Below are 72,089 nucleotides of genomic sequence, written 5' to 3'. Positions count from 1 at the left end.
GCCTCCGTCTATCAGTACTCGCGAGAAGCGAGCGGCCCGCCTATCTGTGGTGAGTGTGGCGCCTAAGACCAAGGCATAGGAGCCTGGACTCGGCATCACCTCTGGGTGATCAGCTCTGCTCCAACTGATAGGCTTTTCGGACCAATGCATGAACTCTGGAGTACTTGATGCAACCGCATTCACTTCTTGCTGCTGTTGGCGCCTGCTGCGTCGGTCATCCGCTATGCTGGTGAACACCACATAGGCTCCATGCTCCATGCTCATGCGGCAGTGGAGGAGGCGGCCCAGCAGGAGGGGGAGGGAGCAGGCCGTCCCCCTTGGCAATTCTGGTCAGCCAGTGGCATTTCCTGATGGTGTGGTTTGACGGCTTCGCTGCTGTGGGACTTGCAGGGACCATCTAGAGTCTGCTCGTAGGAGAAAGCCGGCAGCCAGTTGGACTTGCCGCCCTTCTGTCGCTTCGCCGGAGGCGGTCCCTCCAACTGCTGGTCCTCTGCTGTTGCCACTTGCCGACTGCTAGAAGTCGGCTGCGAGGCTTTGCGCTTCTGGTCATTCTGCTGTTGCCGCCGACTGGTGTCTCCAGCTGGAGTTCTTGGAGCCTGAGGGGCGACTTTGCCAGTTGTGCTGACCCGAATCTCCGCCTTCATGGAGGAGTCGGCCGTGGCGTACTTGTCCGCTGGTGATCAGCAGCTGATCGAGGGTCTCCGGCTCATCGCAGAGGAGCTTGTGCTTGAGGAGGGTGCCTTCTCTGCACCCGACAGTAAAGTACTCGATGGCCTGCACCTCGTGCACGCCCTCGCAGGAGTTCCGGAGTTCGCCCCAGCGCGTGAGGTCGTCGCGAGTAGACTCGTCAGGGCCTTGCACGCACAAGGAGAGTTGGCGTGGCTTGGGAGGTCGCTTGTACGTGCTCGTGAAGTTGCGGACAAAATCCTCGGTGAAGTCGACCCAGCTGTTGATGCTGCGGGGCTTCAGACTGTTCAACCACGTCGGGCCGAGCCCTGGAGCATGAGCGGGATGTATCTTACGGCAACACGCTTGTTGCCGTTCGCTATGTTGACGGCTGTGGAGTAGTCGATCAGCCAATCTTCCAGCTTCACGGTGCCGGCATATTTGGGCGTGTCACGAGGAAGCGTGAACCCTTTGGGGAAGGGCTCATCTCGGATGCGGGGTCCAAAGCAGGGGGGACCCAACTCGTCTTCTTCTTCCAGCACCAGGGATCGGTGGAGTCGGTCGATCCGGTGGCGGGCATCGTTCTCTCCGACTCCCTCTTGGCGGCCAAGGCGGTCGCCGAGAGTCGGATGTTCCACGAGCGGTGGGGAGACTCGCCTTTCTCTGCGAGGAGGGGGAGGCAGGTAGTCGTCCCGCCGTTCCATCGCTTTGGGGCGGCCATCTTGGTCGCGCTCGATGGTGATGTGAGTCCGACTGTGGCTGAAAGCCGGCTCCTTGTCCTTCTTCCCACGGGCCCCACCAGTCGGCGTCCGAGACGTCGCACCTTGGTCTCGGCGAGGCGGTGGGTCGTCGTTTTGGCGCTGCGGCGCCTCGGTGCGGCAGCCAGCATCATTCTGCATGGCAGCCGCGTCGAGGAGCTGCTGAACTCGCTCCATCATTATGCGGCGCTCTTCGCCTTCGAAGTTGTCGAGCTCGTCTCGGCACGGATATTCTCTGCGGGCGTGGCATACACAGGGCGATCAGCCCTGAAGAGGTTGGCGATTGCCGCGCCGTGCTGTCGGACCACGCCTAGGCGGCTAGGCCCGGTTGGAGCCGGCGAGCCGCCTACGGCGCGATCCATCTCGCATTGGTAAGCTTCTGACAAACCCCTCATGCTTGCCAGCTTCTTCGCGCCCTCTACGAGCTGAAGGCGGAGTGCCTCCAGCGTCTCGGCATCGGCGTCTTCCGGAATCGGCGCTGCAAGGCCTCGCAGGGCCACGTCAAGCGGGTCGTGCGCTCCTTCGCCGGAGCACTCGCTGTGGTCGAGGACGAGGACCTCAGTGACGGTGCTTCCGCCGCTCCCCGCGTAAGAGAGCGGCTTGTCGTAGACCACCACGTTGGTGGGGAAAGCGTCGAGCGACGCGGTGTCGGAGTCGACCAGCATCGGGTCGGTGGATCCTATGGACTCCAGGTCTGCGGCAGGCTCGCTGGCGACATGGAGTTGGTCGAGGAGGCCGCGAGGAGGCTCTCGGGGCCACTCGTGCCTGCGTCGGACGCAGGCTCATCGGAGAGGCGAACCTTGCCTATAAGATCGGCGAGGCAGCTGGCCGCACAGGCGATCTTAGCGCCGTGCAGCGCGTCGGCACAGGCGCCATCCGGCGTGCTGGGCTGGCTGTGCTCGCCGGGGAGGAACAAGGTTCTTGTCCAGAGCAGATCTCCGGACGATGGTGCACCTCGCCCCATGGTGGGCGCCAAATGTCGGGGGTTGGATACGACATATGCCAAAGGATGGCTTATCATGGTGGGAGCGAGTAGAACGTCGCCGATGCCTGGAAGCGGGATGAGGCGAAGACATGCACGCCGGCGGAACTTACCCAGCTTCAGGGCTCTCCTAGGAGATAACACCCCTACTGCTGCTCTGCGGGGTCTCCGCATGATCACTAAGGCAAAGTGACTACAATGGTGCTCCTGGAGCTGTTTCGGGAGGCAGGAGAGGGCAAGGATAGCTCTCTCCTCCCTGTGCTATCTGGTCTATCTCTATCTAGGTCCGAACCATTTGCATGGGTGCCCCGGGGGGTTTATATAGGCCTACCCCCGAGGGTACAATAGTAATCCGGCTGGGCGCGGGTCCTCATTCGTCTGTCTCTCAGGCCGCCGTCCTCCCTGCCGGCTTCTGGGGCCCGCCAACTGGCGGGTCCGGCGGACAGGCTTGATACTATTGCGGCACTCCTGATGACACAGGCTCAGTCATTGGGTCGTGGCAACAGTGCCGCCATCTATCGGGCGATCACTGTCGCCATTCCCCATCCTATCTGGTTAATGTCTCATGGGGCCCTGGGGAGGAGTCGGCCGACTCCAGGGAGGCCGACTCCCACAGGCCCGTCTTCGGGGCGCTCAGGCCGCCTTCGTCCCACCCACTGACAGGCGGCCCCGTCGCCTTCGTGTCGTACAGGCCGGTGTTGTGGGCACAGTGTGCTGCGCACTATGGCTGAGGTCAGGGCAGGCATGGCAACAGTGCCGCGCCTCGCCGGAGATCTTCCAGCGATACGGCTCACTGTAGCCATGCCGACCCTTCGTAAGCAGGGGGAATGGCCACGCCATGACCGTACCCCGCATCATACTTCGAGATGAGGGAGGAGTCATGGGCCGACTCTCCATAGTCGGCCTCTCTAGAGGTCGCCTAGCTCGGAGTCGGCTTATCTCAGAGTCGCCGTCTGGGACTCGGCTTGTCTTGGAGTCGCTCCTAGGACTCGGCTTAAGGGGCGCGGCCTGCCCCGATGTCTTGAAAGGTCCTGGGACTCGGGTTAGCCTACCCGTGGCATATTACTCCGACACTTCCCAAGGAGCCGAGAGCTTGTGCTAGCTGGCTGTTCGCTGGATCAGCCGAAGCACAAGGTCACCCTCTTGGAAGGATCTTGGCTTTATCTTCCGACTGTGGTAACGGCGCAAACCCTGCTGGTAGATGGCAGACCGGTTGAGTGCTAATAGCCGGCCCTCTTCTAGCAGGTCAACACCGTCTACTCTTGCTTCCTTTGCCTCCGCTTCCGTGTACATGGTGACTCGAGGTGAGTCAAACTCGATGTCAGTTGGGATGACAGCCTCGGCACCATACACAAGGAAGAAAGGAGTGAATCCGGTTGACATGTTCGGGGTGGTATGCATGCTACAGAGGACAGTCGGCAGCTCCTCGAGCCAGCAGCCGGTCGAACGCTCTAGTGGCTCAACAAGTCGGGGCTTGATGCCAGATAGGATGAGGCGCTTTGCTCACTCGAGTTGGCTGTTTGACTGTGGATGGGCGACGAATGCTAAGTCTAGTCGGATGCCCTGTGTTGCGCAGAAATGAGCCAATGCTATTTTGGCAAAATTCGTGCCGCTGTCGGTGACGATGCTATGTGGTATGCCACACCGGGTGGTGATGTCTGCGATGAATGTCACAACAGTCAGCCCATTTAACTTCTTGATTGGCTTTGCTTCAATCCACTTGGTGAATTTGTCTATCGCGACAAGCAGATGCGTCATGCCGCCGTGTGCCATCTTGAATGGCCCACCATATACAGCCCTCAGACGGCAAAGGGCCAGGTGAGGGGGATGGTCTTGAGTGCGAAAGCCGGTAGGTGTTTCTTGGAGCTAAAAACTTGGCACCCTTTGCAGTGTTTGACCAACTCTTTGGCGTCTTCCAAAGCAGTCGGCCAGAAGAAGCCATGGCGGAAAGCCTTGGCGACAAGTGATCTTGAGGCCGCATGGTGCCGCACTCGCCTTGATGGATGTCTTTGAGGATCGCAATGCCCTTCTCTAGCTCGACACAGTGCTGGAAGACTCCAGTCACACTGTGCCTAACGAGCTCTATGTTTACTATTGTGTAGGCTCTGGCTCGGCGCTGAAGTTGCCTTGCTGAGATCTCGTCAGTCGGTAGCTCTTTGTTTACCAGAAAGTTGAGGATGGGCTAGGCCCATGATGGAGCTGCGACTTATATTGCCGACGCGGATACTGAAACCAGGGCGGGTGGGTTCGGAGGTGGAGGGTTGGAGTCAGCCACCACCTCCTGTGTCGTTGAAGTCCCCGGGCCGACTGCTGTAGTCCTCGGGCCGGGTTCTGAAGTCCCCTAGCCGGGTGTGACCATAGCAGTCCCCGGGCCGCCTGCCGAAGTCCCCGAGCCGCCTACTCAATTCCCCAAGTCGGATCCAACTGCATCAGGATCAGGCGGCACAAAGATGGAGTCTGATTCTGGAGATAGCTTGACAGACGGCTTGAGGAGGTGCTCAAGGGAGACGCCGGTTGGTATATCTTGCCGGGTGGAGCCGATTCGTGCCAGGGCATCTGCTTGCTTGTTGTCGGCCCGTGGCACGTGGAGAAACTCGCACCCTTCAAAGTATCCGCTGAGTTGCTGAACGAGGAAGCGGTAGCTCGCCATGTTTGCCTCCTTGGCGTCCCAATCGCCAGACGACTGTTGAATCACCAAGTCTGAGTCGCCATAGCACAGGATCTGGCGGATGCTGAGCTCTTTGGCCAGTTGGAGCCCATGTATGAGCGCCTCATACTCGGCTACGTTGTTGGAGGCGGCAAAATGGATTTGCAGCGTGTATCTGAGCTTGTCGCCTTTGGGAGAGGTGAGGACAATGTCGGCTCCCAAACCGGTGTGCATCTTGGATCCGTCAAAGTGCATTCGCCAATGGGTTGAGTCGGGTGCTGGTGGCAGGTACTGGGTCTCGGCCCAGTTGACTAGGAAGTCGGCCGGCACTTGGGACTTGATGGCGGTGCGAGGCTGGTAGAAGATGGTATAGGGACCCAGCACAATGGCCCACTTGGCCACCCGGCCAGATGCATCCCGTCTGCCCATGATCTCGGCAAGCGGGGCACTGCAAACGACCGTGATGGGGTGGTCTTGAAAGTAGGGCTTGAGCTTCTTGACGGCAAAGTACACTCCGTAGCACATCTTCTCGTAGTGGGGGTAATTCTCCTTCGAGGTTGACAGTACTTCACTTAGGTAATACACCAGCATCAGAACTAGCTGAGCTTTGCCTTCTTCTGGGCGCTGAACCATGATGACAGTGCTGACCACCCGGCTGGCTGCAGCAATGTAAAGGAGCATGGGCTCTTTCTCCGTCGGGCCACCAGGACAGGCGGCATGGTCAACATATTCTTTAGCTTGTGAAACGCTTCATCCGCCTGGTCATTCCACTCGAAGTGAGTGGATTTCCTCATGAGTTGATACAGGGGGAGAGCCTTCTCCCCTAGCTGACTGATGAAGTTGTTAAGGGAGGCCAGGCACCCGGCGAACTTGTGGACATCTCAAAGCCGGGTGGGAATCTCCGTCCTCTCTATGGCCTTGATCTTCACCGAGTTGCATTTGATGCCGCGTTCAGAGACCAGGAAGCAAAGGAGCTGGCCGGCTGGTACCCCGAACATGCATTTCTCAGGGTTGAGCTTGATCTGAAATTAGTGCAGGTTGTAAAATGTTTCCTTGAGATCTTCCAGCAGGGTTTCGTGCTTCTCCGTCTTCACCACAATATCATCTACGTAGACGTCGGCATTTCTGCCGAGTTGCTTGAGGAGGCATTTCTGCATGCAACGCTGAAAAGTGGCACCGGCATTTCTCAGGCCGAATGTCATAGTCAGGTAGCAGAAAGCTCTGAATGGTGTGATGAAGGTGGTCTTCAGGCGGCTGGCTGGATCCAACTTGATCTGGTGGTAACCTGAGTAGGCATCCAAAAAACTCAACAGCTCACTTGGTCAATCCGGGACAAGGCAAACGGATCTTTGGGGCATGCTTTGTTGAGGCTGGTGTAATCTATACACATGTGCCATTTCTTGTTCTTCTTCAGCACAAGGACTGGGTTGGAAAGCCATTCTGGAAAGAACACCTCAATAATGAAGCCGGGCTATCTCTTCACCAACAATTCTTCTCTTCTCCTCTGACAGTCGGCGGAGGGGCTATTTGATTGGTTTTGCATCTGCTCGGACATGTAGCTTGTGCTCGGCGACATCCGTCGGAACACCCGGCATGTCCTTGGGGGACCATGCAAAGATATCTCGATTCTCAGGGAGGAAATCGACGAGCTCGCTTTCCTATTTGATGTCCAGGTTTGTTCCCAGAACAGTAAACCTCTCCAGGTGCTCTAGGTCCATAGGTATCTTCTTTGTCTCCTTGGCCGGCTGGAAGGAGCCCTCAGTTTCTGACTCCTTGGGATCGGGTGATAGGTCCGGCTTCTTGCCGGCCATGGCCACAACCCGGTCAAGGATCTTTTTCTAAGCAGCGATCACGAGGGACTCGGCCAGCAGGCTGCTGGCTGCAGCGCAGGTAGAGGATTTCTTGTAGTCTCTGACTATGGTGATGATGCCCTTGGAGCTCGGCATCTTCATCTTGAGGTAGGCATAGTGTGGCACAACCATGAACTTGGCCAAGGCAGGTCGGCCAAGCAAGGCGTGGTAAGGGCTCTCTAGATCCACTGCCTCAAGCCAAACTGCTTCACGGCAGAAGTGATCTTTGTCTCCAAAGAGGACATCTATCTTTATCTTGCCGATTGGTGAGCAAGATAGGTCGGGTACAATGCCATGGAAAACGGTCCGACTGGGCAAGAGCTGCTTCGTCTTGATATTCAGCTTCTCCATGGTGTCGCGGTACAGGATGTTGATGCTAGTTCCTCCATCAATCAGAACTCGGGAGAAACGAGCAGATCGACTCTCCATTGGAAAGGTGGAATCAAACACCAAGGCATAAGAACCCGGAGAAGGCATCACCTCTGGGTGATCAGCCCGGCTCCAACTGATGGGATTTTCAAACCAATGCATGAACTCCGGATCTTTGGAGGCGACTGCATTGCCTTCTTGGTGCTGTCGGCGCTGGCTGCGCCTGTCTTCAGCTTGGCTTGTAAAGATGACGTAGGCTGCATGCTCGTCAGGGAACTCGTCTTAAATAGCTCCGACTGCTGGGCGGGCGGCCGGCTACTGAGGAGCCGGAGTCGGCTAGCCAGCAGGCGGAGGAGGCAGCAGTCCTTCGCCCTTGGAAATTCGGTTGAGCCAATGGCACTTCCGGGTTATGTGGTTGGACGGCTTCGCGCCGCTGTGGAACTTGCAGGGGGCATCAAGGGTTTGCTCGTAGGAGAAAGTCGTCTGCCAAGCCGGCCTGCCGCCTTTCGGACGCTTGGGCACGGGCTCCCCTTTGGGCTGCTCGTCCTCGACCGTCGCCACTTGCCGACTGGTGGAAGTCGGCATTGGAGCCTTGCGCTTGTGGTCGTTCTGATGCGGGAGCCGATTGGAGTCGCCAGCCGGTGTTTTTGGAGCCGGAGGAAGCACCTTTCCAGAGGCATCCACTCGGAGCTCGATCTTCATTGAGGAGTCGGTTGTGGCGTACTTGTCTGCTATTATCAGTAGCTCGTCGAGTGTAGCCGGCTGGTCACAGAGAAGTCGGTGCTTGAGGAGAGTTCCCTCTCGGCACCCGGCGGTGAAGTATTCTATTTTTTGCACCTCATGCACCCCTTCAAAGGAGCTGCGGAGCTCGGCCTAGCGTGTCAGGTAGTCGCAGCTGGACTCGATCGGGCCTTGGACACAAAGGGAAAGTTGACGTAGCTTGGGCGCCCGCTTGTACGTGCTGGAGAAGTTGCGAATGAAGACTTCAGTGAAGTCCAGCCAGCTGTTGATGCTGTAAGGCTTGAGGCTGTTCAACCAGGTGTGTGTCGTGCCTTGAAGCATGAGAGGGATGTACTTCAGGGCAACACGCCTGTTGCCATTTGCTATGCTGACTGCAGTGGAGTAGTCTATCATTCAGTCTTCCAGCTTCACCATGCCATTATATTTTGGCGTGTCTCTTGGGAGCGAGAACCCTTTGGGGAAAGGCTCGTTGCGGATGTGGGGGCCGAAACAGGGTGGGCCGACATCATCTTCTTCTTCTAGTGCCAGGGATCGCGCCAGGATGTCGATCCGATGGCGGGCGTCATTCTCGCCAATTCCTTCGTGGTGGCCCAGCCGGCCGCTGAGCGTCGGGCGCTCAACTGGCGGCGGGGTGGGATATCTCTCCCTGCATGGTGGGGCAGGAGGCGGATTATTGCCTCGTCGCTCCATGGCTCGGGGGCGGCCTTCTGTGTCACGCACGATGGTCAGGCGTGTCCGACTGCGGCTAGCAGTCGGCTCTTTGACTTTTCGCTCGCGGGCACCGCCCGGGAGGTCGCGCCATCCTCTTGGCGTGGGGGAGGTCTTTTGGCATGGGCACCGGCTTCATGCCGTTCTGTGGCCGCGTCAATGAGCTATTGGACGCATCTGGTCATGTAGTGAAGCTCGTCGCCTTCCAGCCCCTCCAGCTCATCAACTGCCGCCTGGGCAGCACGCAGGTTCTCGAGTGGCATGGCATAGACCAGGCGGTCAGCACCCAGCATGCTGGCAATGGCCACACCGCGCTTCTTAATGGCGTTAATCCGGCAGGGTCCGCCAGCAGGCGGCGTGCCAGAGGCGGCACGATCAACCTCGCGCTGATAAGCCTCGGTGAGGCGTCTCATGGAGGCTATCTTCTTGCCATTCTCAGTGAGGGCAAGTTGGTGGGCCTCAAGCGTATCGGCGTTAGCGTCAGCCGGAATGGGGGCAGACATATCGTGCAGCGCCGTTTGCAGAGTGTCGTGGACGTTTCCTCCGGAGGCGGCGCCATGACTAATAACCAGCACCTCAGTAACGATGTTGCCGCCACTGTCGGCACGAGGAAGAGGGTCGTCGATGACCATCACGTTGGTGGGGAAGTGATACGTCTACCACGTATCTATAATTTTTTATTGTTCCATGCTATTATATTACCCGTTTTGGATGTTTATGGGCTTTACTTTACACTTTTATATCATTTTTGGGACTAACCTACTAACTGGAGGCCCAACCCGAATTGCTGTTTTTTTTTCCTATTTCAGTGTTTCGAAGAAAGGAATATCAAACAGAGTCCAAACGGAATGAAACCTTCGGGAGCGTTCTTTTTGGAACAAACGAGATCCATAGAACTTGGAGTGGAAGTCAAGAAACAAGCGAGGCGGCCACGAGGGTGCCCGGCACGCCCCCTACAGTTGGGCACGCCCCCCACCCTCGTGGGCCCCTCGAGCATCCACCAACCTACTTCTTCCTCCTATATATACCCATGTACCCTGAAAACATCAGAAGCGACCACGAAAACCTAATTCCACCGACGTAACCTTCTGTATCAGTGAGATCCCATCTTGGAGCCTTCGTCGGGGCTCCACCGGAGGGGGAATCAATCACGGAGGGCCTCTACATCATCTCCAAGGCCTCTCCGAGGATTTGTGAGTAGTTTACCCCACACCTTCGGGTCCATAGTTATTAGCTAGATGGCTTCTTCTCTCTCTTTGAATCTCAATAAAAAGTTCTCCTCGATCTTCTTGGAGATCTATTTGATGTAACTTTTTTTGCGGTGTGTTTGTCGAGACATGATGAATTGTGGGTTTGTGATCAAGCTTATCTATGAGAAATATTTGAATCTCCTCTGAATTCTTTTATGTGTGATTAAGTTATCTTTGGAAGTCTCTTTGAATTATCAGTTTGGTTTGGCCTACTAGATTGACCTTTCTTGCAAAGGGAGAAGTGCTTAGCTTTAGGTTCAATCTTGCGGTGTCCTTTCCCAGTGACAGCAGGGGCAGCAAGGCAGGTATTGTATTGTTGCCATCGACGATAAAAAGATGGGGTTTATATCATATTGCATGAGTTTATCCCTCTACATCATGTCATCTTTCTTAGTGCGTTACTCTGTTCTTTATGAACTTAATACTCTAGATGCATGCTGTGTAGCGGTCGATGTGTGGACTAATAGTAGTAGATGCAGGCAGGAGTCGGTTTACTTGTCACGGACGTGATGCCTATATACATGATCATGCCTAGATGATCTCATAATTATTCGCTTTTCTATCTATTGCTAGATAGTAATTTGTTCACCCACCGTCATACTTATGCTATCTTGCGAGAAGCCACTAGTGAAACCTATGGCCCCCGGGTCTATCTCTTATCATATAAGCTTCCAATCTACTTTTATTTGCATCTTTACTTTCCCAATCTATATCCTAAACTACCAAGGATATATTTATCTTATCATATTATCTCTATCAGATCTCACTTTCGCAAGTGGCCATGAAGGGATTGACAACCCCTTTATTGCGTTGGTTGCGAGTTCTTGTTTGTTTGTGTAGGTGCGTGGGACTTTTGAGGAGCCTCCTACTGGATTGATACCTTGGTTCTCAAAAACTAAGGGAAATACTTACGCTACTATTGCTGCATCACCCTTTCCTCTTCAAAGAAAACCAACGCAAGATCAACACGTAGCAAGAAGGATTTTTGGCGCCGTTGTCGGGGAGGTCTTCGCTCAAGTCAAGACATACCAAGTACCCATCAAAAACTCATCTCCCTCGCATTACATTGTTTGCCATTTGCCTCTCGTTTTCCTCTCCCCCACTTCACCCTTGTCGTTTTATTTGCCATCTCTTTCCCAATCTCCTCTCTCTTTTGCTTGCCTTTTGTTTGCTTGTGTGTTGGATTGCTTGTCGCGATGGCGCAAGACAATACAAAATTGTATGACTTTTCCAATACCAATAATAATGATTTCCATAGTACTCCTATTGCTCCTCTTAATGATGTTGAGTCTTGTGAAATCAACACTGCTTTGCTGAATCTTGTTATGAAAGATCAATTCTCCGGCCTTCCTACTGAAGATGCCGCTACCCATCTAAACAATTTTGTTGATTTGGGTGAGATGCAAAAGAAGAAAGATATGTATAATGATATTGTTAAATTGAAGCTATTTCCGTTTTCACTTAGAGATCGTGCGAAAGTTTGGTTTTCGTCTTTGCCTAAGAATAGTATTGATTCATGGAATAAGTGCAAAGATGCTTTTATCTCTAAGTATTTTCCTCCCGCTATGATCATCTCTCTTAGGAACGATATTATTAATTTTAGATAATTTGATCATGAGCATGTTGCCCAATCTTGGGAAAGAATGAAATTAATGATTCGCAATTGCCCCACTCATGGTTTGAACTTATGGATGATTATACAAAAATTTTATGCCGAATAGAATTTTGCTTCTAGAAATCTTTTAGATTCGGCCGCGGGAGGCACTTTAATGGAAATCACCTTAGGAGAAGCTACTAAACTCCTTGATAACATTATGGCTAATTATTCTCAATGGCACACCGAAAGATCTACTAGTAAAAAAGTGCATGCTATAGAAGAAATTAATGTTTTAAGTGGAAAGATGGATGAACTGATGAAATTGTTTGCTACTAAGAGTGCTCCTTTTGATCCCAATGATATGCCTTTGTCTACTTTGATTGAGAATAATAATGAATCTATGGATGTGAATTTTGTTTGTAGGAATAATTTTGGTAATAATGCTTATAGAGGAAACTATAATCCTAGACCGGTCCCTAGTAATTCCTCTAATAATTATGGAAATTCCTACAATAATTCTTATGTTAATTTTAATAAGATGCCCTCTTATTTTGAGAATAGTGTTAAAGAATTTATGATCTCTCAAAAGAATTTTAATGCCTTGCTTGAAGAAAAATTGCTTAAAATTGATGATTTGGCTAGGAACGTTGATAGACTTTCACTTGATGTTGATTATTTGAAACTTAGATCTACTTCTACTAAGCATGATATCAACGAGTCTCTCAAAGCAATGAGAATTTCCATTGATGATTGCAAAGAAAGAACCGCTAGATTGCGTGCTAAGAAATATTGCTTCATAAAAGCATGTTCTTCTAGTTTCCATGAAAATAATGATGAAGATCTAAAAGTTATTGATGTGTCCCCTATTAAATCTTTGTTTTGTAATTTGAATCTTAATAATGATGGGACTGGAGATGAGTCAACTTTAATTAAAAGGCATCCCAATGATTTGGAGGTTTTAGATCTTGATGCTAAATTTGGTAAAAGTGGTACATGTGAGGTCAAGACTTTAAATAGCATTGAGTAGATTGTATATCCTAATCTTGGTTTTCAAGGAATTTAATCTTGGTTTTCAAGGAATTTAATCTTGGTCTTGACTCTAATCTTGGTTTTCAAGGAATTTAATTATGTTAATTGTTCTTTAGTAGATTGTATTTCCTCGTTGCAATCCGTGTTGAATTCTCCTCATGCTTATAGTCAAAATAAAGCTTTTACCAAACATATTGTTGATGCCTTGATGCAATCTTATGATGAAAAACTTAATTTGGAAGTTTCTATACCTAGAAAGCTTTATGATGAGTGGAAACCTACTATAAAAACTAAAATTAAAGATCATGAGTGCTATGCTTTATGTGATTTGGGTCCTAGTGTTTCCACGATTCTGAAAACTTTATGTGATATTCTAGGTTTCCATGATCTTGATGATTGCTCTTTAAATTTGCACCTTGTGGATTCCACCATTAAAAAGCCTATGAGAAGAATCAATGATGTTCTTATTGTTGCAAATAGGAACTATGTGCCCATAGATTTTATCGTTCTTGATATAGATTGCAACCTTTCTTGTCCTATTATTCTTGGTAGACCTTTCCTTAGAACGATCGGTGCAATTAATGATATGAAGGAAGGGAATATTAGTTTCCAATTTCCATTAAGGAAAGGCATGGAACACTTTTCAAGAAAGAAAGTTAAATTACCTTATGAATCTATCATGCGAGCTACTTATGAATTGAGTGCCAAAGATGGCACTACTTAGATCTATCCTCGCTTTTATGCCTAGCTAGGGGTGTTAAATGATAGCGCTAGTTGGGCGGCAACCCAATTTTATTTTTATTTTTTTGTTTTTTCTTCTGTTTAGTAATAAAATTTTCTTCTATCTTCTGTTTAGATGTTTTATATGTTTTAATTAGTGTTTGTGCCAAGTAGAACCTATAGGATAACCTATGGTAATAGTTAATTTGATTCTTCTGAAAAACAGAAACTTTGCACGCACGAAAATAATTTAAGTAATTCACATAACCGTCCTTTTGCATCGATTCTTTTTTACGTAGATCAACAGACAAATTTCCCAGGACTTCTTATTTTGGTAGGATTTTTAGAGTTCCGTAAGTATTTGAGAGTTACAGATTGCTACAGACTGTTCTATTTTTGACAGATTCTGTTTTTCATGTGTTGTTTGCTTATTTTGATGCATCTATGGCAAGTATTAAGTGGTATGAACCATAGAGAAGTTGGAATACAGTAGGTTTAACACCAACATAAATAAATAATGAGTTCATTACAGTACCTTATGTGGCGGTTTTTCTTTCTTGCACTAACGGAGCTTATGAGATTTCCTATTGAGTTTTGTATTGTGAAGTTTTCAAGTTTTGGATAAAGATTTTATGGACTATGGAATAAGGAGTGGAAAGAGCCTAATCTTGGGGATGCCCATGGCACCCCAAGATATTTAAGGATAACCAAAAGCATAATCTTGGGGATGCCCCGGAAGGCATCCCCTCTTTCGTCTTCGTTCATCGATAACTTTACTTGGAGCTATATTTTTATCCGCCACATGATATGTGTTTTGCTTGGAGCGTCTTGTATGATATTAGTCTTTGTTTTTTAGTTTTACACAATCATCCTTGCTGTACACACCTTTTGGGAGAAGCCTACTTGATTAGAATTTATTAGAATATGCTATGTGCTTCACTTATATCTTTTGAGCTAGATAGTTCTGCTCTATGTGCTTCACTTATATTTTCTAGAGCACGGCGGTGGCTTAATTTTGAAGAAATTGTTGATCTCTCATGCTTCACTTATGATATTTTGAGAGTCTTTTAGTGTCAGGACCCCGACTCGATGTCACATCGATCTAGCCGGTAACACCTCATATCACTTTGCGGCCTCACGCACGGTATCCCCACGGGTGTCGCCTTACCTTTGCCCGGGACCGTTTGCGCCTTTTGGCTCACGTATATGATAGTGTCGCTAGCATCCATATGATAAGGAGCCCGGGCTGACATGGCTAGTCGTAAACCCAAAGTGGCACAGACTTACAGGGACAGGCATCCATGACCCAGCTTCGAACGTGTCGGTCATCAGCAAATGGGTCCGGGCTGTAGCACTGGGCTAGCAGGACTCCGGTAAACCGGGCTGTAGCGGGCTAACAGGACTCCGGTACTCAAAGCGTGACATTTCCCCGAAGGGACAGACACAGGAACGAAGAAGGACACATGCCGGCCAGCCTAAGTGTTCCAGAGCAGTAGCAAGCTACCATGGCTCAGCGGTAACACTAGGAGACATTTCCCGGTAGGAGAGGCTACTAAAGATAAACAACTAGATGGTCAGATCCCACACATACCAAGCATTTCAATAACATACACACAATATGCTCGATATGTGCAAATACAACATGGCATCACAACATGTCTCTACGACTCAAGTAATTATTCATTAGGCTCCGAGGAGCGAGACATTACAAACATGGGTCTCACGACCCAACAATCAGAGCATACAAGTCAAAGCACAAGCGGAAGCTATCATGTCTGAGTACAGACATCTATAAATGAAAAAGGCTGAGAAGCCTGACTATCTATCAGATCCTGCTGAGGGCACAAGATCGTAGCTGAGGTATCAAGCTAAACGTCGAAGTCCACGTGGAACTACTAGTGAGACTGAAGTCTCTCTGCAAAAACATAAAATAGGCAAACGTGAGTACAAATGTACCCAGCAAGACTTACATCAGAACTATCTACATATGCATCATTATCAACAAAGGGATGGTGGGGTTTAACTGCAGCAAGCCAGCTTTGACTCGGTGGCTATCCTAAACTACGACTGCAAGTAACTCTTTGAAGTGGCGCACACGAGTCCACATATTCACCATATCAATACACCACTATGGATCCGCTCCCGTCTCCCTATGAGAACGCCATCCATAGCACTCACGCTTATCTTGCGTATTTTAGAGTATCCACTTTCACTTGTCTATGAACTGTACAAGGGGTCCAAGTTTCCATATCCGAGGAATCCGGCTATTCGAATAGATAATGATAACCCTGCAGGGGTGTACTTCTTCACACATGCTCCCGCCACTTACCGCCCTGTACACGTCATGTACCTCGGCAACCTTCAAGCGGAAGCGGGGCGAGGGAGTCGGCCACGACCTGACTAACCGAACAAGTCTCTCGTCCAGGTTTATCGCCTATTAGGGTTCCATCCGCAAGGAGATCCGGCCGGGGTGTCGCTCACGGCCCCAAACAATGTGAGCAGGGTTCCCAAGCCCACCAACCGGGTGCCACTTGGTACACCGTGCCACGGTGCCTAGTCTGTCCCAAGCCCACCTATACCGGGTGCCACTTGGTAGACTACTAACACTACCTACAAACACCAGAAACTAGTTGCAACTCCTGGACAGAGATCATGTTGATTAATAAGTCGAGAGGGGCACTTAAGCATTCCAATGTGTGGTAGTAGCTGGTCATGGATCACAAACACAGAACTCAGTTCCTGAGGACGGCTGCAATGAGACAACCCACCATGTACTCCTACATGGCCTCTCACCGCTACCTTTACCAAATCGTGTTCACACACTTAGCTCACACACAGTAGGACATGTTCACATGCCTCTGATTCATCCCCGATGAATCAGACCTGACTCAACTCTAAGCAGTAGCAGGCATGACAAACAAGCATGAATGAGTCGGCACATCAGGGCTCAAACAACTCCTACTCATGCTAGTGGGTTTCATCTATTTACTGTGGCAATGACAGGTCATGCAAAGGATAAAGGGGTTCAGCTACCGTAGCAAGTAACAGATGAATCGATGTTGTCCTAATGCAGTAAAAGAGAGCAGGAGCGAGAGAGTAGGATTGTATCGGAATGAACAAGGGGGTTTTGCTTGCCTGGCACTTCTGAAGATAACATTGAGTCTTCATCAGTGTCAACGATCACATCATCGGTATCACGTCTATCGAGAGGGGACAAATACCGGCAACACAGAAAAACACAATCAATGCAATGCACAATATGATGCATGATCATGACATGGCAAAATGAATGTGTTTTGGGCTAATGCAACTAGCAATAGATTAAATGAAGTTGGTTTGAATACAAGATTCAAATTCAAACTCCATATGTGATTATTCAAATGCCATTTAATTGATTTGTGCTAAACAGCACCTATAAGTTGTTCTAACATGCATGAAAATGGTACAGATGGATTCCTTGAATTTTTCTGATAATTTTTCATATATAAATTATTTCATTTGGAGTTACGGTTAATTTTCTATGATTTATTGAAGTTTTAGGTATTTTCTGGAATTTTCTGATTATAATAAATCCAGAAAATACTTATTGCGTCAGCATTGCGTCACTATGACGTCAGCGGGTCAACGGGCTGGTCCAGGTCAATCCTGACCTGTGGGTCCCATCCGTCAGCGTCTATTAAACTAACTAATATTTAGTTAACACTAATCCTAGCCTAATTGACAGGCCGGCCCCACATGTCATGGACACAGGGGGGGTAATTAGTTAAAATAGACTAAGCTAATTAACAGGGGGGGCTGGCCCCACCTGTCATCGACCTAGGGGGGTCAAACCCCTGGTCAGCGGGGCCTAACCCGCCGGCGGCTTGACGCCGGCGAGGCCGAGACGGCGGAGACCCTCGGGTTTCTTGCTCCGGCGTCCAAACGCCGCGCGGAGAGGCTCTGTGGGTTCCTAGTGCTCGTGCGCATCCGGAGAAGGCGACGGAAGGGCGCGGGGTGGTCAGCGCTCGCCGGAGTGGGGCTTGCGGCGGCGGCCGGAGCTTCGGTTGTTTCTGGCTACGGGGCTGCTGCGGCCGTGGTATCGCGTTCGTGGCACCTACAGCAGCTACGCGAGGCAGCGAGCATGTTGGACACGACGCCCGGACCAAATGTTCGCCGGAGTCGTGTCGGCGGTGAGTGCAGGCGGTGACGCAGTCGGGCGAAAGGGGCGAGGCGGCTACGGCGTGCCAGAGAGGGAACGGAGAAGGGGAACAGGGGCAGGAGCTCACTGCGGTGGCGACGAGGCGAACGGCGAGCTCGGGGAGGGGCTGGTGACGACGGGAGGTCGCCGGCGATCTCGGTGGCCCGAGGAGGAAGAAGACGTCGGGGACAGTGCTCCGAGGCTTCCGGCGTCACATGGGTTGGTGGAGACGAAGAAGAAGGCGCGGCGGTTCTTCTGGAGGCATCGGCGAGGCGAGGGGTGGCCGGTGGCCGCGGCGAACAGCGTCGGTGGCGACGGCTGCGCTCGGCACGAGAGGGAGAGAGAAACAGAGGAGGGGGAGAGCTCGGGAGAGAGTGAGGGGCGGTCGGGGAGGCCGCGTGTCGACGTCCAGGGCGTCCAGAGCGTCGGGGGAGAGCGGTAAGCAGGAGCTGGCGAGGCGCGTGGCCAGCGCGCGGCGGGCACGCGCTCGTCCTCCTGTCCAGGGAGGAAGACGACAGGGAGGCTGTGGTGGTGGGCTGGGCCGGCCACTTGGGCCGCCAGGTAAGCCCAGGTGAGATTCCTTCTCTCTCTCTGCTTTCTGTTTTATATTTCTGTTTTCTATTTTGTTCTGTTTTGTTTTGGTTTAGTAAAAATACTAAACCATTTTATAAAATCCTGAAAATAATTATGTGGCTAGAACTAAAATATACCAAACCACATAAAATGTTCCAGAATTATTGGACATATATTAATTATATATAAAATATAAATCCAATGCAATTAGTTATTGAATTAATTCAAATGGCCAAAACAAATATTTCTGTGACTCCAAAAATATTGGTTTGAATTTTACCTCTTGCCAATATTTCCAGAGGATAACAAGAACATTTTCTTGGACTTATTTGAAGCAATTTTTATCTTGATCATTTTTTTAAAGGATTCTGAGGCTTTGAAAATTCCTCAATTCAAATTTCATTTGAATTTAAACATGATGCAGCAACCAAGCTAGTCCAAGGCCAGGGTAAAGCTAGGGATGTGACAACTCACCCCCACTAAACAAGAATCTCGTCTCGAGATTCAAGCGTAGGGTAGGATGAAGGGGAAACGCAAACTAGTATAATCTTCACGATCCAGGTTGCGCTTCGAATGAACGTTGATTCGATCACCATCATTGTCTCGAAGTCTTGCTCTGAGAAATCCTGCCAACATGACATGGAGAGAAGAAGGAGACTCTAGAAGGGTCGATCTTCTCGAAGATCGAACAACTCAGGATTAACTCACGGAATGAGACATAGCAACCTCTCTCGAGCTGAGACACTAAACGTACATCCATGGGAATGGAGTGAAGCAGATGACGAAGGTTCACTAGGTAGACAATAATTCCACACTTAAGAAGGTGGTAAACGATTGCTAACGTAGCAAGGAGTTGAGTTGCCATGAAACCACAACGAGACACCTTCGGAACCGTGACTCGTAGATATCTCCCCTTAAGTGGCAAAAAGAATTACCTTTGATTCAGAGATCATTGAAACTCTTTAAACCAGCCTAAGACAATTCTCGAGCGATCGTTTGGAGGGGGTCGGTAGAATGGCATACTCAAACTTGGATGATGTGGATTACCTTGTTGAAGACAACGCAATGGATGAATTTGCTTATCACCGGAAATGGAAGGGACCCATGGTAGGATGGCACATTGGCGGTGCAAGCTGGGAACAAAATGCAAATGATGGGAATGATTCTGGTAACTAGGGAAGAACCCAACAATAGAGAGTGGATTCACTGTTTGAAAAGGTCATAGCATTGCCGAGGAAACCGAGAGGAATCCCAGTTAGAGCCGATGATAACACGTAGCGCTTGTGCGTGCTCTCAAGAACTTGAGCATTTCCATAATCATCAAGATTTTACCAACATCCGTGTCAAGGATGCTGACAACACAACATACTACCATGATGAATAGCGATGGACGATGCAGATGCAAAGAAGGATAACACTTTCTCAGATTTCACCTTAGCGAGCCAAGGAACAAAATCTGGACGATCGACCGAGAGACATTTAGCACTCCGTTTCTAATGTTCTCTTTGATGTGCTAGCGTAATCCACCCATAGATATGGTTTATATCTAGAACATCAAGTAAAAGGTCGGACTTCGGGAACACAAAAATCCATAGGGGCAACTAGGGAGTAAAACCCTACGAAATCCTTATGGGGAGGTGGCCAACTTCTTCAATCAAGATACTGCAATAATAGGTCTTCCGGTGGGGTGTGTTGACCATGACATCCACTTTACCGGTTTCCGAGTGACCGATATTATAGTTCTTGGGAAATGTTCCAACCCATCATATCTGCCTGAGATTCAGATCTGGTTGGTGTCAGGATATTCCAGACTCATCGAGTCTAGGAAGAAAAATGAAAGTTTGCAACACAAATCGACGAGATACGTTGCGGGATTCTCGGGAGATGAACTACGATAGCAAGCTCCAAAACATGAGCTGGTTCTGCTACAAACATGTGAACACGCTGTCCCAGACAAACATGACCACGTAGTAGTCTTATAATAAAACACTACCGAGTTCAGGTGGGGAACCATCAACGAGGATATCAAAATCCTTGCAGAAGGCATGTTCTTAAGAAGGAACTTCTTCTCCTTGAACAAATCAATCAGTGGCTTGGTGTGCTCGGAACACATATGGAATGAAGGTTGCAAGTCTCCAGACCACAGAATACTTCGCACGTATGCATGACTGACTTGGGATGATTCCAGAGGAAGCAAAACTAACTTTCTCAATTTCACGGCGGCAACTTTCACCAAATGCACGTGTATAAGAGGAAGTCACTCCTTTCATCAAACAAATACTTCATGAGCTAGCATGAACAAATGCTTTCAAAAGTTTCCAACACTAGCTTAATGTTCAACAAAATCATGGAGGAGATAAGGATGTTGTCAATGGGCTCAACAACAATTCATCTAGGTTTCCTTTTAAAAGGAATTCCATAGTTAAGTGAACACGGTGATAGCATTGGTCAGACCAAAGATGTAATGGCGTATGCTCGAGGGATCAACCACGAATAAGACAACATTACGAGCATCGTTGGTACTGATTTGATTTGACGATAGCCCACACTCAAATCAAAGGATTGATAAGACAATAGGTCCAGCAACCGATCACAAGGACCAATCGATGAAGATATCATCTTTCTTCAACACACACTACACAAGGATATCCCTTTGGAACGAACTAAGTCAGGCAAGCTTTTATCTTCCAACTCTCCAAGTTGTTGTCTAGTTTAACCAACTAGCTCGGGGATATCTAACACCGATTCTTGAAGAGAAGGTGGTTCACAAGAAACCAACTTGATTACGAGCTAAACACTGCGGTCAGGTGACAACCTGGTAATACTTCCGAGAAGATCTTCGGAAAATCACGAACCACCGATATACTACTAGGCTCGAGAACAATCTTGCTTTTTGAGGCAAGACGATATGATCAATAGAGCGAAGATTTAAAATAATCCTAACTCATCGATCGAGGAGTGCACCGAGAACAAGGACTAGGTAGCATGATCAACCTTAGAATGATGATTCAAAACCAACACGCTAAGAATGAAATTATTGTCCATTAACTACCAAGCAACAAGGTTGCTAGGAGTATTGAATTCACACATCACGATTCACTTGTCGACATTCCGGTTACAATAACACAGGAACCGAGGAATGAGCAATGATGGCAAGAAGTATTACTGCACCAAGAGTTCATAGGATGGTGTGCAATCCCTATAACAATCCCAATATAAAAGATGGTAATACTCCAAGGTAGAACAGAGCAAAAGCTGGATTGGCATTTTGATCTGCGGAGTACAATTGTTTTGACCCAATCCTGGATATGGAAGAGGTACTGGAGTTTGTTTCTCCTAGTCATTCCGCGATAGAATGGCTTGACGGACCACAAGAGTAATAGGCATCGATGAACGAATGCACACATAATCTTGACTATCAATTGATAGACGAGGATCAGAAGACAACTAAAGAGGGACAACTCAAAGGAACATATAATTTTCTGAGTTGTGGGTGCATGGTTTAGCATGTCGAACGAATTCCACAAATTTCTTCCGGATAACCCATGCAGAAAGGTAGAACTGGCAGAGTCGCAATGTAGAATCGAGAACCCATTGAGAGCACTCTGATTGTGATCTTTCGATCAGCGAGGAACATCTGCCATAAGCGGTTCATAGTATTTGGAAGAAAGGAATACCACGAACATCGAGGACTAATGCGAAGGTTACTAATAACCTAAAGGAACGAGCAAAACTATCAACATGAAGCAGGTAGGGTGAATCTCGGGTTCAAAACCCAGGGATAGAATACCTATTACTAAGTAGCATCACGGGATGCTTTCGAGAATAAAAGCCAGAATCATCACACTGGGATCACAAAACATTGCTAGATTACTAGGTGACTCCCTAAACACCTAGGGCCATAATAGTAACTCCAACATAATGTCAAGGCAATAGAATACCTCAACTCAACAATTAGTGTGATTGAGCTGGCATAAAGGAACATCGAACCCAGAGGGAAAGGATGGTGCAAATGCATCAGACTATTTAGAAACCTGGAATGACTCGGACAGCAGAACGGCTGTAAATGCTCAGAAAAGATTTGAGACATTCACAAAAATGGTGGCATAACCACTCAGAAGCACAATATCAAGGTTTCGAGATCAACAATTAACATACGAGAAGTAGAAACTGAACTCAAGCTTGAATCCAACAATCTTATAAGTCTACGGATTAGTAACACGTGATCCTGATAGGAAGAAGAGAAAGCCTAGTTCTTAACCCCGTAGGAAAGAAGATGATGACTCAGATCAGAAGGCCATGAGGTATAAGGAGTAAAAAGAGCCTTACGTTCCATCCCACAATCAATTCCCTTATATAACTAAAGAATTTCTAGACTCAACTTCGACCAGTCTGGCTTGGTAATCCTACAGGCAGTCAAGCTCTGATACCAACGCTGTCAGGACCCCGACTCGATGTCACATCGATCTAGCCGGTAACACCTCATATCACTTTGCGGCCTCACGCACGGTATTCCCCACGGGTGTCGCCTTACCTTTGCCCGGGACCGTTTGCGCCTTTTGGCTCACGTATATGATAGTGTCGCTAGCATCCATATGATAAGGAGCCCGGGCTGACATGGCTAGTCGTAAACCCAAAGTGGCACAGACTTACAGGGACAGGCATCCATGACCCAGCTTCGAACGTGTCGGTCATCAGCAAATGGGTCCGAGGCTGTAGCACTGGGCTAGCAGGACTCCGGTAAACCGGGCTGTAGCGGGCTAACAGGACTCCGGTACTCAAAGCGTGACATTTCCCCGAAGGGACAGACACAGGAACGAAGAAGGACACATGCCGGCCAGCCTAAGTGTTCCAGAGCAGTAGCAAGCTACCATGGCTCAGCGGTAACACTAGGAGACATTTCCCGGTAAGAGAGGCTACTAAAGATAAACAACTAGATGGTCAGATCCCACACATACCAAGCATTTCAATAACATACACACAATATGCTCGATATGTGCAAATACAACATGGCATCACAACATGACTCTACGACTCAAGTATTATTCAATTAGGCTCCGAGGAGCGAGATATTACAAACATGGGTCTCATGACCCAACACTCAGAGCATACAAGTCAAAGCACAAGCGGAAGCTATCATGTCTGAGTACAGACATCTATAAATGAAAAAGGCTGAGAAGCCTGACTATCTATCAGATCCTGCCGAGGGCACAAGATCGTAGCTGAGGTATCAAGCTAAACGTCGAAGTCCACGTGGAACTACTAGTGAGACTGAAGTCTCTCTGCAAAAACATAAAATAGGCAAACGTGAGTACAAATGTACCCAGCAAGACTTACATCAGAACTATCTACATATGCATCATTATCAACAAAGGGATGGTGGGGTTTAACTGCAGCAAGCCAGCTTTGACTCGATGGCTATCCTAAACTACGACTGCAAGTAACTCTTTGAAGTGGCGCACACGAGTCCACATATTCACCATATCAATACACCACTATGGATCCGCTCCCGTCTCCCTACGAGAACACCATCCATAGCACTCACGCTTATCTTGCGTATTTTAGAGTATCCACTTTCACTTGTCTATGAACTGTACAAGGGGTCCAAGTTTCCATATCCGAGGAATCCGGCTATTCGAATAGATAATGATAACCCTGCAGGGGTGTACTCCTTCACACACGCTCCCGCCACTTACCGCCATGTACACGTCATGTACCTCGGCAACCTTCAAGCGGAAGCCGGGCGAGGGAGTCGGCCACGACCTGACTAACCGAACAAGTCTCTCGTCCAGGTTTATCGCCTATTCGGGTTCCATCCGCAAGGAGATCCGGCCGGGGTGTCGCTCACGGCCCCAAACGATGTGAGAATGGTTCCCAAGCCCACCAACCGGGTGCCACTTGGTACACCGTGCCACGGTTCCTAGTCTGTCCCAAGCCCACCTGTACCGGGTGCCACTTGGTAGACTACTAACAGTACCTACAAACACCAGAAACTAGTTGCAACTCCTGGACAGAGATCAAGTTGATTAATAAGTCGAGAGGGGCACTTAAGCATTCCAATGTGTGGTAGTAGCTGGTCATGGATCACAAACACAGAACTCAGTTCCTGAGGACGGCTGCAATGAGACAACCCACCATGTACTCCTACATGGCCTCTCACCGCTACCTTTACCAAATCGTGTTCACACACTTAGCTCACACACAGTAGGACATGTTCACACGCCTCTGATTCATCCCCGATGAATCAGACCTGACTCAACTCTAAGCAGTAGCAGGCATGACAAACAAGCATGAATGAGTAGGCACATCAGGGCTCAAACAACTCCTACTCATGCTAGTGGGTTTCATCTATTTACTGTGGCAATGACAGGTCATGCAAAGGATAAAGGGGTTCAGCTACCGTAGCAAGTAACAGATGAATCGATGTTGTCCTAATGCAGTAAAAGAGAGCAGGAGCGAGAGAGTAGGATTGTATCGGAATGAACAAGGGGGTTTTGCTTGCCTGGCACTTCTGAAGATAACATTGAGTCTTCATCAGTGTCAACGATCACATCATCGGTATCACGTCTATCGAGAGGGGACAAATACCGGCAACACAGAAAAACACAATCAATGCAATGCACAATATGATGCATGATCATGACATGGCCAAATGAATGTGTTTTGGGCTAATGCAACTAGCAATAGATTAAATGAAGTTGGTTTGAATACAAGATTCAAATTCAAACTCCATATGTGATTATTCAAATGCCATTTAATTGATTTGTGCTAAACAGCACCTATAAGTTGTTCTAACATGCATGAAAATGGTACAGATGGATTCCTTGAATTTTTCTGATAATTTTTCATATATAAATTATTTCATTTGGAGTTACGGTTAATTTTCTATGATTTATTGAAGTTTTAGCTATTTTCTGGAATTTTCTGATTATAATAAATCCAGAAAATACTTATTGCGTCAGCATTGCGTCACTATGACGTCAGCGGGTCAACGGGCTGATCCAGGTCAATCCTGACCTGTCGGTCCCATCCGTCAGCGTCTATTAAACTAACTAATATTTAGTTAACACTAATCCTAGCCTAATTGACAGGCCGGCCCCACATGTCATGGACACAGGGGGGGTAATTAGTTAAAATAGACTAAGCTAATTAACAGGGGGGGTTGGCCCCACCTGTCATCGACCCAGGGGGGTCAAATCCCTGGTCAGCGGGGCCTAACCCGCCGGCGGCTTGACGCCGGCGAGGCCGAGACGGCGGAGACCCTCGGGTTTCTTGCTCCAGCGTCCAAACGCCGCGCGGAGAGGCTCTGTGGGTTCCTAGTGCTCGTGCGCATACGGAGAAGGCGACGGAAGGGCGCGGGGTGGTCAGCGCTCGCCGGAGTGGGGTTTGCGGCGGCGGCCGGAGCTTCGGTTGTTTCTGGCTACGGGGCTGCTGCGGCCGTGGTATCGCGTTCGTGGCACCTACAGCAGCTACGCGAGGCAGCGAGCATGTTGGACACGACGCCCGGACCAAATGGTCGCCGGAGTCGTGTCGGCGGTGAGTGCAGGCGGTGACACAGTCGGGCGAAAGGGGCGAGGCGGCTACGGCGTGCCAGAGAGGGAACGGAGAAGGGGAACAGGGGCAGGAGCTCACTGCGGTGGCGACGAGGCGAACGGCGAGCTCGGGGAGGGGCTGGTGACGACGGGAGGTCGCCGGCGATCTCGGTGGCCCGAGGAGGAAGAAGACGTCGGGGACGGCGCTCCGAGGCTTCCGGCGTCACATGGGTTGGTGGAGACGAAGAAGAAGGCGCGGCGGTTCTTCTGGAGGCATCGGCGAGGCGAGGGGTGGCCGGTGGCCGCGGCGAACAGCGTCGGTGGCGACGGCTGCGCTCGGCACGAGAGGGAGAGAGAAACAGAGGAGGGGGAGAGCTCGGGAGAGAGTGAGGGGCGGTCGGGGAGGCCGCGTGTCGACGTCCAGGGCGTCCAGAGCGTCGGGGGAGAGCGGTAAGCAGGAGCTGGCGAGGCGCGTGGCCAGCGCGCGGCGGGCACGCGCTCGTCCTCCTGTCCAGGGAGGAAGACGACAGGGAGGCTGTGGTGGTGGGCTGGGCCGGCCACTTGGGCCGCCAGGTAAGCCCAGGTGAGATTCCTTCTCTCTCTCTGCTTTCTGTTTTATATTTCTGTTTTCTATTTTGTTCTGTTTTGTTTTGGTTTAGTAAAAATACTAAACCATTTTATAAAATCCTGAAAATAATTATGTGGCTAGAACTAAAATATACCAAACCACATAAAATGTTCCAGAATTATTGGACATATATTAATTATATATAAAACATAAATCCAATGCAATTAGTTATTGAATTAATTCAAATGGCCAAAACAAATATTTCTGTGACTCCAAAAATATTGGTTTGAATTTTACCTCTTGCCAATATTTCCAGAGGATAACAAGAACATTTTCTTGGACTTATTTGAAGCAATTTTTATCTTGATCATTTTTTTAAAGGATTCTGAGGCTTTGAAAATTCCTCAATTCAAATTTCATTTGAATTTAAACATGATGCAGCAACCAAGCTAGTCCAAGGCCAGGGTAAAGCTAGGGATGTGACATTTAGAACAGCATGGTATTTGTTGTGGTTATAAATTTGGTCCTAGAATGATGAGCATCCAAGTTGGCTATAATAAAAACTATCATAGAAAGCGGATTAAACATTAGGATCAATTTGATGCTTGATAATTATTTTTAGATATAAAGGTGGTAATGTTAGAGACATGCTAGTTGGGTGATTATGAAATTGATAAATACTTGTGTTGAAGTTGGCAAGTCCATAAGCATCCACGTATGGTAAAAGTTGTGTGACAAATTTGTTGCATGGGGTGCTCTTTTAATTGTCTTCCTTATGAGTGGAGGTCGGGATCGCGCGATGGTTAACTCCTACCAACCCTTCCCCAAGGAGCATGCGTAGTAGTACATTGCTTCGATGGCAAGTAGACTTTTGCAATAAGTATATGAGTTCTTTATGACTAATGTGAGTCCATGGACATACGCACACTCACCCTTCCACTTTGCTAGCCTCTATTATGCCGCGCAACCTTAACCGGTATCATGCACCCATTATTTACGTTCCTCAAAACAGCCACCATACCTACCTATTATGGCATTTCCATAGCCATTCCAAGATATATTGCTATGCAACTCTCCAATTATGACACATTCCATCATTGTCATATTGCTCCTTGCATGATCATGTAGTTGACATATCGTATTTGTGGCAAGGCCACCTTCATAATTTTTCATACATGTCACTCTTGATTCATTGCATATCCCGGTACACCGCCGGAGGCGTACATATAGAGTCATACTTTGTTCTAAGTATTGAGTTGTAATTCTTTTGTTGTAAATCGGTAGAAGTGTGATGATCTTCATTATTAGAGCATTGTCCCAAGTGAGGAATGGATGATGAAGACTATGATTCCCCCACAAGTCGGGGTGAGACTTCAGACTTTAAAATAAAATAAAAAAACAGGCCAAAGAGCCCACCAAATAAAAAAAAGAGGCCAAAGAGCCCATCAAATAAAAAAATGAGAGAAAAGAGAGAAGGGACAATGCTACTATCTCTTTTCCACACTTGTGTTTCAAAATAGCACCACGATCTTCCTGATAGAGAGTCTCCTATGTTGTCATTTTCATATACTAGTGGGAATTTTTCATTATAGAGCTTGGCTTGTATATTCCAATGATGGGCTTCCTCAAAATGCCCTAGGTCTTCGTGAGCAAGCAAGTTGGATGCACACCCACTTAGTTTCTTTTGTTGAGCTTTCATATATTTATAGCTCTAGGGCATCCGTTGCATGGCAATCCCTACCCACTCACATTGATATCTATTAATGGGCATCTCCATAGCCCGTTGATACGCCTAGTTGATGTGAGACTATCTCCTCCCTTTTTGTCTTCACAACCACCCTATACCACATATAGTGCTATGTCCATGGCTTGCGCTCATGTATTGCGTAAGAGTTGAAAAAGCTGAAGCGCGTTAAGAAGTATGAACCAATTTCTTGGCTGAAACCGGGGTTGTGCATGATGGGAGTATTTTGTGTAATGAAAATGAAGCATGGCCTAACTATATGATTTTGTAGGGATGAGCTTTCTTTGGCTATGCTATTTTGATAAGACATGATTATTTGCTAGTATGCTTCAAGTATTACTATTTTTATGTTTTATAATCTTTTATCTTGAATCATTTGGATCTGAACAATCATGCCACAATAAAGAAAATTACATTGAGAAATATGCTAGGTAGCATTCCACATCAAAAATTTTGTTTTTATCATTTACCTACTCGACGATGAGCAGGAATTAAGATTGGGGATGCTTGATACATCTCCAACATATCTATAATTTTTGATTGTTCCATGCTATTATATTACCCGTTTTGGATGTTTATGGGCTTTACATTACACTTTTATATCATTTTTGGGACTAACCTACTAACCGGAGGCCCAGCCCGAATTGTTGTTTTTTCCCTATTTCAGTGTTTCGAAGAAATGGAATATCAAACGGAGTCCAAACGGAATGAAACCTTCAGGAGTGATCTTTTTGGAACAAACGTGATCCAGAGGACTTGGAGTGGAAGCCAAGAAACAAGCGAGGCGGCCAAGAGGGTGCCCGGCGAACCCCCCACCCTCGTGGGCCCCTCGAGCGTCCACCGACCTACTTCTTCCTCCTATATATACCCATGTACCCTAAAAACATCAGAACTGACCACGACAACCTAATTCCACAACTGTAACCTTTTTTATCCGCAAGATCCCATCTTGGAGCCTTCGCCGGTGCTCCACCGAAGGGGGAATCAATCACGGAGGGCCTCTACATCATTTCCAAGGCCTCTCCGATGAGTTGTGAGTAGTTTACCATAGACCTTCGGGTCCATAGTTATTAGCTAGATGGCTTCTTCTCTCTCTTTGAATATGAATACAATGTTCTCCTCGATCTTCTTGGAGATCTATTTGATGTAACGCTTTTTGTGGTGTGTTTGTCGAGATCCGATGAATTGTGGGTTTATGATAAAGTTTATCTATGAGAAATATTTGAATCTCCTCTGAATTCTTATATGTGTCATTAAGTTATCTTTGCAAGTCTCTTCGAATTATTAGTTTGGTTTGGCCTACTAGGTTGATCTTTCTTGCAATGGGAGAAGTGCTTAGCTTTGGGTTCAATCTTGAAGTGTCCTTTCCCAGTGACAGTAGGGGTAGCAAGGCAGGTATTGTATTGTTGCCATCGACGATAAAAATATGGGGTTTATATCATATTGCATGAGTTTATCCCTCTACATCATGTCATCTTTCTTAATGCGTTACTCTGTTCTTTATGAACTTAATACTCTAGATGCATGCTGGATAGCGGTCGTTGTGTGGACTAATAGTAGTAGATGCAGGCAGGAGTCGGTCTACTTGTCACGGACGTGATGCCTATATACATGATCATGCCTATATAATCTCAGAATTATTCACTTTTCTATCAATTTCTCGACAGTAATTTGTTCACCCATCGTAATATTTATGCTATCTTGAGAGAAGCCACTAGTGGAACCTATGACCCGCGGGTCTATCTCTTATCATATAAGCTTCCAATCTACTTTTATTTGCATCTTTACTTTTCCAATCTATATCATAAAATACCAAAAATATATTTATCTTATCATATTATGTCTATCAGATCTCACTGTCGCAAGCGGCCATGAAGGGATTGACAACCCCTTTATTGCATTGGTTGCGAGTTCTTGTTTGTTTGTGTAGGTGCGTGGGACTTTTGAGGAGCCTCCTACTAGATTGATACCTTGGTTCTCAAAAGCTGACAGAAATACTTACGCTACTACTGCTGCATCACCCTTTCCTCTTCAAGGAAAACCAACGCAAGCTCAAGACGTAGCAGGAAGGCGTCAAGGGATACCGTGTCGGAGTCGACGAGCATCGGGTCAGTGGAGCCGATTCACTCCAGGTCGGAGGTGAGGTCCTTGGCGATGTCAAGCTTGCCAAGGAAGTCGACGAGGCATCTCTCGGAGTTGGTTGCACCCATGCCTAGCACAGGCTCGTTGGAGAGGCGAACCACACCGAGAAGATCGGCGAGGCAGCTCACTTCGCAGGCGTCGTCGATGCCATGGAGCACGTCGGGGCAAGTGCCATCGGGCGTGCCAGGCTGGCTACACTCGCTAGGAAGGAAGAGGGTTCCCGTCTAGAGCAGGTCTCCGGACGACGGTGCATCTGGCCCCATGGTGGGCGTCAATTGTCGGGTGGTAGGTGCGACATATGCCAATGGCTGGCTAATCATTGTGGGAGCTAGTAAGCCATTGCCGGTGCTTGGAAATGGGATAAGGCGAAGACATGCACGCCGGTGAATCTTACCCAGGTTCGGGGCTCTCCTAGGAGATAACACCCCTAGTCCTGCTCTGCGGGGTCTCCGCATGATCACTAGATCAACAAGTAGCTACAAGACGCCACTTGAGCTGTTTGGCTAGAGGAAGAAGAAGGGCAAAGCTAGCTTTCCTCTTCTCTCTATGTGGTGTCTAAAACTCTCAGAGATCAACCCTTTGCATGGGTTCCCTGGGGTTTATATAGGCCTACCCCCTAGGGGTACAATGGTAATCCAGCTAGATGTGGGTCCAGACTGTTAGTGTCTATGGTCGCCGACTTCTCCGCCGGCCGCTGGGGCCCACTGACTGGTGGGCCCCACCGGCTGCCGACCTCTTGGCCGACAGGCTGGGCCCACCGCCCGGGGGTCTTGTCTGCTGCTGGTTACTGTAGCATCGCTCTTGGTGACGATGGCTTTGTCGGGGTAAGCATGGCTACAGTGTCGCCGCCTGGCGGGCATTCACTGTAGCCTTACCCCGTCTTATCTGCGTAATGGTGCACAAACTCCTAGGGTAGGAGGCCTGCTGCTGGGTGCCGGCATCCCCCCGCGCCGACTGGTCGAGTCCAACCGCTTTCTAGTGGCTCTCTAGCAAGAGGGGCCCGCTGCCTGTGGGCCGTATTGGCAGCCTGTCATGGGCGACGTCACGGTCAACGTGGCAACAGTGGTGCACCGGACAGGGGATGTCCGCCCAGTATAGCGCACTGTGGCCACACTTGCTCTGGGATTCGTTGGTGGCAGGCTTCGCTGTAGCCACGCCCTGTCTTATCGCCGTTATGTGGGTGCAAACTTTGAGGGTATAGGTCAGGCCACCTGGTAGGAGTTGGCCACTCTGGTGGCCTCCTAGTAGGAGTCGGCCTACATCGAGAGGGCTCATTGAGCCTCGCCGCCTTCCAGCAACCGGCCTATGGGTCAGCCGACCCGCAGAAGCCGACCCTTTGTCCTGGATGTTTGAGGGCCCAGTCGGCCTGATGTTTTTTGAAGAACCAGGGGGAGCTGGTTAGGCTACCCGTGGTCATTTACTCCGATAACGGAGACCAACAGTTACAATACCGCCCTCATCTACATAATAGGTCGGGGCTGCTTTTGTAACTTCATGTTACCCCCACTACATGGCACCCACATTTCCTCTCCCCCTCCCGCAAAAACGACTAACTCCACAGCACCAAAGCATCTTACATCATGCCGTCCGTACTTCGTCGGCCTTTCTCCCCTCCCCTCTCGAAACCCTAGACTGGTCATCCACCGGCGTACCAGAGCCCATTCACTACCAGCGGCGTCCACCTCGCTGGATCTGCTTCTTCGGCCGCATCTACCCCTCACCTCCCCTAGAAACAAGTAGACTACTCATCCACCACTGTACCACAGCCATTCAGTGCCAGCTTGTCCACGGCGCCGGATCTGCTTCACCGGTACTCTCGTCAACCGCCGCGCATTTGCAGCGGCTCATTCATACTCCCCACCGGAGACGCTTCGTCCACACCCCCGAAGCCGCCCCACCGACGCCCCCGTCAACGCCCTCTGATCCTCTTTGCCGACACCTTCCACAACCCTACTGGAGCCGCTTCGCCAACACCATCATCAACCCTACCGGAGTAGCTTCGCCTATACCATTCTCAACCCTATCGCGGCTGCTTTGCCAACTCACAAGTCCACGGCCTCAGATCCACTTCCTCGCACCCTCATCCAACCTACCGGAGCAGCTTCCGACACCCCGTCCATGGCCGCAGATCCACGTCATCGACACCATCCTTAACCCAAACACCGGAGTAGCTTCACCCACGCCCTTGTCCACGGCCACAGATCCACTTCGCCCGCACCGTAGTCCACCCTACCGGAGCTGCTCCACAAACACCCTACTCGACGGCTCTTGATCTCCTTACCGGACCCCAACAGCCAGCGTAGCGTCATCACCCTTGATGTTTCTAACCTGATTCCCACCGTTTGGCAAGATGCCAAGCACCCGCGACTGCCTAGGTACTTGTCACCTTTAAACCGTCCAGCATCACCTGCCTGATGTACTTCAAGTATAGTAACAGGCCGCTGTTACCTGTTATGCAGCTGGTAGAAACTACAAGGACGATGTTTCTTCTGGATCTAACAGCTTGTCCAACCAAGATCCTGGACTGAGGCATTGTTATGATCTTGTAAGTGCGTATCTCTCTCTTGTAATGTTTTGTGCCTGCCAGCAAGCTTTGCTAGGATTTTTGACCAGTAATCCCTTTGTGCAGACAATGATTTCTACTACTGGCTGCTAAATTTGATATGTAGATGTCATACATGATACTACCTCGTACCTCTATTCCTAAATATAAGTCTTTGAAGAGATTCGACTATAGGCTACATACGGAGCAAAATGAGTGAATCTACACTCGAAAATGCATCTATATACATGTGTATGTGGTCCATACTGGAATCTCTACAAAGACATATATTTAGGAAAAAAGGCAGTACATTACACAAAATCGTAGGTGGCATGTAGGAATTCCAGTGCACTACATTATGCACCCTTAGAGTGTCTGCTAGTCCAGCAAACAGAGTCATGGCTAGTTTATGCTACTCACACAATTATTAATTGGTGGTTTAAATATGCGCAAGGGATATGCAATGTATTATCATGTAGAGATGTCTAAAGTTAGCCGTGTCAACTTGCAGATAGGGTTACACAATGAAAAAGTACAAGATGTATGTGGCAATTTGATGGAACATCACAAAAAAGGAGAGGCAGAGGTGAGCCTATATAGTGTGTGTCGGTGTACTAGAGTAGGGGTACCCTAGTATCCCGAACTTGTGCACGGGCAGTCGCAGCACCCCGCGGCAAGGCTTGCCGGGTGACCGCCAAGGTCCTCCGTGGTTCCTTTGGAGCCATTCAAGAACAAAGTATTCAAGCCAAGGAGACAAGGCCCCGGCAAGAGGAGCTTGCCGGGAAGGCCAACCAAGGCATCTGCGACGCGCCACGCGTCCCGGCAAGGCCCGGGGAGCGACAAGCTTCCGGACGCGACAAGACAACGACCGCGGCAAGCGCCTTGCCGCCGCAAGCGACCACTCTGTACCCACGCTCCAGCACATCCACCAACGTGTCGCCCTGGAGCCTTTCCAGGCGCGCGTGGCGAGAGGCCGTGCAGCCAACGGTGCGCGGTGGCAAGCGGCGCTGACAAGATAGCCATCGTGGCAAGCGGTGGCGTCCCTGACGGTCCCTTTCTGCACTGTTTGGGCGACGCAGACAGGCATTTAAAGCCTTTGTCCCCTGCCCTCAGGGTTAGGTAGGATACACTGTACAGGTAGCTGTACCAACCACAATTCCTTTTCCATTTTTACCCTTGTCTACGTTGCCACATGTCGGTGACCCCTTTAGCATATAAAAGGAGGCCCATGCGCAACGTAGAAAGGGGGGTTCGAAGGCAGAATAACACTCACGCTCGGTCTCGTTAGCAGCTAGTGTGTACTGTAGCACTCAGCGCTCCCGAGCAAGAACTCAATACACTGAGACATGCAGCAGTAGGAGTGTTATCTCTCCGGAGAGCTCCGAAGCTGGGTAAACTGCTCATGTGCTTCGCCTCGATCCGCTCTTCGTGCGATCTCCACCCCCCGCCGAACCGAAAGGGGCTCGGTCAGCCGGTCCCATAGGTGTTCGTGGATCAGTTTCCCCGACATCTTTGGCGCGCCAGGTAGGGGGCGTCGAGGTTGTGTGAACCTGATCCGACGTTCGCACGAGCTAGATCTTCATCTTCTTCATCGACATGCCACCGAAGAAGAAGGCTTCGGCGGCAGCTGTTCCTTCCACGTCGACCCCACCACCACTGGAGCAAACGGGTTGTGGGGTAGACGCCGGCGAAAGAACGTGCATCGACGAGGGAGCCCACGGTGCTGCCAGGTCCAAGGACAAGGCTGCGGAGACCTCGGCGTTCGTACATGCACCGCGCCCATCTCAGGAGGCGCAGGACCGACAGCGTCATGGTATTTGCAGTGTCATACGTTTGTTGGACCAAGATCGAGCTGGTGGATCTCGGGGTGCTCAAGACCAGCATGCACGCCAACATGCTGGCACGAGCGAGACACGGTCGCCTGGACGGGATACTGCTCCTTCTAACATAGTTCGAAGTCCGAGCATATCCCGCTCCTCGTGCCGTTCGCCACTACCGCCCACCACTCTAGCAGAAGCTTTGGCGCGAGCTCAACTGCTCCTGGATTACCCTCCAACGGCAGACAAGATCGATGGATGGAGGGCCACCATTCAGAGTCTCATCGGCTTCGCCAACGGCGACACTCCGCGGCAGCCGAGTACATCGCTGCCGCGGCAGGACTGCCAGGCACGAGCCCATGGCAACGAAACCGGTGGGGATGCAACCACAATGCATTCTCCACCCCGAAGGCCAAGATCGCCGACTCACCGGATCCACCTCGACAGCGACTCCACAGCATCATCAGATCCACGAGCTCGTCGCGATCAGCGCCAAGTTCTTCACGAACGACAGCAAGAAGACGCTCGAACTCGCATCGAGCGCCGAAGAGAAGCGCGGCGTCAATCGGACCAGCGCGCTGGGCCCTCTGTCGACATGCATGCACCAGGGGAACCAGGCGAATTGCCGTACGTGGTAGGTTGCCCTGCGTTCACTCGTGAGCTGCGGCAAGTCCAGTGGCCCAGCACGAAAAATTTCAAGCCAGATGTACCAGAGAAGTACGATGGCAAGTCGCACCCGTCGGAGTTCCTCAGCATCTACACCATCGCGGTGCAAGCTGCCGGGGGGCGGGACGACAAGATCCTGGCCAACTACTTCCTGCTGGTGCTCAAGCCCAATGTCAGATCCTGGCTCATGCACTTGCCGGACAACTCCATATCCTCCTGGACAGACCTATGCCATCAGTTTGTCGACACCTTTACAGGGGGCCACAAGCCTCATTGCCAAGAGAGCGACCTTCATCTGCTCGCCCAGAAGGAAGGAGAGACCTTGCGCAAGTACATTCAGAGATTCAGTCGCGTACAGCACAACATCCCAGATGTCCACCCTGCCGCGGTAATCAGTGCGTTCCATCAAAACGTGTGAAACCGCAGGATGCGGGAGATGATGGCGATGTGCAAGGTCAGTGTCACACCCTAGTTAGCCATGCATTAGAGTGTTGCATCATGTTTACTCTTTCATCAGAAACCTAAAATGGGGATGACAGAACCCCCAGTCCCCTCTGAAACCAATTAGGGTTTACTAAAAACTTTTTCAATGAACCTGAAATGCCCTTCTAAAATGCCCATCATTTTTGTCTTGGTTCAGAACCTCTGCCAAAAGTGATGCACATTTTCCTAGGCCATCTTAGGGTTTTTGAATTAAATCATAAATATTTGAATTTGGGCATTTAAAATTATATAAAATATTTAAATGCTCAAATATCTCCAAACTAAAATGTTTCATGTTGGAAATAATCCAACTATGGACCAGGAGTAGTTTGGTGATTTTAGGAGTTGCCTAAGTATTTTATTTAATTCAACAAAGTTGCAGAAGTATTAAACAAACAGAAAACAGAAAGAAAATGGAAAAACTTACCTGACGCCTGCTCCCGGCCCACCTGCCGGCCTAGCCCAGCGCCGCTCCAGCGAGCTGCTTGCCGGCCAGGCAGGCAGGCAGGTGCCCGACGGCGACCACAGCGCGCGCCACGCACCTGCTCGCCGCCTCGCCGCTCCCCTCGCCCGGTGACGTCGTGGATCGGCCTCCCTCGCTCCCCCGAACCCCCCAGACACCCCCTCTCCTCTCCAGCTCCTCCCCCTCACGCTCCCCCGCCATGACCGACGCCACCATCGCCGTGCCTTCGTCGTAGCCGTGCTCCCCGCCGCCTGTGCGTCCTCTCATCGTGTCCAGGAGCTCCGCCGCTGTCCACTCCATCGAGGAAGCCGAGCCCGAGCGCTCGCAACGCCCGAGTCCACCGCAACGACCTCGCCCGAACCACCGTCGCCGGAGATCCCCTTCAACGCCGTCGTCGCTCCGGTCCATCTCCGGCCGCACCAAGGGCTTCGTCGCACTCACTGTGAGCTTAGCCATCTTTCCCCCCTCCTTTTCTTGCTCCCGAGCTGTGTAGCGACCTCCCGGAGCTCAACCGCACCCACCGCCGTGGAGCTCGTCGCCGACGTGCTCCCGGTCACCCTCCGACCACTCCACGGTGTCCATCATGCTCATTGTGTCATGTAGCACCTAGCTAGCTACTCCCCGCGCCTCACCGACCCCTCTAGCGTCAAGTTCGTCTTCGGCCGAACCCCGGTGGCCGCCAAAGTCGTCGCCGGCGCCAACTCCGGCCACCCCGACCCCAACGGACTCCACCAAGAGCTGCGGCTCGTCCTCAGCTCCACTCCGGTGGTCTCCGCGATCCATTTGGCGGCCGAAACAGCTAAAACCACTTCCGCCGCCGCGTCGGGCTCGCCGGCGGCTAAACGCCGGTGCAGCCGACCCGGGTTTGACCACGGGTGGGCCCTGTTTGACTCCCCTGAGTCAATGACAGGTGGGGCCCAGCCCTGTTAATTAAACAGGTTTAGTTTTAATTAAACTTTAATTAATCTAATCACACTGACACGCGGGACCCACTGTCAGGTTTGACCCGGACGTGTCCCGTTGACCTGTTGACGTCACACTGACGCCAGGTTGACGCAATAATTGATTTTCTGGAATTAATCTAATATAGGAAAATTCCATAATATAGTTTAAACTTTAAAAATTCATAACTTTTATTCTGTAACTCCAAATCAGACAAATTATATATGAAAAATGATCAGAAAAATCCAATCTATCCATCTGTACTATTTTCATGCATGATTAAACAAGTTAACCTGATGTTTAATACAGAACAAGGAAAAACACTTTAAAGGGCCATGTTTGAGTTTGAAATTTGAATCTTTGATTCAAATTGGTTCAAACCCTTCTGGTCTTAGTTGCATTAGGCCAACACACTCATATTGCTATGTTTCATGCATGCATCATATTGTTGCACATTGTTTGGTGATGGTTGTGTATCGGTGTTCTTTGCGGCAGGTTCTGCCTCCGAGGAGTACCGTGATTACCCTAATGAAGAACCGTATCAGTGCATCGAACCATCAGGCAAGCAACCAACCATTTGATCATATCGATACAATCCCATGTTCTCGCTCCTGCTCTCTTTTACTGCATTAAGACAACGCGTTTCAAACTGTTGTGTGCTACGGTAGTTGAACCCACTTCCTCTGCATGACCTGTCATTGCCACAGTAACTAGATGAAACCCACTAGCATGTGTAGGAGTTGATTGAGCCATATGAATGTGTTGTTCCTACCTTGCTATGCCTGCTACGCTTAGAGTCGTGTCAGGTCTGGTTCATCTGGGTGATGGGCTAGAGTGAAATGATTATGTCGGTAATGAGAGTGATGTGGTGAACACGATTTGGTAAAGGTATCGATGAGAGGCCATGTAGGAGTACTTGGTGGGTTGTTTCATTGAAGCCGACCTTAAGCACTGAGATCTGTATGTGTGATTTAAGAATCAGCTACTACCATGCATTGGGCCCGAAACCAATGGACCCTCTCGGCTTCTTATTCACCCTAGTTCTCCGTCCAGGAGTTGCAGCAACTTCTGATGTTTGTAGCCTACTGGAGGTCGTGGACAGCGCTGACCGTAGGGGTGGGCTGTGATGCGGTAGGTACGTGGCCGGGTGTACCGAATACCCGTTAGGTATCTCGAGAACCCTGTTCACATCGTTCGGGGCCGTATGGCAAACCTCGGCCGGACTCCCTACGGATGGAACCTGGATAGGCGATAAACCTGGACTAGAGGCTTAGGTGATTAGGTAGGTCGTGGCCGACACCCACGTTGGGCTTCCGCTTGAAGGTTGCCGAGTACATGTCGTGTAAACGACGGTAAGTGGTGAGAGCGTGTATGAAGAAGTACACCCCTGCAGGGTTATCATGATCTATTCGAATAGCCGCGTCCGCGGTAAAGGACTACTTGGTTGCCTATACAGTTCATAGACAAGTAAATGGAAACTACTAAAAGCCTCAAGATAAGTGTGAGTGCCGAGGATGGCTCTTCCGTAGGAAGACGGAGGTGGATCCTCGATAGTGTATTGAATTGGTGAGTAGTGGACTCGTGTACGCAAAACCATTTCAAGTTGGAGTCTCGTAGGTTAGCCTAGCCAAGAGTCAAAGCTGGCTTGCTGCAACAACTCCACCAACCCTTCTTGATAATATGCATGTATGTAGGATCTGATGTAAGACTTGCTTAGTACCTTTGTACTCATGTTGCTATAATTTACATTTTTACAGAAGACGCTGCAACCCCTTCTGATGGGTTCTACGTAGACGTTGACATCAATGAGTAGGCTAAGGCCCAGGTGGTGATCCTGAGCTTGTGAAGGACCACGTAGTATAGCTAGGCTTTCCAAGCCTCTTTTATTTTTCTAGTTGTCTGTACTCAGACAAATTACTTCCGCTGCTGGTTTGTATGACTGTATGACTTGAATGCTGGGTCGTGTGACCCGTACCTTTGTGTATGTTATGTATGGCTCTCTGAGCCTTAAATAAAGTACTTGTGCCATAGAGTCATGTTGTGATGCCTTGTTGTGTTTGCACATATTGAGCATATTGTGTGTATGATTGAAATGCTTGGTATGTGTGGGATCTGACTATCTAGTTGTTTATCCTTAGTAGCCTCTCTTACCGGGAAATGTCTCCTAGTGTTACCACTGAGCCATGGTAGCTTGCTACTGCTCTGGAACATTTAGGCTGGCCGGCATGTGTCCTTCTTCGTTCCTGTGTCTGTCCCTTCGGGGAAATGTCACGCATTGAGTACCGGAGTCCTGTTAGCCCACTACAGCCCGGTTTACCGGGGTCCTGCTAGCCCAGTGCTACAGCCCGGACCCACTTGCTGATGACCGACACGTTCATTGCTGGGTCATGGATGCCTGTCCCTGTAAGTCTGTGCCACTTTGGGTTTACGACTAGTCATGTCAGCCCGGGCTCCTTATCATATGGATGCTAGCGACACTATCATATACGTGAGCCAAAAGGCGCAAACAGTCCTGGGCAAAGGTAAGGCGACACCCGTGGGGATACCGTGCGTGAGGCCGCAAAGTGATATGAGGTGTTACAAGCTAGATCGATGTGACATCGAGTCGGGGTCCTGACAGTCAGAGACGTCAGTGAGCTATATGCCCTGGCCGACAAGTGTGCACGTGCTGAGGAAGGGAGGAAACTCACCGGAGAGAATACAGAAGCAGGAGGATCTGATAGTGAGGAGGCTGCCCCGGCAAAGAAAAACCGGCGGCGGAACAACAGGAAGAAGAAAGGCAAAGATGTGCTAGTCGTTGAGCAGTCCGGCAACGGAGGCGACGCCAAGAAAGCCAAAGCTGGTAGCTCCACCAAGGAGATTGCCGCAGGCACCAACTACCAGGCTGTGGCTGTCGCCGACAAGCAGGACGACACCAACAAGCAGTACTGCAAGATCCACTGCACCAAGGGCCATGACCTCCAGAGCTGCAACAAGGTCGAGCAGCTTGTCGAACAGCAAAGAGCTGAATACGAGCGACGCGACAAGGAGAAGGCCCAGGAAGGTGCTGGAGGAGCCGGCAAGAAACGCCCCGGCCGAGGAGGACGCCGCGGTAAGGCCAAGCAGCGGCAAGGAGACAGACCTCCCCACGGCCGAGACAAGGATGAAGATGACGACGACGATGAAGATATGGATGACGACGAGACCGATGAGCAGGAGTTCCAGAAAGCCACAGAGGTCCTGTGCGTTGACGGTGGTGCTTCTCTGCATACTTCACACCGCCAGCTCAAGCAGTGGGTGCGGGAAGTCAATGCGGCAGAACCACCCGTCGAGTCACGCAAGCCTCTGAAATGGTCCAGCACGCCTATCATCTTTGATATTGAGTACCACCCTGATCGCATAACTGCGGTCGGGTGCTTGCTGATGTTGGTTTCACCAACTATCCGCAACCTCAAGGTCACTAAGATGCTAGTTGACAGCGGGGCCGGCTTGAACCTGATCTCCTCCGCGGTACTCCAGAAACTCCAGATCCCTGATGGCGAGCTCGAAGAGACCGGCACATTCCAAGGAATCAATCCGGGAAGGAGCAAGCCGAAGGGAAAGATCACGTTGCCGGTGACATTTGGCAGCGAGTTGAACTTCAGGACTGAGAGGGTCACTTTTGACGTTGCTGACTTTCCATTGCCTTACAATGGGATACTCGGCCGTCCAGCACTCGCCAAATTCATGGCAGCCTCTCACTATGCATACAACATGCTGAAGATGCCAGGCCCGATAAGTGTCATCTCTGTCCCTGGCGACAAGAAGGATGCTCTTATCTACGCCGACAAGATCTACCGAGAAGCAGCAGCCGCAACAGATTGCAAGTCACTTGCCGTTGAAGCTCCCGGGGCGAAGAAGAAGACCAAGTCCGGCAAGAGTTCTGATGCCCACTCCGGCAAGCGCACCTCTTCGGAGTGCTGCGCTACCGTCGAGGACGCACCATCGAGCTCCACCGGCAAGTGTAAGAAGACAATGGCAGCTCCACCAGAGACCAAGAAGGTGTCCGCCAAGGAGGATGGCACTGGTGGTACCTTTACCATCAGTGCCACTCTCGACCCTAAATAGGAAAGCGCGCTCGTTGCTTTCCTGCGGGCGAACGTTGACGTATTTGCGTGGCAACCGTCTGACCTCCCCGGTGTTCCCAGGAAAGTAATCGAGCACCATCTTGCCGTCTGTCCTCATGCGCGGCCCGTCAAGCAGAAAGTCAGGAAGCAGGCAGTGGAGCGCCAAGAATTCATCGCAGAAGAAATCAAGAAATTGGAAGCAGCAGGCCTTGTCAGAGGAGTGCTCCATCCTATGTGGTTGGCCAACCCTGTAGTCGTGCGCAAGGCAAACGGGAAATGGAGGCTTTGTATCAACTTTACCGATGTCAATAAAGCTTGTCCAAAAGACCCATTTCCCTTGCCGCGCATCGACCAGATTGTTGACTCCACGGGCAGATGTGACTTGCTTTCATTTCTTGATGCATACTCAGGATACCATCAGATCTTCATGGCAGAAGCGGATGAGGAAAAGACCGCATTCATCACCCCATGTGGCACATACTGTTTCGTACGGATGCCTTTCGGTTTAAAGAATGCTGGTTCAACATTTGCAAGGGTAGTCCATGACGCTTTTGCGCCGCAAATAGACAGAAATGTGGAGGCCTACATGGATGACATAGTGGTCAAGAGCAAGGACAAGGCGACTCTGATTCAAGATTTAGACGAAACCTTTGCAAATCTGCGCAAGATCAACCTCAATCTTAACCTCGAGAAGTGTGTGTTTGGAGTCCCCTCCGGCAAGCTTCTCGGGTTCTTCGTGTCTCAGCGGGGAATTGAAGCCAATCCCGACAAAATCAAGGCCATTGAGCAGATTTAAGCACCAAAGCGCGTCAAGGATGTACGAAGACTTGCCGGTTGCGTAGCTGCTCTCAGCAGGTTTATCTCTAGTTCTGCTGAGCGCGCCTTGCCATTTTTCAAAATATTGAAAAAGGCAGGTCCAATGAAATGGACTCCGGAAGCGGAGGCTGCACTGCAGGACTTAAAGAGATACCTGTCCTCCACTCCAACACTTATCGCACCTAAGCCACAAGAGAAGTTGCTGCTATATATAGCGGCAACCAATCAAGTGGTTAGTGTTGCGTTAGTAGCGGAGAGGGAGGCGGATGATGAGCCAGCAACCACGGCAGATGCATCCAGCGACAAGCAGGGGACTTCACCGGCAAGCTCTGGTCCCGACAAAGATGGATCTGCGCAGGCGCGTGAGAAGATGCAGAAAACAATGGTGCAGCGCCCAGTTTACTTTGTCAGTTCCCTTCTGTAGGGGGCTAGGTCAAGGTACTCTGGTGTGCAGAAATTGCTTTTCGGCCTTCTCATGGCCTCGAGAAAGCTGTGCCATTACTTCCAAGCACATGAAATCACAGTCGTCACTCGTTTTCCGCTGAAGAGGATACTGCAAAATCCAGAAGCAACAGGCAGGATTGTCGAGTGGGCACTGGAACTGTCAAGCTTTGGCCTCAAGTTTGAGAGCACTTCAACTATCCAAAGCAGAGCATTGGCGGAGTTCATAGCAGAATGGACGCAAACACAAGATGAAGAAATTCCAGAAACGAGCATCCCCGACAAGGAAGCAAGCAAAGAGTGGCTGATGTACTTTGATGGTGCCTTCTCACTGCAAGGCGCCCGTGCGGGCGTGCTACTTGTTGCACCCACCGGAGAGCACCTCAAGTACGTAGTCCAGATGCACTTTCCCAAGGAGCAAGCAACGAACAATACCGCAGAGTACGAAGGTTTGCTTGCCGGTCTCAGGATCGCAGCAGACCTTGGGATTAAGAAGCTCATTGTCAGCGGTGACTCACAGCTTGTCGTCCGCCAAGTGAACAAGAATTATCAGAGTCCGTTGATGGAAGCTTATGTTGATGAAGTGAGAAAGCTAGAAGAGCACTTTGACGGCCTACAGATGGAACATGTTCCAAGAGCTCAGAACGACATTGCCGATGGCCTGTCCAAGTGCGCCGCACTTAAGTTACCTGTGGAACCAGGAATCTTTGTGCTCAAACCGACTCAACCGTCTGTAACGCCATCAACTAGACAGAGCAAGAAAAGGAAGTTGATTTCTGGTGACTATTTTCCGGCAGAGCTCCCCGAAGCCGCCGTCAAGAAGGTCCCCAAGTTCAACACCAAGGGTGCTGAGGAGCAGTCTGCTCCAGCAAGCCCTAGGGTTTGTTACGTTGAAGCAGATGCTCCCGACAAGTTTTGCTCCGACAAGCTTGCCGGGGAACATCAAGCTCCGGCTGAGCCGCAGGTTCTCGCCGTAGAAGCGGATGTTCCCACAGCAGCAGATGTGCCTTTAGTCCTTCTTGTCGAGCCGCAAGCTCCAGCATGGGCACAGCAGATTGTCCGTTTCCTTCAGACAGGCGAACTTTCCGAAGAGCAAGAAGAAGCGGAAAGAGTAGCTCGGCAGTCAAGTATGTACCAGTTTTTCGACAACACACTGTACAGAAGAAGACTCAACGGTGTGAAATTGAAGTGTATTCACCGGGAAGACGGACAAAAGCTGTTGGCAGAGATACATGGAGGCATATGTGGTCACTTGCCGACAAGACGGACAAAGACGGACAAAAGACGGACAAGAGCACTTGCCGACAAAGCGTTCCGGCAAGGTTTCTCTTGGCCGACAGCCCTCCAGGATGCAACTGCACAAGTAACCAAGTGTGAAGCATGCTAGTTCCATTCCAAGAAGATACACCAGCCAGCTCAAGCTCTCTAGACGATCCCTTTATCCTGGCCATTTTTGGTCTGGGGGCTCGACATCCTCGGCCCCTTTCCCCGAGCTGTCGGGGGCTTTGAGTACTTGTACGTTGCAATCGACAAGTTCACAAAGTGGCCGGAAGTGGAACCAGTGAGGAAGGTGACAGCACAGTCAGCAGTCAAGTTCTTCAGGTCGATTGTTTGCCGTTTCGGGATCCCTAACAGGATCATCACCGACAACGGCACACAATTCACGAGCCGCACCTTCATGCAGTATGTCCAAGATCTTGGCGCCAAGGTCTGCTTCACTTCTGTTGCTCATCCGAGAAGCAACGGTCAAGCGGAGAGGGCAAATGCTGAAGTACTGCACGGGGTCAAGACCAGGACTTTCGACAGGCCGCGCAAGCATGGAAAGAACTGGATTGAGGAGCTGCCGGTGGTTCTTTGGTCGATCAGGACGACGGCAAATCGAGCCACTGGCCAGACACCTTTCGATCTAGTTTATGGAGCAGAGGCAGTTCTCCCCACGGAACTCGTATATGGGTCACCTCGAGTGCTCGCTTATGATGAGCTTGAGCAAGAACAGCTGCGACAAGATGACGCGCTGCTCCTTGAGGAGGACCGTCTTCAGGCTGCTGTACGAGCTGCTCAATACCAGCAAGCTTTGCGCCGCTACAATAGCCGCAAAGTTAATGCCAGAAGTTGCGAGGAAGGCGACCTTGTTCTTCGGCGCGTTCAGTCCGCCAAGAATTCCAACAAGTTGACGCCAAAGTGGGAAGGCCCTTACCGGGTGAAACGAGTCACTAGGCCTGGCGCTGTCCGCCTTGAGACCAAAGATGGCATTCCGGTGAGCAACTCCTGGAACATTGAGCATCTTCGTAAGTTTTACCCGTAGGGCGCGGTTGCCGGAACCTGTTCCGGCAACCACCTTTTGTACAAGTCTTGCCGATGTTGCATGTAATCCTTTGTATAAAGCCGGGCGCAGACCCCGTGCATAAGCAAAGCTCATGTGCTCCGCACATCTTGTCAATTTCTTGCTTTATACTTTTTTTTGCATGTGTTATCTGACACTTTGTGCAGCGCCTACCCCCGGTAAGCAATAACGAGCCGTAAGGCTCCATATCTTTATTTTCTCTTCTTTCGTTTTCTCAAAAAGGAAAGGAAGGTTCCCTCGCCCACAAGTTTGCCGGGGGAAAGGAGAAGATAATGGTGTGGACCAGGCGTCGTTCAAGGAAGTTTCGCCTTACCGGAAAGCAAACGACAGAAAAGCGACAAGAAAAAGAGAAAACGGGCGGCCTAATCTACGCGATCACCCTCAACCCTCTTGATTCCGCTCACCTTGTCCACAATGGGTGCGACAAGGGTCTTGAGCGCTTCCAGATCAGCATCCGGTGGCAAGGTCCTGAGGACGTTGGTGAGGTTGAGGCCTGGGTTGCGGAAGGCCACCTTCACTAGCACCTTTTGAAGAGCTCCCGTGCAGATCTTGCGTGACTCGTCGGCCAGCTGCTTTGGGATCTTTTCCCGGAGTCGCTGGAGGGCCGTCGCCACGCCTTTGAAGAACAAGCTGAGCTTGGCGCTGTGTTGGAGGTGCTCAGCGGAGGAATACCCGAGATCCTCCATCCCCAGCTGCGCCAGCTCCCCGTCGATGGCTGCGGCAACATCCACGAGACCCTCCGTCCAGTGCTCCACATTCTCCCTAAAAGTGTTCTGGGCGGCGGCAGCACTCGCCAGCAGCGCCTCGTCGGCCTTGATCTTCTCCGTCAAGGCCACCTCCCGCTCCCTGGCACCATCCAGCGTCTGAGTCAAAGTAACCAGCTTCAACTCAAGATCTGCGTTGGAGTCCTTGGCGGCGCTAAGCTCCTTGCTCCTCTCGGCAAGACGACCCTGCACCTCACCATGGGTGTAGGCGTCCTTCCCGCCCTCACGCTTGAGCGCAGCAAGCTCCGCGCCGCTCGCCTTGAGATCGGCCTCCAGTTGCGCCATCTTCGTCTCCAGCTCCTTCTTGGCGGCCTCGGCGGCTGCGGAAACATCCTCTGCTTCCTTGAGAGCCCCGCCAAATGTTTGCTCATGCGCGGCAAGCTCCTCCTCGTGGCAGTCAAGGTTAACCTTCCGCTGCACCAACTCGCCTTCCTGCACAGACAGCTTCTCGGCAGCAAGCCGTTGTTGCTCTTCAACTTCAGCCTTCTCGAGGAGGAAGGCTTTCAGCTCCTCGGTGAGTTGCTCCCGCTCCTCTGCCAGGGACCGAAGAGCTTCCTGGTTGAGGCCCCGGAGCTCCTCCGCGCGCTTCTCGATGTCCACTCCCGCCTTCGCGACAAGCGCTTCTCGGGATGCCAGCTTGGCCTGTCGGGCGCGGTAGAGCGACAACAGCTTCCGTAGAAGCTGCTCCTCCTCAGGCTCGCCGCTGCTGCTGCTCGGCGCGTTGACCAGCAACAGCCCAGCGGAGGCGAGCACCTCTCCACCCACGATCTCTCCCACGACGCCGCATTCGACGCGTTCCCTTCGGGGAAGGCGCGGTGGATACGGAGTAAGATACTGTATAACCCAGGCTGCGCGTGCCCGTGCCCTGTTTTGGGCCTGGCCCAACAGCGCTCGGCGCCATGTGTGGCCCAGGCCCGGGGGCTCCTATCGGTGTACTAGAGTAGGGGTACCCTAGTATCCCGAACTTGTGCACGGGCAGTCGCAGCACCCCGCGGCAAGGCTTGCCGGGTGACCGCCAAGGTCCTCCGTGGTTCCTTTTGAGCGATTCAAGAACAAAGCATTCAAGCCAAGGAGACAAGGCCCCGGCAAGAGGAGCTTGCCGGGAAGGCCAACCAAGGAATTTCAAGGAACTTGCCGCGACGCGCCACGTGTCCCGGCAAGGCCCGGTGAGCGACAAGCTTCCGGACGCAACAAGACAACGACCGTGGCAAGGTGCTTGCCGCGGCAAGCGACCACTCTGTACCCACGCTCCAGCACATCCACCAACGTGTCGCCCTGGGGCCTTTCCAGGCGCGCGTGGCGAGAGGCCGTGCAGCCAGCGGTGCGCGGTGGAAGCGGTGCTGACAATATAGCCATCATGGCAAGCGGTGGCGTCCCTGACGGTCCCTTTTCTGCACTGTTTGGGCGATGATGATAGGCATTTAATGCCTTTGTCCCCTCCCGTCAGGGTTAGGTAGGATACACTGTACAGGTAGCTGTACCAACCACAATTCCTTTTCCATTTTTACCCTTGTCTACGTTGCCACCTATCGGTGACCCCTTTAGCATATAAAAGGAGGCCCATGCGCAACGTAGAAAGGGGGGTTCGAAGGCAGAAAAACACTCACGCTCGGTCTCGTTAGCAGCTAGTGTGTAGTGTAGCACTCAGCGCTCCCGAGCAAGAACTCAATACACTCAGACATGCAGCAGTAGTTGTGTTATCTCTCCGGAGAGCTCCGAAGCTGGGTAAACTGCTCGTGTGCTTTGCCTCGATCCGCTCTTCGTGCGATCTCTGCCCCCCGCCGAACCAAAAGGGGCTCGGTCAGCCGGTCCCATAGGTGTTCGTGGATCAGTTTCCCCGACAGTGTGCTATGGTATGTCACTCCTCATTGCAATCATCGTGACCTGTTATTTGTATGTCAGTTCTATTGGCCAAGTTTCTTACAGATAGTTATTACGAATTATCCTAACAAAATAAGCACCTGTGAATATAAGCTCCTTGTAATAAGCCAACCAGTTCATTTCATTGCGCTTTCAGCTTATCTTTCGTATGATCAGTGAAAAGTCTAGATTGCATTATATCTTTTCATTTTGCTGCCCATATGAAATTTAATTTGACTTGCAAACATCACAAATTGAACCCACTGCAGTAATTAATATGATAGGAAAATAGACCATCACTATTTAGTCAAAATGCAAGTACAAAGATACAATCTACTTGGCACAATCTACTTGGTCAATGTTTTTCATAGAGATCACATAGCCGAATTTAAACGAAGAATGCATGACCCACATTTAAATGAAGGAAATTTTTTTATTGAAATTCGATGGTCCAAGTGGCTGGTTGTTATCATATAGTAGCACCACCTTAAAGCATCATATAGCACCAACAGCTCATAGCAACTCATCATACATCAACAGCAGTGTGCAATTCATCATATACCAACAACAGCTCATAGCAATTCATCATATAGCAGCATCAGGAGCAGCTCATAGCAATTCATAATATAGCAGCAGCAGGAGCAGCTCATAGCAATTCATCATATAGCATCAGCAGGAGTAGCTCATACCAATTCATCATATAGCATCGGCAGGAGCAACTCATAGCAATTCATCATACAGCAGCATCAGGAGCAGCTTATAGCAACTCATCATATAGTAGCACCAGCTCATAGCAATTCATCATATAGCAGTAGCAGCTCATTCATCGTATAGTGGATCAGAATGAAAATTTGGCAAAAAATCAGAGGAGATCCTCACCTTGTTGGATGAGCTCATCCTTCGACAGCACCTCAAGGCCACAGCCTGGGAGGAGGGGAGGGGGAATAAGGTGCCTTCTGCCGTAGTGTGGCATCAGTCGTAGTTGTGCAGCGCCTGCCGGAGTAGTGCGTTGGACGAACCAAAGTGGAGCAGCTGCTGGAGACCATGAGAATGAGGGGCAGAGCCAGAGGGAGGAACAGCTAGGGAGATTTGACCCTACCCACCGGCCATGTAGCCTAGCTGGACAGAGCATCATCGAGGACCAGGCCATATGGGACCAGTGACGACGGCTCGCTGGAGGAACTCTAGTGCTGCATGTAGGGGATCCAGGTAAAGGGAAAGGGGAGAGGAGATGCAAGCGGGCAGGGAAATGAATGCTTGCGTGTTTGTTTTTACTTGAGGGTCAGGTGTGAGACGGGCGTCAGCAGTTGCATTTTGAGTGTAATATAGGCAGACAACAGAGTCATTTCACTATTCCCCTTTGCTTCAATTTTTAGTGAGGTTCTACCCGAAACACCCCCCTCCAAAGCGAAATTAGTTAAGCCCAAGCCCATAACTCAAAAATAACTTCTTTACATCTTTTATAGCTTATTTTGACAATAATCCCTAAAAAGGTGGAATCGAACTGGCCTTTAACCTGCAATTCAATTGTGCGTGCAATGATGAATCACTCCTGCCTGCTATAGTGTACATTTAGGCATGATCATACATGGCATAACCTAATACATGTGCATTCCATTGTAGAATCTGGAATATGCAATGTTTATGTTAGTTCATACGTTGCACATGATGTTTAAATGCCCCTTAAATCTGGTCAGTCAAGTGATGGTCTTTAAGCCTCCTTCTTTGCTTCTTTTCTTGATATGTAAGATTTGCTCACACATCTGTTCAATTGCTTGTTTGCATCAGCCAGCCATACTAGGACTGTTTGTTTTGATTACTTGTTGTTCTTGACCTAACACTCTAACAGAGCTTGTTAATGATTTAAACACTAAGGGCCGTTGTAATGGGGCCTTGTCTAACTCATAGGTGACATAAAGGTTTGGCTATACACTAAAGTAGGCTCTCCATGATTACCTGGACATCCAGTTCGAAGGTATGCCTAGTTTTTACATGGTGCAGACATACTAAATGCTCATTTCATTGTGTGCAAGTGCAAGAGATGCGACATGTTTCATTATGTGGTGTTGTTTTGTTATAATCTCATCCTTTTGTGTTCACAGACTGGAAAGTAGCCATATTTATCTTCCAAGGAGATGAGTAACTAGTTTGTGTCACCTTGCAGAGGGGGTGCAATGAAGATAAGATTGAGCATTTCCAAGTACAAGATATTAGGAAGGAGCGTTGCAAGAGAAGTAGGAGCTGCGGTGAGCTTCTTCAACCTGTTAAGCTAAGTCACTATATCGAACTCAACAGTTCAATTCCTTGTTTGTTTCAGGCATAGTTAATTTGCTCTTTTCAATTGCTTTATTTGTCCTCAGTTTATTGAGATGCCCAAAGAATGATGCCTGATGTTGGGTACTTGTATAACTATGAGTTGACATAATTAAAGGCCTTACCATTTAATTACTCTGCCGAAGTGTTCCTGACGCTTTGAAGTCTATTAACCAACTATTATTGCATGAGGCTCACAATCTAGTTTATACTAGGCTAATGATTGCATAGTTTTGCTTGCTGTAGTATGTTTGTATGAAACCCTCTGCTATTCATTATGCTCCCTAAGACTTTAATTGAGCTGCAGAATGGCCAACTGCTTGCTTACTTATACGGAACGTGCTGTCTAAATTTGTAACTTTTATGGGTTTTGGATTGGGCCCCCACTTCATGCTCCTCTTGTGAGCTAAGAGAGATTTCAGTATGTAGGCTGCACAGACTACGGTTTTTATTATTTTTAAAATTTCACCTGCTTATGCTTCATGAGGTGTAACATTATTGTTAGTCTCGTTTTGCCATGTACAAAATAGTCTGTCTTGCTCGCTTCACTGTTGTAACTATATTTTTGCCCTAGTCATGTGTACTTAGAGAAACATTTCAAGATGAAGTGACATCAACACAAAGATCTGTGAGAAGTGCGGCATGGCCATTATCGAATGATTATGGATTTGAATTGGAATGTGCTAATGTTCTTGAGCATCAACTAGAGGTGGCAAGACAATGTGTACATGATTGTCAACGTACAATCAACAAGTTGAGACTGGACATGCAGGTATTAGATGCAGGAGTCAAAACATGAAACAATACACTGAGGTAACCATGAAGGAGTTGGATATTTTGCACACTGAAATTTCTGCTATCTGAATCTGGCCAATCCTATTTTCTGAAGAGATTATAGTTCAAATGGTAAGTTAAGTTGATGTGCGTCCATGATGTATGAGCTGTATTTGCCCAGCGTATGAAATTTGCTGTTTGTGTATGCTTTATTATCACCGGTGCCGAACCATAATGCCCAGTGGGTATAATCGGCTATAATTTATTTATTGTATAGTGTAGGATTATTCTACGTTTCTATGCCTTAGTCTCTTTATTGTATAGTGTATGTTTTTTTAGAGGTGATAGTATAGAGTAGGATATTTCTTTCGATATGCTATATCGTTCAAATGAGGGCCAACTCGCCCAAACATTGTAGTGACCATGGCCCTCCACGGGCCGTACGATCCATGTGCCATCTACGGGACGGACGATCGATGGCCTTCCACTACTAGGGAAACGCCTAGCAGTAGCGCGGGTTCTAGGTATATCAGTAGCGCGGGGTCCGGCGCTACTAATAAGGCGCTACAGCTAACCCGTAGCAGCAGCGCGTGCACCCCTGCACTACTGCTATACAAGTGTAGCAGCAGCGTGTTGCGTGAATGCTCGCTACTACTAATAGCTCTAGCGCGCTTTACCTGTACACGCTACTGCTACTGTCACGCTACTGCTAACGTTTCTCCACTCGCTACTGCTAATTTCAGTAGTTTTTGAATTTTTTTCTGCATATTTGTTTTGTATTTGAACAGGCTTTATACAAGAATCTTTAGCACATACAAATGTCATCATGATACACATACAAATGGCTGCGAGACCACAAATGTAATCATAGCATATACATACAAATAGTCTCATCATAATCATCATCCAACACAAAGTGGTATCTCGTCATCATCTTGAAAATAGCGATACATGCAAGTCTCGAATACTTGAAACTACAACGCCATCCATCTAAACAATGGTATACGCGAGAAGAGCTATCACTATGAGTGAGAGCGGAACTATGCAGTACATGAGGCGGCGGTTATGAGTCCTTTCTCGCGCTAGCGTGAACCTCAAGTAACTAGCTTCTCCTTCTTGTCTGCTTTTGAAGCCTTTATGGCTGGCGCCTGAGACCCCATTTACTTGCGCCTGACACTCCTGCCACTCATTGTACACCCCCGGAACCTTCCCTTTGTACACGACATAGCACGGCCATCTCGCCATCAAGAAACTAGGTACCTGTTAGAGATGCATCTTCATGAAGAGGATGTACAATCATATGCAACAAAATATACTAGAGCAACACGAAAAAGAAAGGGTTAGCAACAAGATCCAACATACAGTACGCAAACTAATTAACTAGAGGTACGCAGGTCATCATACGCAAAACTAACAAAGAACGATAAGGAAGGCGCGCCTATTGCTGCAGGGAAAAGACACCTCAAATTATTCTCCATATGAGCGAGAAGGAATGATTGAAATGTACGAAAGGGTTGTCCGGAACTGACTTACTTTGGATGATAAGGCGGGAGGACAATTTCCTGGTTCTTATTCTATACCATGAAGTTTTGAAGGTAGTCCCTAGCAGTTTCACGCTCAAAGTCGCTGAGACTCAAGAAAGACTCATGCATGTAGTACGGATCCGCCACACAGATTTGCGAGACTTCTTCACTCTTCATGACAGAGCTCATATGTAGTGCAAAAAGGCGGACGATTGTAAAATCGAGCCGCCTTGTTAGAAACATCTCAAAGATATGGTCAAACCACAGGAAGAACACCTCCGCGGGCCATGTGTCGATGTAGCACTTCCCCTCAGGCACACGAGCCGCGTATGTCGGATATCCTGGATCCTTTTCTGTAAGTGTCGGATTTTCCTCCAGAATCTTGGACAGGGGTTCCTCAGCCTCAATAGCTTGTTTCACCTCCCTTTCCATGAGGCCAAATCATTTCTAAATAAGCCCGTGGCATGATTGTTAATCTTTTTCATCTTCAGATCATCCCATGGTTGTTCTGTGTTATCATCCCGGTCGGGGAACTTGAATATCTTGTGCAACTTCGTCAGGAGCAACTTCATCAAATGTTCTTTACTCCTTAAGTCATCGTCGTTGATGCTCGCGCATTCCCATAGGATGTATCCTACTTGGTTCCCATAGCACTTGCGAGGTTCTTCTGGTTCTAATGGCTCAAACTTGCCAGGTGCCATCTTTGTGATCACTAGTCATCCAATCCCTAGTTTGTTAGGTTTTCGTATCCTCTTCTTCTATTGCTTCTTCTTTTCGGTAGCGGCATCGGCGCCGGTACCTTCCCCGCCAGTATCTTCCCCGCCAGTCTCGGCGCCGCCATCGGTGCCGGCACCGTTGGTGTCGTTATCGGCGTTAGTACCATCATTGAGGCCGACCTTCAAACCTTGCTTAGTAGTCAAATAGTCGAGGTACTCTTGTTCACCCTCATAATCCATCTCGTCTCCATCCTCCTCATTTATTTCTAAAAGTATGACAAAATGAGAAATGACATAAAAAATAAATCTATGTGCCACCACTCGATATGCCTACTATCTAGCACAAATCATTCCAAAATTCATGGAAAATTTCGGCATGAACTTTGCTAAAAAATGGACATCGCGCGCCTGAAATTCACCGGAACGGAAATGAATCAACATTCCGGCGTAACATAGGCCACTCGGATCATTTAGCAAAACTGAAACAAAACATCACATGTCCAAATGACATGTCCAAATTCCAAACATGACATGTCCAAAACATGACATGTCCACATATCACATGTCCAGTTCAAATTTGCATATAAATTCAGCCTACCTAAATTTAGCTACCTAAATTTGCTTTAACAAGGGATGTTGATTTGGGCAATTGCTTAAATGCTGCCTTTTCTTTTAACTACAATTGCTTAAACCTAAATTTCTGTCCTATTTTAAAACCTAGCTAAATTCATAACTAAATAGATAACCTAATTAACCTACTGCCCTAACTAGAACCTAAGTAAATTAACTGAAGAACCCTAGCTAGCAGAGAGAGAGAGAGGGGGGTTTACAGAGGGTGCAGGGGTGAGGAGGCAGGCCCGACGACGGCCGAGGTTGGGAGGGGAGGAAGCAGAGGAGGGAGGCGTGGCGCGTTGGGGCCGGGGGCGAGCGCCGGGGCACGGCGGTGCGATGGGGGAAGAGAGAGTGGGGATCTGGGGGGGAAAGAGGTAGGGTGAAGCAGAAAGAGTGAGGATTTTGGGTTAAGTGGACGTAGCAGTAGCGCGCTTAGGCCAAACGCGCTACTACTATTACAGGCAGCTATAGCGGTTTTATACAGAAACCGCTACTGCTACCTTGACTAGTTGTAGCTCTTTTTTAGTCAAGCGCTACTACTATAACCAGTTTCCCTTTTTATTTTCCTTTGTTTTCTCTCACTTTTTTTCCAAGAGCAGTGAACGAAGGGAAGGCGATATATATTGCATCATTTGACGGTTAAATATGTATACAAAATAGGAACATATATATTACATCATTGGACCCATGCATAATAATGTCTAAGTGTGTATACAAAATAGGAATATATATATATATATATATATATATGTATATAATACATCATTTGACCGATAACATACGGTTTGTCGGCGTTGACGTTTTCGTTTTTGAGTCAGCTTCTTTCCCTTCTTGTTCGTTGAAGAATAATTGAGCCCCTCATTGTGACTTTGCCTTTTCCATGGCGTATGAATTTTCTTAGGTAATATAGTATTGATTCTTATTTTGACGTATACTTCATCATCATCGTCATCTTCCCTCATTGGGTTGCCGTACCGATCGTAGTCTTCCTCGTTGGCGACTCCATCCATTCCAATGATGTTCATTTTGCCTCTCCTCATGACAACACGGCTGGGATTGCATGGGTCGGTTATGAAGAAGCATTGTGTCACGTGCTTAGCGTGTACCCATGGCTCATTTTTTGCGATAGCGCTCACGGTAGCGCTCTTGGCGTCGGGTATAGTCATGGTAGTTGTCGGTGTACTAGAGTAGGGGTACCCTAGTATCCCAAACTTGTGCACGGGCAGTTGCAGCACCCCACGGCAAGGCTTGCCGGGTGACCGCCAAGGTCCTCTGTGGTTCCTTTGGAGCCATTCAAGAACAAAGTATCCAAGCCAAGGAGACAAGGCTCCAGCAAGAGGAGCTTGCCGGGAAGGCCAACCATGGCATCTCAAGGAACTTTCCGCGACGCGCCATGCGTCCTGGCAAGGCCCGGTGAGCGACAAGCTTCTGGACGCGGCAAGGCAATGGCCGCAGCAAGGCGCTTGCCGCGGCAGGCTACCACTCTGTACCCACGCTCCAGCGCATCCACCAACGTGTCGCCCTGGGGCCTTTCCAGGTGCACGTGGCGGGAGGCTGTGCAGCCAGCGGTGCGTAGTGGCAAGCGGCGCTGACAAGAGAGCCATCATGGCCAGCGGTGGCGTCCCTGATGGTCCTTTTCTGCACTGTTTGGACGATGCAGACGGGCATTTAATGCCTGTGTCCCCTGCCGTCAGGGTTAGGTAGGATACACTGTACAGGTAGTTGTACCAACCGCAGTTCCTTTTCCATTTTTACCCTTGTCTACGTTGCCACCTGTCGGTGACCCCTTAAGAATATAAAAGGAGGCCCATTTGGAACGTAGAAAGGGGTTCGGCTCAGTTCGAGGCTAGAAAACACTCACGCTCGGTCTCGTTAGCTTCTCGAGTGTACTGTAGCACTCAGCGCTCCCGAGCAAGAACACAATACAATCAGACAAGCAGTAGTAGGAGTATTATCTCTCCGGAGAGCTCCGAAGCTGGGTAAACTGCTCGTGTGCTTCGCCTCGATCCGCTCTTCGTGCGACCTCCGCCCCCCGCCAAACCGAAAGGGCCTCGGTCCGCCGGTCCCATAGGTGTTCGTGGATCAGTTTCCCCGACATCTTTGGCGCGCCAGGTAGGGGGCGCCGAGATTGTGTGAACCTGATCCGGCGTTCACATGAGCTAGATCTTCATCTTCTTCATCGACATGCCACCGAAGAAGAAGGCTTCGGAGGCAGGTGCTCCGTCCACGTCGATCCCACCACCACCGGAGCAAACGAGTGGTGGGCTAGACGCCGGCGGAAGAACGGACGCCGACGAGGGAGCTCGCGGAGCTGCCAGGCCCAAAGACAAGGCCGCGCAGACGTCGGCGTCCGTACATGTTCCGCGCCCATCTCAGGAGGCGCAGGACCGACAGCGTCATGGTATTCGCAGTACCATACGTTTGTTGGACCAAGATCGAGCTGGTGGATCTCGGGGCGCTCAAGACCAGCATGCACGCCAACATACTGGCATGAGCGAGACACGGTCCCCTGGACAAGGTACTGCTCCTTCTAACATAGTTAGAAGTCCGAGCATATCTCGTTCCTCTCACCGTTCGCCACTACCGCCCACCACTCCAGCAGAAGCTTTGGCGCGAGCTCAACTGCTCCTGGATTACCCTCCAACGTCAGACAAGATCGACGGATGGAGGGCCACCATTCAGTGTCTCATCGGCTTCGCCAACGGTGACACTCCGCGGCAGCCAAGTACATTGCTGCCGCGGCAGGGCTGCCGGGCACGAGCCAATGACGACGAAGCCGGTGGGGGTGCAACCATCAGGCACTCTCCACCCCGAAGGCCAAGACCGCCGACTCGCCGGATCAACCTCGACAGCGACTCCACCACATCGTCAGATCCACGAGCTCGTCGCGATCAGCGCCAAGTTCTTCACGAACGACGGCAAGAAGACGCTCATACCCGCATCGAGCGTCGAAGAGAAGCGCGACGTCAATCAGACCAGCGCGCTGGGCCCTCTATCGACATGCATGCGCCAGGGGAACCAGGCGACTTGCCGTACGCGGTAGGTTGCCCTGTGTTCTCTCGTGAGCTGCGGCAAGTCCAGTGGCCCAGCACGAAGAATTTCAAGCCAGACGTACCAGAGAAGTATGACGGCAAGACGCATCCGTCGGAGTTCCTCAACATCTACACCATCACGGTGCAAGCTGCCGGGGGGCGGGACGACAGGATCTTGGCCAACTACTTCCCGCTGGTGCTCAAGCCCAATGTCAGATCCTGGCTCATGCACTTGCCGGACAACTCCATATCCTCTTGGGCAGATCTATGCCATCAGTTTGTCGGCGCCTTTACAGGCGGCCACAAGCCTCATGGCCAAGAAAGCGATCTTCATCTACTCGCCCAGAAGGAAGGAGAGCCCCTGCGCAAGTATATTTAGAGATTCAGCCGCGTACAGCACAACATCCCAGATGTCCACCCTGCCACGGTAATCAGCGCGTTCCATCAGAACGTGCAAAAACGCAGGATGCGGGAGGAGATGGCGATGTGAAAGATCAGGGACGTCAGTGAGCTATATGCCCTAGCCGACAAGTGTGCACGTGCTGAGGAAGGGAGGAAACTCCCCGGATATAACACGGGAGCAGGAGGATCTGATAGTGAGGAAACTGCCCCGGCAAGGAAAAACCGGCGGCGGAACAACAGGAAAAAGAAAGGCAAAGATGTGCTAGTTGTTGAACAGTCCGGCAACGGAGGTGGCGCCAAGAAAGCCAAAGCTGGTAGCTCCGGCAAGGAGATTGCCGCAGACACTAACTACCAGGCTGTGGTGGTCGCCGACAAGCAGGACGGCGCCAACAAGCAGTACTGCAAGATCCACCGCACCAAGGGCCATGACCTCCAGAGCTGCAAGAAGGTCGTGCAGCTTGTTGAGCAGCAGAAGGCTGAATACGAGCGACGCGACAAAGAGAAGGCCCAGGAAGGTGCTGGAGGATCCGGCAAGAAACGTCCCGGCCGAGGAGGACGCCGCGGCAAGGCCAAGCAGCGACAAGGAGAGAGACCTCCCTGCGGCCTCGACAAGGATGAAGATGACGACGACGATGAAGACATGGATGATGACGAGACTGATGAGCAGGAGTTCCAGAAAGCCACAGAGGTCCTGTGCGTTGATGGCGGTGCTTCTCTGCATACTTCACACCACCAGCTGAAGCAATGGGTGCGGGAAGTCAATGTAGCAGAACAACCCGTCGAGTCACGCAAGCCTCTGAAATGGTCCAGCACGCCTATCATCTTTGATATTGAGGACCACCCTGATCGCATAACTGCGGTCGGGTGCTTGCTGATTTTGGTTTCACCAACTATCCGCAACCTCAAAGTCACTAAGATGCTAGTTGACAGCGGGGCCGGCTTGAACCTGATTTCCTCCGCGGTACTCCAGAAACTCCAGATCCCAGACAGCGAGCTCGAAGAGACCGGCACATTCCAAGGAATCAATCCGGGAAGGAGCAAGCCAAAGGAAAAGATCACGTTGCCGATGACATTTGGCAGCGAGTTGAACTTCAGGACTGAGAGGGTCACTTTTGACGTTGCTGACTTTCCATTGCCTTACAATGGAATACTAGGCCGTCCAGCGCTCGCCAAATTCATGGCAGCCTCTCACTATGCATACAACATACTGAAGATGCCAGGCCCGATAAGTGTCATCTCTGTCCCTGGCGACAAGAAGCATGCCCTTATCTGCGCCAACAAGATCTACCGGGAAGCAGCAGCCGCAACAGATCGCAAATCACTTGCCACTGAAGCTCCCGGGGGGAAGAAGAAGACTAAGTCCGGCAAGAGTTCTGATGCCCACTTCGGCAAGCGCACCTCCTCGGAGTGCTGCGCTACCGTCGAGGACGCACCATCGAGCTCCACCGGCAAGTGTAAGAAGACAATGGCAGCTCCACCAGAGACCAAGAAGGTGTCCGCCAAGGAGGACGGCACTGGTGGTACCTTCACCATCTGTGCCACTCTCGACCCTAAATAGGAAAGCGCGCCCGTTGCTTTCCTGCGGGCGAACGTCGACGTGTTTGCGTGGCAACCGTCTGACATCCCTGGTGTTCCGAGGAAAGTAATTGAGCACCATCTTGCCGTCTGTCCTCATGCGCGGCCCGTCAAGCAGAAAGTCAGGAAGCAGGCAGTGGAGCGCCAAGAATTCATCGCAGAAGAAATCAAGAAGTTGGAAGCAGCAGGCCTTGTCAGAGGAGTGCTCCATCCTACGTGGTTGGCCAATCCTGTAGTCGTGCGCAAGGCTAACGGAAAATGGAGGCTTTGTATCGACTTCACTGACGTCAATAAAGCTTGTCCCAAAGACCCATTTCCCTTGCCGCGCATCGATCAGATTGTTGACTCCACGGCCGGATGTGATTTGCTCTCATTTCTTGATGCATACTCAGGATACCATCAGATCTTCATGGTGGAAGAGGATGAGGAGAAGACCGCATTCATCACTCCATGTGGCACATACTGTTTCATACGGATGCCTTTCGGTTTAAAGAATGCTGGTTCAACATTTGCAAGGGTAGTCCATGACACTTTTGAGCCACAAATACACAGAAATGTGGAAGCCTACATGGATGACATAGTGGTCAAAAGCAAGGACAAGGCGACTCTGATTCAAGATTTAGACGAAACCTTTGCAAACCTGCGCAAGATCAACCTCAAGCTAAACCCCGAGAAGTGTGTGTTTGGAGTCCCCTCCGGCAAGCTTCTCGGGTTCTTCGTGTCTCAGCGGGGAATTGAAGCCAATCAAGACAAGATCAAGGCCATTGAGCAGATTGAAGCACCAAAGCGCGTCAAGGATGTACGAAGGCTTGCCGGTTGCGTGGCTGCTCTCAGCAGGTTTATCTCTAGATCTGCTGAGCGCGCCCTACCATTTTTCAAAATATTGAAAAAGGCAGGTCCAATGAAATGGACTCCGGAGGCGGAGGCTGCGCTGCAGGACTTGAAGAGATACCTATCCTCCACTCCCACACTTGTCGCACCTAAGCCACAAGAGAAGTTGCTGCTATATATAGCGGCAACCAATCAAGTGGTTAGTGCTGCATTAGTGGCGGAGAGGGAAGCAGATGATGAGCCAGCAACCACGGCAGATGCATCCAGCGACAAGCAGGGGGCTTCGCCAGCAAGCTCTAGTCCCGACAAAGATGGATCTGCGCAAGCATGTGAGAAGATGCAGAAGAGAATGGTGCAGCGCCTAGTTTACTTTGTCAGTTCCTTTCTGCAGGGGGCTAGGTCAAGGTACTCTGGTGTGCAGAAATTGCTTTTCGGCCTTCTCATGGCCTCGAGAAAGCTGCGCAATTACTTCCAAGCACATGAGATCACAGTCGTCACTCGTTTTCCACTGAAGAGGATACTGCAAAATCCAGAAGCAACAGGCAGGATTGTCGAGTGGGCACTGGAACTGTCAACCTTTGGCCTCAAGTTTGAGAGTACTTCAACTATCCAAAGTAGAGCATTGGCAGAGTTCATAGCAGAATGGACACCTACACAAGATGAAGAAATTCCAGAAACAAGCATCCCTGTCAAGGAAGCAAGCAAAGAGTGGCTGATGTACTTTGATGGTGCTTTCTCGCTGCAAGGCACCAGTGCGGGCGTGCTACTTGTCGCGCCCACCGAAGAGCACCTCAAGTACGTAGTCCAGATGCACTTTCCCAAGGAGCAAGCAACGAACAATACTGCAGAGTATGAAGGTTTGCTTGCCGGTCTCAGGATCGCAGCAGACCTTGGGATCAAGAAGCTCATTGTCAGGGGTGACTCACAGCTTGTCGTCTGCCAAGTGAACAAGAATTATCAGAGTCCGTTGATGGAAGCCTACGTTGATGAAGTGAGAAAGCTAGAAGAGCACTTTGACGGCCTACAAATGGAACATGTTCCGAGAGCTCAGAACGACATTGCCGATGTCCTGTCGAAGTGCGCTGCACTTAAGTTACCTATGGAACCAGGGATCTTTGTGCTCAAGCTGACTCAACCATCTGTAACACCATCAACTTGATAGAGCAAGAAGAGGAAGTTGATTTCTGGTGACTATTTGCCGGCAGAGCTCCTCGAAGCCGCCACCAAGAATGTCCCCAAAATCAACACCAAGGGTGCTGAGGAGCAGTCTGCTCCGGCAAGCCCTAGGGTTTGTACCATTGAAGCAGACGCTCCCGACAAGTTTTGCTCCGGCAAGCTTGCCGGGGAACATCAAGCTCCGGCTGAGCCGCAGGTTCTCGCCGTAGAAGCGGATGTTCCCGCAGCAGCAGATGTGCCTTTAGTCCTTGTTGTCGAGCCACAAGCTCTAGCATGGGCACAGCAGATTGTCCATTTCCTTCAGACAGGAGAACTTCCCGAAGAACAAGAAGAAGCGGAAAGAGTAGCCCGGCAGTCAAGTATGTACCAGTTTGTCGATGACACACTGTATAGAAGAAGACTCAACGGTGTGAAATTGAAGTGTATTCATCGGGAAGACGGACAAAAGATGTTGGCAGAGATACATGGAGGCATATGTGGTCACCACATTGGCGCGAGAGCACTTGCCGGCAAAGCGTTCCGGCAAGGTTTCTTTTGGCCAACAGCCCTCCAGGATGCAACTGCACAAGTAACCAAGTGTGAAGCGTGCCAGTTCCATTCCAAGTAGATACACTAGCCAGCTCAAGCTCTCTAGACGATCCCTTTATCCTAGCCATTTTCGGTCTGGGGGCTCGACATCCTCGGCCCCTTTCCCCGAGCTGTCAGGGGCTTTGAGTACTTGTATGTCGCAATCGACAAGTTCACAAAGTGGCAGGAAGTGGAACCAGTGAGGAAGGTGACGGCACAGTCAGCAGTCAAGTTCTTCAGGTCGATTGTTTGCCGTTTCGGGATCCCTAACAGGATCATCACCGACAATGGCACGCAATTCACAAGCCGCACCTTCATGCAGTACGTCCAAGATCTTGGCGCCAAGGTCTGCTTCACTTCTGTTGCCCATCCGAGAAGCAATGGTCAAGCAGAGAGGGCGAATGCTGAAGTGCTGCGCGGGCTCAAGACCAGAACTTTTGACAGGCTGCGCAAGTGCGGAAGGAACTAGATTGAGGAGCTGCCGGTGGTTCTTTGGTCGATCAGGACGACGCCAAATCGAGCCACTGGCCAGACGCCTTTCGCTCTAGTCTATGGAGTAGAGGCGGTTCTCCCCACGGAACTCGTATACGGATCAGCTCGAGTGCTCGGTTATGATGAGCTTGAGCAAGAGCAGCTGCGACAAGTTGACGCGCTGCTCCTTGAGGAGGACCGTCTTCAGGCTACTATACGAGCTGCTCGATACCAGCAAGCTTTGCGCCGCTACCATAGCCGCAAAGTTAATGCCAGAAGTTTCGAGGAAGGTGACCTTGTTCTTCGGCGCGTTTAGTCCGCCAAGAATTCCAACAAGTTGACGCTGAAGTGGGAAGGCCCTTACCGGGTGAAACGAGTCACTAGGCCTGGCGCTGTCCGCCTTGAGACCGAAGATGGCATTCCGGTGAGCAACTCCTGGAACATTGAGCATCTTCGTAAGTTTTACCCATAGGGCGCGGTTGCCGGAACCTGTTCCGGTAACCACCTTTTGTACAAGTCTTGCCTGTGTTGCATGTAATCCTTTGTACAAAGCCGGGCGCAGACCCCGTGCACAAGTAAAGCTCATGTGCTCCACACATCTTGTCAATTACATGCTTTCTACTTTTTTCTTGCATGCGTTATCTGACACTTTGTGCAGCACATAACCCCGGTAAGAAATAACGAGCCATAAGGCTCCATATCTTTATTTTCTCTTCTTTCTTTTTCTCAAAAAGGAAAGGAAGGTTCCCTCACCCACAAGTTTTCCGGGGGGAAAGGAGAAGATAATGGTGTGGACCAGGCATCATTCAAGGAAGTTTCGCCTTACCGGAAAGCAAACGACAGAAAAGCTAAGTTGCCGAAGTTTGAGCAATTAGTTTTAATTTTTAAGTTATCTTCCTCGAACGACCGTGCTTTGTATGGAAAACCTGTGCGCGGAGGAACCAACTCGTAGCTAGTTGCGCCCTTACTTTGTTTCGAGTCCGCTCAACAACTTAAGTGTGCTACGGCTAGTTGCGACGAGGTTTCTTGTCGGAAGTAGCACCGCCGGCAGGCTGCTGACGTCCCGCACTCAGTGCTCGCGGCCCAGGTGCCTGCACTGACAAGTTCCCTAAAAGCGTAGGGCAAAATATACAAAGGAAGGAATCCAGTAAAGGAAATGACATAGCAATCGATACCAGAAATAGAATCATATTACAAGATAGCTTGTCGCAGCTCTAATAGATTGTTCTCATAACATGGCCAGCAGCGACAAAGAAAGAGAGAAAACGGGCGGCCTAATCTACGTGATCGCCCTCAACCCTCTTGATCCCGCTCACCTTGTCCACAATGGGTGCAACAAGGGCCTTGAGCGCCTCCAGATCAGCATCCGGCGGCAGGGACCTGAGGACGTTGGTGAGGTCGAGGCTTGGGTTGCGGAAGGCCACCTTCGCCAGCACCTTCTGAAGAGCTCCGGCATAGATCTTGCGCGACTCGTCGGCCAGCTGCTTTGGGATCTTCTCCCAGAGTCGCTGGAGGGCCGTCGCCATGCCCTTGAAGAACAAGCTGAGCTTGGCGCTGGGTTGGAGGTGCTCATCAGAGGGATACCCGAGATCCTCCATCCTCAGCTGCGCCAGCTCCCCGTCGATGGCTGCGGCAATATTCACTAGACCCTCGGTCCAGTGCTCCACAGTCTCCCTAAAAGTATCCTGGGCGGCAGCAGCACTCGCCAGCAGTGCCTCGTCGGCCTTGACCTTCTCCGACAAGGCCACTTCCCGCTCCCTGGCGCCGTCCAGCGTCTGGGTCAAGGTGGCCAGCTTCAACTCCAGATCTGCATTGGAATCCTTGGCGGCGCTGAGCTCCTTGCTCCTCTCAGCAAGAAGACCCTGCAGCTGACCATGAGCGGCAACGTCCTTCTCGCGCTCACACTTGAGCGCGGCAAGCTCCTCACCGCTCGCCCTGAGATCAGCTTCCAGCTGCGCCACCTTCGTCTCCAACTCCTTCTTGGCGGCCTCGGCAGCTGCGGCGGCATCCCTTTCCTCCTTGAGAGCCCCGCCAATTGCTTGCTCGCGCATGGCAAGCTCCTCCTCGTGGCTGCCAAGGTTGACCTTGCGCTGCGCCAACTCTCCTTCTTGCGCAAATAGATCCTCGGCGACAAGCCGTTGCTTCTCTTCAGCTTCAGCCTTCTCGAGGAGGAAGGCTTTCCGCTCCTCGAGAGGTTGCTCCCGCTCCTCCGCCAGGGACCGGAGAGCTTCCTGCCTGATACCCCGGAGCTCCTCCGCGCGCTTCTCGATATCCACTCCCGCCTTCGTGACAAGTGCTTCTCGGGATGCCAGCTTGGCTTGTCGGGCGCGGTAGAGCGACAGCAGCTTCCGCAACAACCGCTCCTCCTCAGGCTCGTCGCTGCTGCTGCTTGGCGCGTCGACCAACGTCAGCCCAGCGGAGGCGAGCACCTCTCCGTCCAGGATTTCTCCCTCGACCAGCGCCCTGGAGCTTGACACCCAGGGAAGCTTGATGAAGATACCGTCGCCGACCTTCAAGTAGGCGCCGGGCTGGGGCTCTTTGGAGCCTGGTGCTGCAGCAGCGGCGGAGGGATCGGCGGTCGGTGCAGCGCCTGGCGCTCCTACGGCCTCGGGGCCGTCAGTGCGATCACCGGATTCCAAAAAGAAGAGAAGTCAAGCAAATGGCTTCTCCTTCGGTTTCTTCGCCGGCGGCATCATCAGCACCGGCTTCTTCGCCGGCGGCATCATCAGCACCCGCTTCTCCTTCGGTTTCCATCGGCTCCGTGGCGGATGGATCTGCCGAACGGAAAAAGGAGAGAAGTCAAGCAAATATCCAAAAAGAAGATCAGAAGAAGAAGAACCCAAGGGAAGTTTTCAAGCAAGAATATTACCTGTGCTAGGATCTGCGGTCGCGGTCTCAACCGCCGGAAGATCGCTGGTGCCGTCTCTTGCCGGAGAACTATCCCTTGCCGGAGAGTTCTCCCTTGCTGGAGAGCGCTCCCTTGCCGGGGAATCCTCCCTTGGCGGTGTAGTCGAAGCAGATGGCGCTTCGGGAGCGGCTTCCGGGTCCTCCTGATGAGGCTGCTCTGCTCCTACACAAACCAACAGTTGGATATCAGCAAAGGAAAGAGCAACCATGCGCGCCTGACAGCATGAAGTAAACCATATACTTACGTGGGGGGCTGCGCTGGGGGCTGCTTTGAGGAATGGTTGCCGAGTCCGACAAGGTGGTCTCGGACATGTCATCTGCCGTCGCAGTAGGTTCGTCCTCGATGACAATCACCGGGACCTTGGCTCTCTTCGCAGCTCTCTGGGCCAGAGTCCTGAGAAGGAACGAGTTCAGAGTAAAGCAAGTCAGATACAAGACAAAAACAGCAAGAATTGAAGAACTACAAGAACACCAAAGAATCTTACTCTTCTTCTTCCTCGTCGGAGCTGAGCGCGGAGAGATCAAAGTCCGGCTCACCTCCGGTGCGGCGAGGCGGAGGAGTAGGTTCCCTTGCCCACTTGGCAGGGGCGGTAGCGGTGGACCGGGAAGATCCCGCTCCAGTTGCCGCAGCAGCGTGAGGCGCTCCCGCGGCAACAGTGCTTGCCGCGGTAGAGTGTGTCGCACGGCTCGGCGGCTGTTGACTAGTTTGCCGCCCCGCTACATCCCCGGCCTTGCGGAGACGCCTTCTTGGTGCAGCTGGGGGCTCCACTTCCGGCAAGTTGTCCGAAAGTTCGGGCCCGACAAGATCTCCGTCGCCGGGCTCGCTCGGCTCGTCTTCAGGCCCGGCAAGCTCTTCCTCACCGGCAAACTCCTCGCGCTCGGCAAGGCTTGCCGCCTCTGCTGCCTCTGCCTCCTCCACGGTGAACCCGAACTCCCCTGCGGCAGCTGCTGCCGCCACCTCTTCCAGCCTGGTGGCGATGCGCTGCATCTCATCATTAGTGGTGTTGCGGGTGAGGCTCTTCTGTTCATCAGCGTGGACCGGCACTTCTACCAAGTCGTCGAAAAATGCCCGCACGACGTCATCCGCAGGTTCTTGCCAAGTTGGGGCGATTCCGTGCGAATCGCACAACGGCATCATTGCGCGGATCCGGTCGAGCTAAGAATTGTTGCACAACGGAACAACACCCCTCGGCAACATGAAGGGATGCTGAGGATCGCGTTTGAACAGCTCCAGGAGCATCGCATCCAGCTCCAGGACGGTGAAGTTGAAGTTGAGGCTCGGGCGCAGCCTCATGATATTCGCCGAGTTCTTGAACTCCCAGGCGGGTCTCCCCCTCTCCTGCAGGGGGGCGATGCGGCGCCTACGGTGAGCCCGGCAAGCCTGAGGCGAAGGATCCGGGTGATGGCAATTTTCAGCCTACCATCTTCCGGGGCCACGTTGCTCCAATCGTTGCCGCACGCTATTGGGGCTTGTCGCAGGGCAGTAAATGGCTGCGGGTTCTCCTCGACGATCCAGCACCACTCTGCTCTCCACTCCTCCCACTTGCTGCGGAGCTCACCCTCCAGATATGCTTCCTTCTTGCCGACTCTCGAGATCCAAGCGATCCCGCCGGCAAGAGGCTCTCCTCTCTCAACCCGAGGCATGAAGAAGTGGCGAAAAAGGGCTACGTTTGGATGGACCCCGACAAAGTTTTCGTAGAGGTGTGCGAAAACTGCCATGGTCAGAACGGCGTTCGGGGTGAAGTCAAGGAGGCGGAACCCGTAGGCGTTCATGATGTCACAAAAGAATTCCGAGAAGGGCGGGCAAAGCCCGCAGTAGAAAACAACGCGAAAAAGGGGTACCCATTTGGAGCCAGTTCTGAAGCGGCAGCCGGGAGTACCTTCGTGCGCGGATGCGCTCGCGTCTCCGTCGACCAGAAGAGGTAGTAGTACTCCCTCAGCTCCTTTGCGCCGAGCTGAGGGGAGAAGAGGGCCCGCTCCTTCCGCAGCGCCACGAGCCGCTGCGCCTCGGCCGACTTCACGCCCTTCCCCTTGTCAGCTTTTGGAGCCATGGCGGAGGTGGTGGGGGAGATCGGCGGCGTTGGTGATGCTGGTGGCAATGGGGGGCGGAGCGCTGCTCTCTTTCAGCTTCGAGGAGAATGGGGGGGGGGGAGCGGCGGAGATTTGCGAAATCAGAGCAACAACCGGCGAGATGGGCGAACTGCCCCTGTTTCCCCTGCTTATAAAGAGGGAGGGGGCGGATGTTTCGCCCTTCCGAATAAACAAACCACCCATGATCTCTCCCACGATGCCGCATTCAACGCGTGCTGTTAGGGGAGGGCGCGGTGGATACGGAGTAAGATACGGCGTAACCCAGGCCGCGTGTGCCCATGCCCTGTTTTGGGCCTGGCCCAACAGCGCTCAGCACCGTGTATGGCACAGGCCTGGGGGCTCCTGTCGGTGTACTAGAGTAGGGGTACCCTAGTATCCCAAACTTGTGCACGGGCAGTTGCAGCACCCCACGACAAGGCTTGCCGGGTGACCGCCAAGGTCCTCCGTGGTTCCTTTGGAGCCATTCAAGAACAAAGTATCCAAGCCAAGGAGACAAGGCCCCGGCAAGAGGAGCTTGCCGGGAAGGCCAACCATGGCATCTCAAGGAACTTGCCGCGACGTGCCATGCATCCCGGCAAGGCCCGGTGAGCGACAAGCTTCCGGACGCGGCAAGGCAACGGCCGCGGCAAGGCGCTTGCCGCGGTAGGCTACCACTCTGTACCCACGCTCCAGCACATCCGCCAACGTGTCGCCCTGGGGCCTTTCTAGGCGCACGTGGCGGGAGGCTGTGCAGCCAGCGGTGCATAGTGGCAAGCGGCGCTGACAAGATAGCCATCGTGGCCAGCGGTGGCGTCCCTGACGGTCCTTTTCTGCACTGTTTGGACGACGCAGACGGGCATTTAATGCATGTGTCCCCTACCGTCAGGGTTAGGTAGGATACACTGTATAGGTAGTTGTACCAACCGCAGTTCCTTTTCCATTTTTACCCTTGTCTACGTTGCCACCTGTCGGTGACCCCTTAAGAATATAAAAGGAGGCCCATGCGCAATGTAGAAAGGGGTTCGGCTCAGTTCGAGGCCAGAAAACACTCACGCTCGGTCTCGTTAGCTGCTCGAGTGTACTGTAGCACTCAGCGCTCCTGAGCAAGAACACAATACAATTAGACAAGCAGCAGTAGGAGTATTATCTCTCCGGAGAGCTCCGAAGCTGGGTAAACTGCTCGTGTGCTTCGCCTCGATCCGCTCTTCGTGCCACCTCCGCCCCCCGCCGAACCGAAAGGGGCTCGGTCCGCCGGTCCCATAGGTGTTCGTGGATCAGTTTCCCCGAGAGTAGTGAAATTCCGGTTTTCTCTTTCGACATTCTTAGCCCATCTGACACGTCACATCATCGTGTTGTGCAGTCCAGCGTAGTCAAGCTCCCAGATCTCCTCGACCCTTCCGTAAAATCTTTCAGTTGCGCCGTTGTCACTGCCGGTCATGCATTCCATCGTCACCCCTGAATTCTGATCATCACTGTCCATATCTTTGGACTCCGAGTAGAACGTGTATCCGTTGATATCGTATGCCTGATAGGTTATGAGGTTGGGCGAGGGGCCATGTGCTAAGGCGTATATGAGAAATCCGTCCTTAGAGCCCTCCTCCGGGGGATTAGCAATAATATGCTCTTTGAACCAATACAGGGAAGTGGCGTTGTGCTCTCTAGTAACTTCGGCGTCCATCCTGCATACCCCCCGGTCACGATACTTCTTTACGATAATTTCTTTGTGCAGTGCCATGAAAGGATCTACCTCGTCTAGGTGTTGTAGCACTACCAAGTTTGCTCTATCAAAGTTGCTGCATCGAGCTGTGTATGCCACATGCAGTTCCCTACGACCGTTGGAGTGACCTTCTCCTTCGAGCCTCCCATCGTGCTTGTTAATAGGCAAACCAACACTAACACCTGGCGGCTGCAGGTCTGCGCCATATAGAAAATTCTTGCAGAAAGAGATGCACTCTTGTGTCTGATAGCCCTGGACGATGCTTCCATCTGGACGGTACATGTTACGAACGAATCCTTTGATGATCCCATTCATACTCTCAAACAGCATCATGTTGTGCAGAAATGACGGCCCCAGGTCTATTATGTTGTCCACAATATGGACACACAGATGCACCATCACGTCAAAGAACACGGGCGGGAAGTACATCTCAAGCTCATTCAGTATCACAACGATCTCTTCCTGTAGCCTTTGGAGCTGCTTCACACTGATCGACTTTCGAGAGATGACGTCGAAAAAGTTGCAGACACCAATAAGCGTGTAACGGACGTGCTTGTCCATTATCCCTCTAAGGGCAACAGGTAGTATTTGCGTCATCATCACATGGCAGTCATGGGACTTCATCCCGCTGAACCTTTTCTTGTCTGTGTCTAGATATCTGCTTATCTTGCCACAGTAACCGGAACTAACTTTGACTCCGATAAGGCACTTAAAGAATTGACCGATCTCAGCCTGACTTAAGGTGAAGCAAGAAGGGGGGCAAAAATCCTCTTTCTTTATTTTCTTGCCCTTCTTGTACCATGCCTCTATCTCCGTCTCTGTATCGTCTGACATTTTACGGGGCGGCATGTGCAGGTCTTCCCTCATTTTCAAATCATGCAAGTCTTTTCTTGCCTTCGGCCCATCCTTGGTCTTATCCGGCATGTTCATTAGTGTCGTGAGCAAGCTCTCAAGGACATTCTTAGAAATATGCATTTGATCAAGGAAATGAGGTGTATCGAGTTTGTGCCAGTACTCCAAGTCCCAGAACACAGACCTATACCTTCAGCAGCGGCTCCGGCGCCTTTCTCATCGTCTTTCCCGGCGCAGGGAACTCCTTCCAGTTTTTCAACAGCTCATCAATTTCGGCACCGCTCCGCTTACGTGGAGGTCCTCGATGCTCAGCATGACCATTGAATAGACCACCACGGTTTCTCCATGGGTCATCCTGTTCGAGCCATCTTCGATGCCCCATGTACATGATTTTCCCAGACCCGCCATCTTTCCTTGACGTTAGCTGCTGAGACATCGTATCATCAATGCACCGCGTGCATCCGCAATATCCATGGCACACCTAGCCCGCGACACATCCGTAACCGAGATAGTCGTGTACCATCGTGATCAGCACGGCTCTCATGTAGAAATATTCACCTTTGCTGGCGTCCCATGTCTTGGTCGGTGTTTTCCATAACGTGTCTAACTCCTCTTGAAGTAGCCCCAGATACAAATTAATATTATTTCATGGTTGTTTTGGCCCTTGAATAAGCATGCTCATGTGAATGTACTTCAAATTCATGCACAACAAGGGGGAGGTTGTAAATCCATACAAACACGGGCCATGTGCTACGGTTGGTGTTCTGGTTGCCAAACGGATTCATGCCATCGGTACACGCGCCAAGCACGATGTTCCTTGCATCACATTCGAAATACCGATAGAAGCTATTCAACGCTCTCCACTGGCTTCCATCCGTGACGTGTCTCTACTTCGGATCATCTCCATCGTCGGGCTTCTTCCTCTCCGTGAGCGAGCGCATTAGCTTGGCTTCCATGCGATCTACAAAATACCACTGGAGACGGGGAGTGATCGCTAAGTACCATACAACTTTCGGGGGACATTTCTTCCCAGCCTTCTTGTATTGAGAAGCATTGCACACCAGATAGCTTGTTTTTTCCGTGTGCTCCTTCCGATAAATTATGCAATCGTTGATGCATGCATGGTATCTAATGTGCGGTAGATCAAGAGGGCACATGATCTTCTGGCCTCATCAACACTAGTAGGACATAGATTCCCCGCGGGAAGAACATCCTTTAGGTACTTGAGATGCTCATCGAGGCTAGTGTCGGTCCATTTGTTTTTAGCCTTCGTCTTCAGGAGTTGGAGCATGAAACTCAAGCGGGTGACCTCAGGATTGCAACCATCATACAATGGAGTGTTTGAGTCTACCACTAGTTGCTCCAGCTTAGCCTCCTCTCTAGAAGCAGCTCTCTCAGTACTCATCTCCTTGCGAAGCAATGCTTGAACATGAGGGTCCCACATGATTGAACTTAGTACCGACGAACTCTGCTGCGTTCTCTCCGCCACCATGCCCGGCCCCTTCTCCTCTGCCATGTCCGGCCCCTTCTTCGCCGCCATTACCATCGTCTTCCCCGCCGCCGATCATCTCTTCTCCTTGCCCTGTGTCATCATTGCCTGCCCCGTCGGGGTCCACAATATCGTCATCCTCATCTTCAATTATCCACCGAGTATAGCCATCCATGAAACCAGTCATGAGCAGGTGTGCTTCGACACGACTATCGTCATAGGGGTCGAGCCAAACTATTCCTTTGCATTTTCAACACGGACATAAAACCTCTGTCCGATTATTTTCTTTCATGTCCTGCACCACCGACTGCAACCACATGTCCACCATAGTTCCACTGACCATCATGAACGTCTGCACGGTAATAAAAAACAAATTGACTATAAAAATGCGTGCATGCATCAAAGTCATACAAAAATTCGGCATGACCTTCCCTAAAAATAGGACATATATAGATCTAGAGTTTGCCCGGAATTCGCCAAAACGGAAATAAATCGACATTTCAGCAAAACATAGGCAACTCAAAAGCACAATTTGGCGTCAACTCATGCCACACACACAATTTCCATAATATTGCCCAATTATCATATCACACACACATACACATATTTCCATTTTGCAAAAGCATGAAATTTTAATCACCTCTATCTCGAGATCGAGCACACGGATGATGTAGGGAGATCAAAAGTGCAAAAAGATCTTCTTGACAAAGATAGATCTAGTTAGGGGGAAAATAGGTCACTTGAATAAATGCTACATCTACCTAGCTAGTTAATTTGGGAGGAGACAACTTCAAATAGTGGAGGGAAGGAAAAAAGATAAAGGAGTTGCTTTAATGGAGGTGGTGTAGTTAGCTAGGAGTAATGAAGAGAGAGAAAGGTAGGTAGAAGAGGGAGAGTAATGGGGGAGAGGTCTTGAGGAAGAAGAAGAGTGAGAGAGGGAGGATGTGGGAGGAAGGGGAAAGGGAGGAGAGGAGATGGGGGAGGGGAGTACCAGTGGGGAAAAGGTGGTGGGGTGCTGCGCCTTATCAGTAGCGCGAGAGGAACAGAGCGCTACTGCTAAGGGTGTAGCAGCAGCGCGCTTTACAAACACGCGCTACTGCTAAACGGGCCAACCATGAGGAAAATTTCAAAATTAGCAGCAGCGACGTGACAAAAAAGAGAGCTACTCCTATTGCTTTAGCAGTAGCGTGCATCATGCCACCGCGCTGCTGGTGAACTGAGGTTGTTGTGTTCTGTCGGTACATTTTTGTAGCAGCACGGTTTTTCCATCAAGCGCCACTACTTAATTTTCATCAGCAGCGTGCTTTTTTGAAGAACGCTACTGCTAAGTAGCAGTAGCACCTCTTTTTGAGCCGCGCTGTTGCGAAGATTCTGTGTATAAGGTATTCCCTAGTAGTGTTCTATGGGCTGTCGGATCCATGGGCCTTCTATGGGCAGTCGGATCCATGGGCCTTCTATGGGCCGTCCGATCCATGGGCCTTCAATGGGCCATCGGATCAATGGGCCTTCTACGTCCCGTAGGATCCATGGGCCTTCTATGGGCCGTCTCATCTATGAGCCTTGTACGGGCCATATAATGGGTCGTAAACGGGCTAGAGTGGAAATCGTACGTTTTATGGGGTGACCGTAATGGGCCGTTAATAGGCCGTATGTCATGATGCTATGAAAATGGCCCAACAGATTAATGGGCCACAAACGGGCCGACTGTATCCACGGGCTGAATTTGGCCCACAAGAAGAAAAGGCTAGTAACGGGCTGTAAGTAACCGAATGCTCGAAATGAGCCA

Source organism: Triticum aestivum, chromosome 6B (assembly GCF_018294505.1).
Source record: "Triticum aestivum cultivar Chinese Spring chromosome 6B, IWGSC CS RefSeq v2.1, whole genome shotgun sequence".
NCBI lineage: Eukaryota > Viridiplantae > Streptophyta > Magnoliopsida > Poales > Poaceae > Triticum > Triticum aestivum.
The sequence above is the reverse complement of the archived record's forward strand: the minus strand, read 5'-3'. Positions refer to the sequence as shown.